Source organism: Nicotiana tabacum, chromosome 10 (genome assembly GCF_000715075.1).
Source record: "Nicotiana tabacum cultivar K326 chromosome 10, ASM71507v2, whole genome shotgun sequence".
Classification (NCBI taxonomy): domain Eukaryota; kingdom Viridiplantae; phylum Streptophyta; class Magnoliopsida; order Solanales; family Solanaceae; genus Nicotiana; species Nicotiana tabacum.
The window spans coordinates 15,578,352-15,650,440 of NC_134089.1; the positions used below are offsets into that span (position 1 = coordinate 15,578,352).

At 35.0% G+C, this 72,089-nt stretch overlaps 2 protein-coding genes and 1 long non-coding RNA gene across 4 annotated transcripts; 1 reads left to right on the forward strand and 2 right to left on the reverse strand.

Annotated features, from left to right (window-relative positions):
* Positions 1 to 1,231: 1,231 nt before the first annotated feature.
* On the reverse strand, positions 1,232 to 3,905 carry LOC107786831 (zinc finger protein JACKDAW). 2 transcript variants are annotated; one of them, XM_016608333.2, is made up of 3 exons: positions 3,247 to 3,905; positions 2,672 to 3,071; positions 1,232 to 2,264 (listed from the first exon to the last, which is right to left on the reverse strand). In XM_016608333.2, the coding sequence occupies exons 1-3, from the start codon at positions 3,392 to 3,394 to the stop codon at positions 1,328 to 1,330; spliced, it is 1,485 nt and encodes a 494-aa protein (XP_016463819.1). In that variant the 5' UTR covers positions 3,395 to 3,905; the 3' UTR covers positions 1,232 to 1,327. The 2 variants fall into 2 exon arrangements, with proteins under 2 accessions (XP_016463819.1, XP_016463820.1); XM_016608334.2 differs by having other exon boundaries at positions 3,256 to 3,875.
* Positions 3,906 to 20,246: 16,341 nt separating this feature from the next.
* Positions 20,247 to 36,546, reverse strand: LOC107786830 (valine--tRNA ligase, mitochondrial 1). The gene is made up of 22 exons (XM_016608332.2): positions 36,341 to 36,546; positions 36,198 to 36,248; positions 36,042 to 36,116; positions 35,416 to 35,475; positions 34,988 to 35,157; positions 34,795 to 34,867; positions 32,779 to 32,844; positions 32,621 to 32,704; positions 32,425 to 32,502; positions 32,059 to 32,142; positions 31,867 to 31,946; positions 31,649 to 31,706; positions 31,259 to 31,561; positions 31,006 to 31,176; positions 26,635 to 26,834; positions 25,838 to 26,243; positions 25,307 to 25,558; positions 24,717 to 25,217; positions 24,138 to 24,244; positions 22,406 to 22,505; positions 21,352 to 21,500; positions 20,247 to 20,710 (listed from the first exon to the last, which is right to left on the reverse strand). Exons 1-22 carry the CDS (start codon positions 36,341 to 36,343, stop codon positions 20,545 to 20,547), a joined length of 3,237 nt encoding a protein of 1,078 aa, XP_016463818.1. The 5' UTR covers positions 36,344 to 36,546; the 3' UTR covers positions 20,247 to 20,544.
* A 30,461-nt stretch (positions 36,547 to 67,007) lies between these two features.
* LOC107760623 (uncharacterized) lies at positions 67,008 to 67,318 on the forward strand. The gene is made up of 3 exons (XR_001642431.2): positions 67,008 to 67,035; positions 67,126 to 67,191; positions 67,299 to 67,318. It is a non-coding gene; the product is annotated as an uncharacterized LOC107760623 (long non-coding RNA).
* The last annotated feature ends 4,771 nt before the right edge of the window (positions 67,319 to 72,089 follow it).

Consider the following 72,089-nt stretch of genomic DNA (forward strand, 5'->3'; position numbering starts at 1 on the left):
ACTAGTAGGTGCCTATGGCAAGTGACGAGCTGCAGCTAAAAGACTAATCAAATCAAATAATCAAAAAGTTTTCTGTAAAACCCACCAACGTTGACTACTTCATTAGTCACTTTGACAACTAGTCAACACTTTAATTCATGGTTTTTTGTGCCCTATTTTTTCTAAATAAAAAGGCTACAATTATGTCCTTTCCTATCTAATAAGAAAGGTCTAAGATCGTAGGAAAAATAAATACATATATAAAATATTTAGGGTCTTTGCATAGACTTGAAAGATAAAATTAGAGTAACCAACACGTAGTAAAATAAAAAATATGCATGGCTACTTTTTTGTCACCAACTCTCGACATAAAGGTCCCACGTTAATTTGCTAGACCCCACAATCTTGAATTTGCCCAAAATTTTAATATTATATTATTTTTATGCAAGGGGAAATTAGGCAGTAGTTAAGATTTATTCTGCTTTTCTCTAATATAATAGAGAACATGAACAATCTTAAGTACTCCAATAATTAAACTAGTTGGTCGCAAAAGGACATAATGCAAGTTTTCAAAGTGAAATATCTTGGTCATTGCCTCATTGGCCTCTCATCAATTGCGTGATGGAGAGCCAGCAAATCATGCACAGAGTATAGTATTTGAACTTTGACCCAAAGCAGAGATATACTAAAATAAACTTTCACGAAATACAAATTCATATTAAGTGTAAATAAAAAATGACGTTATATAGCCGCTCTCAAAATAATAATCGAAAAAATATATATATATTATGTATACTATATATAAAATTATATAAATTTTATACACTTTTTTATATAAATTTTATACACTTTTGCAGCTATAGAATATAAATAGTTTCGATCGCGCGCTAAATATTTTTCATAGTAACTTTTAGAGATATATATGGGAGGTTTAGCATAGACTGCACTATTTCCATCCCGTAAATGGAAATTAAAATCAGTTTAGGTTCCTCCAAAAATAGAGGTTAGATTTAAGTATGCAGTCAACATTTCTACTAACTATTAAAAGTTTAAAAAATAAATATTTATAGTAAATTCATAACAACGGTCACAAGAAACAAAAGACTACTGTACTAAAAGTAAATTTAAATTCTAAATACGTTTGACTGCTAAGTTATACATTTGTTTTCTTTTTTGGAGCGTTTTATCTTCAAGAGGAAACATATCCAAATTAATGCAAAAAAAAAAAAAAAGTAAAAAGTAAAAAGAAATATAACCAATAGGCTGAGCCATCCAGCTCAAGATAAGGTTCAAATTTTACATTATTGTATTTTGTGATACAAAAAAAGATAAGTGAAAAGACATATTGCTAGTGACCACTACTGTAATGGCTTAACCCCATAGCTGAAGTCATCGAAGCAAACTTAGCCAGCTCTTGTGGCAAAAATGGCCGTCCCCCTTCATTTCCCATGCCCAGAAAATCTCTGGTTAGACTATTATCCAAGTTGAACGAAACAGCTTGAGTTTGCATGCCAACTGTTTGCATAAATGCCTGATCCAAATTGATTGCTTTAGTATTAGCTGATGAACTCATATTTGGACACCCATTAATGAGACCATTATCTGTTGGGTTGTAATCCTCTGATTGTTTAGCAAAAACTTGGTGCATTTCACTTGTGGTTTGAGACAAAGTGTTGAATATTTGTGTGTTTGAGGAAGAAGATGAAGAGTTCATTACACCAAAAGTGTTTGTAAAGAAAGTTGGGCTGCTTTTGGTTGAACCTATTTGGGCAGCTTTTTGAAGAAGTGCTGTAGCTGACATTGGTGTTGAAGATTTTGGGTGCTGATTTTGATTATCAGAATACATAGAAGATAAGGTTTCAGTCATTGAAGTTGCAGGGGTAGTGGCTGCAACATTCTTGTCAATTGCCCATTGCATTTGATTACCAAAGATATTATTAGGAGATTGCATTTGCACCATATGATCTGGTAATCCAGTTGAACTAGAGGAAGCAAAAAGATTTGAACTTGGTGTTGACATGTGAAGAGGATTATTGAGCTGAGAATTATTATTGACTTGATTTAACCAAAGTGATAATCTTGGCTTTTGTTGCTGATGATGTAGAGAATTCCCACTTGTCATACCACTAAAATCTTGTACAAAACCTGTCCCAATTTGGGAAATTCCACCAACTAAATTGGGTTGCTGGTTGAAGTTCAAGTTGTTTGTTCCCACTGAAGTGATTCTTGCACTCTCTTCAGCTAAAGCATCACAAAATGCTCTATGTGTAATGAAACTATCTTTCCTGTAAAATGGAAGAAAAAATAGAAAACCCAACATTAAATTTAAGGCATAACAGGCACATGGAATAAACGGCAGCATGGCTCTCGCTGTGTGCGGGTTAGGAGAAGGGCCGGACCACAAGGGTCTATTATAGACATTTCCGCAAGAGATTGTTTCCACGGCTTGAACTCGTGACCTCCTGATCACATAATATACGCATGGAATATCAAACAATTTAATAGCTGATAATTTGTGGTCAGAACTCAGAACTCAGGAGGAGTTGAGGCAATAAATTGAATCAAAACAAAGACATTGAATTAAACTACTTAATTCCTATGAATGAATGAGCTAGCATTTATTTCGGTTTGAAACAAATATTCCTAAACAAGAACCATGTTACATGGTACCAATCTAAGGGAAATTAATTACCTGGAAAAAAGAGTTCCACAGTCACATTTATACTCTCTAGTACCACAAGTTTTAGTATGTGCTTTCCAATCTGACTGAACTGCATATTTCTTTGAACACTTCTCACACTTCCATTTTTTCTCACCATGTTTTCTACTGAAATGTTTCTTTATACCAGTAAGATCTCCAAGTGCACGTGAAGGATCATTGTGTACACAAGTTTTTTCTGGACATATATATACTTTTTTCTTCACTATTTCTTGTTTATTCCTTTGCTTTAATTTCCATGGTAGATTGTGTCCTCTCCTATGAAGTTGCAAGTTTTGGTCCCTTTGAAAACCTTTGTTGCAGATTTCACATAAAAATCTATTTGTAGCCATCAGTGTTTTTGGTGAAAGTGCAATAACTTCAGCATCTGGATCTGTCAACATACAAAGAAAAAAAGCTCTTGGTCAAGTACTATAGCAAGAACATCGGCAGCCCCCGTGCACTAAGCTCCCGCTATGCGCGAGATTCGGAAAAGGGCCCGGTGCACTAAACATATATAGATGTTTTTTCTATATATGATATAAGAAATGAGTAGTTAATTTGTATACCTGGTGTACCTGGAAGATTTCTTCTTTTCTTGGAAGAAGAATTAGCTTTAGGGTTAGGGTTTGGTTCAAGTAATACATCTTGAGGATGATGAGGTAGTACTACTCCTTTGACAGAAGAAGGAATTGAAAAAACATCACCAGACATCATTTGATATAAAGGGTTTTTGTTTTTGACAACTAAAGAAGCAGTGGAGCTAAAAAACAAAGCTAACTCAAAGAGTTTAAGTTTTTTTCCAAATACATACAGATAAAAAAAACTTGGTATTATTCAAATCTCAGAACTTTCAGATTGTTCCAAAAGAACAAAGTAAGAATAAGTGTATAGCCAAACAACAAACAAAAACACAAAACTTTGAATCTTAAAAACACCAAGAAAAAACAAAGAACCTAAGACTTATTTCAAACTTGTGAAGGTTTTCTTGGCTTTGTATCACAGCTAAGATTTCTGAAGAGGAGAGATTAGCAGCTGCTAGCTGGAGAAAAGTTTGTGTGATTTAAAAAGAAAACACCAAAAAAAGACCATGAAAGCAAAAGAGAATATTTCCTTTCTTTTTCTAACCAACACACACATATACACACACAGAAAAAACACACTTCTCTCTCTAATTTCTCTCTCTTGCAAGTTTTCTCGTTCAATGTCCTTTCATTTTTACGTTGTTATATTTCAAGGTCGGTCAGCCATAGATTTAGCTGCTGGGCCACCTTTTTGTTTTGATCTCTCTCTATCTGAAAAAGCAATCTTGTGCATAAAGTATCTCGTATTTAAGCAGGATACAAGGAAAAGCCGCAATAGTCTACTCTAATGCAAGAATTAGTGATTACTTTCACAGTTCAAACCCGTGACCTATAAGTCACACAAAAGTCGCACGAAAATAACTTTACCGGTGTTCCGAGGCTTTGAGGCTCTCTATCATAACATATTTATTTTTTAAAGGAATACTTCCTTTTTAAAATATGTATTTGTATATATGTAGAATTGGCTGTATGCTGCTTGTAACCAGAATGTGTAGAGCTCTGTGTCATTTTGTAGTTTTTCGAGCTAAATTCCAATTATCAAGACAGATGATAATTTAAGAGGATACTAAAAAAATAGTAGAAGCTAATATTGTAACTACGAGATTCAGAATTTACAGCCACCGAAATTGTCTCAATGCCTCCTTGCTTTTTTTTTAAATTCTTTTTCTTTCTTTTTGAGTTTGTTAAATTTGCTTTACTATGTTTTTCCCAAGAGTCTATCGGGAACAATCTTTTTACCATCACAAGGCAGGGAAAATATTCCGTACACACGACCCTTCCCAAAACTCTATTTGTGAGTTCACACTAGATTAGTTATTGTTTGTTAAACTTATGTGCAATGACGTATATAGTACCATAAGTTAAGTTACCTGTAACAACAAAAAATTACAAATATCAAGTCGGATATGAAAAATAAAATAAATAACTTGTTACAACATATTAAAATATACCGATAATTAATGTAAAAATATACCGTTAGCATCAGTATAGGTATTTTGTTTTGTTACTTGGAGAAATGAAAATTTTATGCAGCTTTTCATTTTCTTCCTTTTCTTTTCTGCATTTTCGAAAACAATATTAACGCTTAGCTCGTCCTTAATTTAAATTATATGTGACTCGTTTTCTTCTGATGCAAATCTCTCACACATTAGATCACTCATATATCAATCCATACAGATACTATGTAATTACAACGATCAACTAATACAATAACTTACAGTCAGTGGCGGAGTCAGGATTTTCATCAAGGGATTCAGAAAATAACGAAAAATTTAAACATGTGAAGAAGCCAAGGGAATTCAACTATCTCATATAGATATATACATAATTCTTTTACCTTATTGTAGTTGTGCGCGTCCTATAAAATGGTGTCGCATTTTAAACATTTGACGAGGCCAATGCGTATAAGATTTTGCTACTCGTACTCTGTCAAGTTCTAGTATAGTTTATGATATCGTCCCACAGAGATTGGAGAATCTAGCTACAAACTTATAATATTCTTACTACTATTTGAGAGAATCGGATTGATGAAGTTTTGTTTGTTGAAAATTTAAATTGCTTAAGTTGAGACAAAATAACTTTCGGAAGATTTATATTTAAAAAGAGTTGGGAATCATTGAATTCACTCGATAGCGTGATAATAATAAAATTTTAACTTCTACATGTATTTATCTTAGGAATAACTGTTTAGTCCCACGGGTATCATAGAATTACGTTAGGTACCAGATGAATAGGCCCGAGAAAACCCCTGTATAGCTTCTTCGATTTCTCGATAAAGAGCAATATGACCAACAGTGGTTCGAATGTATATAAAAAGGATTTGTTTTTTTAGACTTCTTACTATTAGATAGTGTCCATAAATCTCATAAAAAGTACCTAAAGATTCATAGTGAACTTCGATGGGAGTTTCTCTTGAAGCAATAACGCGTTGATCTAGTCGCCACCGGAGACACAAAGGACTATCTAAATTGATTCGTAAAGAGAGATTTCAAGAAATGGCAGATCTATTCACTCTATCAATAACCGAGCCGGATCTGGTGTATCATAAGGGATTTGCCTTTTCTATTGATTCCTGCGGATTGGATCAAAAACAATTCTTGAATGAGGCCAGGGATGAATCGAAAAAGAAATCTTTATTGGTTCTACCTCCTATTTTTTATGAAGAGAATGAATCTTTTTCTCGAAGGATCTGATGCACTATCTCCCTTCAACCCTTTGAGCGAAATGCGGCAAAAGAAAAGGAAGGAAAATCCATGGACCGACCCCATCATCTCCACCCCGTAGGAACTACGAGATCACCCCAAGGACGCCTTCGGCATCCAGGGGTCACAGACCGACCATAGAACCCTGTTCAATAAGTGGAACGCATTAGCTGTCCGCTCTCAGGTTGGGCAGTCAGGGTCGGAGAAGGGCAATGACTCATTCTTAGTTAGAATGGGATTTGCTCACTCAGAAATAATCAATTAATAACACTCTGTGAGGTTATGTAAATCAATTGATATATGGCCCGTGACGATTAAACTGAAATAATTTTCTTGCCTGAATTGTGCTAAAAGATAGCAAAAACCTCCTGCGATTACTTTTTACTAAAAAGCAATAATCTTGCCAACTACAACTCCTCCGTGAGAATTAGAATGGAAGTAAGCAAGATTACAGACTTGGAATGATAGCTTAAAAAGAATTACTCTCACTCTATTATTTTACCCAATAGTTATCGTATATTAATTTTGCTTTGTAAGAATTACAAAATTGACATACAAGTAATTTTGGAGAACAAATAGATAGAAGTAATAATAATTAATTAAAACTAATATTCCAGCACAATATCGAAATATAATTAGAACGTTTCAGGTCAAGCATGTAGTAAAATTGAGATTAATATTATAACAATATCGAGTTTTATCAACTATCCCAACAAAAGAAATTACTCCATTATGGAGTCTTTAAATCTCACAAAGAAAGAAATTCTTAAAATACTATCAACACTCTTAGAAAATTCAAAAACTACAAGAGGAAAGTGAAAGAGATAAAGAAAGAAGTAAAGACCAAATCTAGAGAAAAGTTGCTAATTAGGCACATATGATCTTCCCCCTCTTTCAACACAAATATGACATCCTTTTTATAGAAATTAAATCTCATAAGGTGCCACGATGCCTCGTGGTTCTTTTGCCATGATGCGACGTGCTTCTACTGCCATGATGCATCGCGATCTCTTTTTATTCCTTTATTTGCTTTATCATGATTTTGTTGGTTCGATCAAAGTATTTTTTATAGAGCCTTTGACTATATATATATATATATATATTTCTTAACAGTGCCTGGAACTAATTTCACACGATATTTGTAGGATTGTAGAGCATTATAAGGACCACAGACGGGCACAGCATATAGTAGAATATCATTTGGCAATGGATTTCCAGTCAAGTAGTCCACATCATTTAATTTTTCTTTCTCTTCTTCACCAATCTCATGAATATCCTCCTCCTCCATGACTATCCTAGGTATGAGAAGGGCATGAATATTAATGTAAAGATCTTTCAATTAATCTCCAACTAGATAGTACTTATTGAATTTATATGGTCATCCTTTGGTCAAATTAAATTGTAATAATGATGACATTGCCAGAGTACAATGAGAATATTGGAGTAGATAACGCTTTCGCATTAAACTTTGCACATATTACATAAGACAGAAATACACTGTTTTCATCATTGCTTCCATTTTTAGTAAGTATGACGCCAAGTCTCGTGGAGTATATAATTATTCCCTCTACATTTTTTTAGGTGTGAAATGAGCATACTGATCTTATAATTTATTTATTTTTTGGAATTTTTTTTATATATAAGTATATCTGCATAAGTACATGCATTAGATATTTAGATATATTGTTTAACGGCTTACTGTTGAATGATAAAATGAATTTAACTAGGCAGTCTTGGAGAAACGCAATAATTTTGTTTCTTTTTTGCTATAGCTGATAAAAATTGTAGTTTTAAATAATGCATATGTAGAAAGCCTATTTGGTTCTAGTAGTTACTTTACTAAAAAAATCTTTCTATAATGAAAACAGTCGCAACTAATTTGAATTTGCGTTTTGTTAGGCTTATTAAAAAGTAAACACTTCCTACAAATGATTTTCAATTATCAAAAGCTCGTATTCTAGATCTCTGATTAATTAAAAATGAAAGATCATCAATTTAAAATAGATACTATCCATTGTTTTAGATTCAGCTCTACTGAAAGTTCTTGGAGAATTTATTTTGTAATCCTGTAAAATATATACATATAAACGCTTATATAATGGATATCAAATCGTCTTATTGATAATAATGGTTCTTTCCTGTTCAGACATCTATTATTAGTTGGTATAATTTCATTTTCAGCAATGCAAAATAAATAAATAAATAAATAAAAGAAATAACAGGTTTGCCTAAAACGTATAAGTGATATCTGCCTTTTCCACCCTGTGAAGCAAATGAATATTATCCATTTTTAGTGAAGAGCAAAAGTGGTGTTCTCCACTTAATTACTAATCAAATCAAATAAAGACTGTAGGTATAAACTCCAATTATTAGTTAAAGGTCAATAAATTGAATGTGCGTAAGTAGTGGGTGAAGAAATGATCTACAGAAAATTTGAATTCTATTTTTAAAGATTTATTAAAGAATTGGCTATTACTGGTGAGAGTTGAATTTTACAGGTCTTGTTTCAATTTGTTTGTCTTAGTTTGACTTGCACGCACTTTAATAAAGACATGGAGTATTTTAAAATTTAAGGTCTTAAATATACAACCTCCCCGTTAATTTTTAGTTGTCCATTTTTAACTTTGCACTCGTTTTAAAAGAAAAAAAAATAAAGTATGTATTTTACAATTTTACCTATAATAATGATAGCATTTCTAAAAATTATGACAAATGATTTGAAAATGAGTACTTAATGGTAAAGATAAAACATGGAAAAAAAGATTGTCTTTCTCTTGATTAGTATAGTGAACAAGTAAAAGTGAAAATATATATTTTAGTATAGTGAACAAATAAAAATAAATGGAGAGAGTATAAAATTTGTGTGGCAATAAATTTTTTTGAAATATATGGTCATAAACAAGTCATAATATTTATGTGATTATAAAAATCTCTTACTAAGAAATTATACGAATATTTCAATCTTTTTTAAATAGACTAATAAAAAATAGTGCTAAATTTTTTAAACGGATGGAATAGTTTTCAATCACTCCATAATTCTTTGACAAAGTGGACCAAAAGTGAGCAAAAAGGGGTAAATTGATGGATTGTGATTAACTTTGTACAAACGTGTGAAGAAAATTACTTTTAAATGTGTTCTTCTTGAAATTAACAAACTAATAATATTATAAAATAAAAGTTAGAAAGTTCAAACACTAGAAAGGTTTGGGACCTTTTTAACCCTTTTCCTTTCTTCTGATCAACATCAGGAATAAAATGATTACAACATAATTAAAACAATGGGGCCCACACGAGCCTCAGCTACAAAATGGGGGCCCATCTTAAATTAAAAATTAAAATAAAAAGGAAATTTTTGCAATTCCCAATGGTCAGTCCGTGAATCTGTTCTTCGTGTGATGCTGTCCCCGTCTGTATATCACAGTAGACTGAACATGTGGGGTCCCTTCTGTAATTTGGGTTTGTACTTTACACAGAATAATTTTTATAGAATAATCTTGTGATTGCTCAAAATCATAGCAAAATAAAATAATTTCTCTATTATCATTTTTTTAAATGACGGTTGGGATTATGTTTTCTTCGAGTTGAATATTTATCGGAAATTGCCTTTTTATTTTTACAAAGTATGAGTAAAATTTACGTACACATTATTCTCCCTGTAACTCACTTATAGAATTTCATTAGATATATTGCTCTTGTTGTTGTCATCCCGACTAATTTCAATTTGAGATAATTCCTTGGATGATCATCCAAGTTATAAAAATGACTTGGTAAAATATTTTTTTTTTTGTTTATAACCATAAAATCATTCATATATATTTTGCATATTATCCTACAAAATAACTCCTATATGAAAAATACTAAAAAAATAATATAAATAATTCCTTATGTTTGAGAGTAGCAGTTAGGGGTATACAAAAGAAAGCGACAAATCGCACCAACTCGATAATCCGAGTTAAACCGAGAAAAAAACCCGACTATGGGTTGGTTTGATTTGGTTTGGTGTTGGGAAAAAAAACCCAAGCATAATTGGTTTGGTTTGGTTTTAACTAAAGAAAATCAGACCGAAACCAAACCAACCCGACATTACATATATAGAAATTTTAGATATATTTAATATATAAATATACTTATTGTGATGTAATTTATAAATATTTCTTAAAAGATTTCATAATTTTATTTTTTAAGGTATTATTTCAAGGTTAGACTTAGAACTTTTGAATGTTCCAATAAGTTTTATAGACATTAACACTAGTAAATTAAATAGTGCTAACAAAAGCTCAAACCAAAATCAAATCAATACTAATGCTAACAAAAGACATTTAATTCAATACTATAAACGGGAATGTATTGAATATCTATTTTTTGTTTTGCAATAATTTAGATAAAAATGCATAACCTATTTTTCTTTTTCTTTAGTGCTTAGTCATGTATTTAATACTCCCTTATTAGTTTACTTATTTTAGCATGACTTAGTACTCTTAGATTATGTTTATTTTTATTATAGATTCTTAATTAGCAATATTTATATTACATAATTTTATTGTCTTTATTGTTGAATATTTTAGGATAATGCCATGACATATCTCATATTTTGTATTATTTTCTTGAAAAATACTTTATATAGTCATATCTTACTAGGACTAAAGAAATATTTTGAGCATAATTTATATGTTTTGTTCTATGAAGATTTTACCGGAAAACCCCCCGAAAAAACCCGAATAACCCGAAAACCCGAGAAAAATCGAGAGTGAAAAACCCGAGTTTTATTGGTATGGTTTGGTCTTTAGATTTAATAATCCGACACAATTAGTTTGGTTTGGTAATTATAAAATCCGAACCAACCCGACTGATATACACCCCTAGTAGCAGTAAAGTTGTCTTATAAATATACCTTTATGCATATTAAATCATTTAAATTTATCGGAACTAAACATTTTTTGCGCATGTTAACTTGGGGAAACTACGCTGTACATACTCAACTTTCATAGCAGCCAAACTTCAAATTATCAAAAAAAAAAATGAACCAAAAAAGAAATTTAAATTACCTCTATTCAACTTATTTCATAGGAGCCAAAAATGCTTATTTTGATAAATATAAAGGATTTAATATGAACAAAGGTATATTTATAGGACAATTGTAGACCTCCTCTCAAACTTAAGGAACTATTTATGCTAGTCATCTAATGCTTTTCGTGTAAGGAGTTATTCTGCAGAGCAATAGGTAAAATATGAATGATTTTATTGATATATATAAGTATAACAAATAAAATTGACATTACTGAGTTATTTCTGTAATTTGGATGACCATCTAAAGAATTGACTCTTCGAATTAGCATTGCATAAAATTCTTTAAATGAGAAAATATTCTCTATTAGATTTTTTTTGTATTATCAAGATTTGAATTCAGAATCTCTGTTAGGCATGTAGAGATCGTATGCATTCCACCACAAACCTTAATAATTATTAAGTGCATTATATCTAGCCATATTCAACCTTTAACCCAAAATGTGATATATAAGTAAATGTATACTCCTATAGAAAATCAAATGTCCTTAGAACTAGTCATTTTTGACATGTCATATTAATATTAATATTATATGTATCATACAAGAGTTTTTCATCAAAATTAGAAAAAGTATACTAGAATAAAAAGTTTTCAAATAAATAAATTTATAAAATTGTCAATATTTAGGCAAGAGAAAAAAATATGAAAAAATCATACAAAATAGAATAGAGGTAATGTACGTGGTTCTCTTTGTGCGTGCATGTCCACGGCAGTCACAGCTCATATTTAACAGTGAGTAAAAATGCTCAATTAGATAAAAATCACCATACTTGATTATTTTTAAGACTACGTTTGAATTTTCTAACCCAATTTAACCACTTTTCTAATTAATTAGGTCAGCTTCATTAATCTTATTTCCTTAAAAATAATGAATAATACAAAATTAAATATATATGTTTCTCGTATTTTATAGAATGTAAATTAGGTGCTCTTAAATTATACTAACACATAGCATAGAGTGCATGTCCTTGAAGCAGTACACATATTTTCCAGTGAAAAAAAAAGAAAGTAAAATTTACAATTGAAGTAATCATCAATTATATATCTATATTTCCATTTTAATATAAGTAGAAGAGTTTTTATATTTCTTCCTTTTTGGAAAATACAAGTAAACAAAGAAAAATATCCAATCTGTTAGCTATCATTTTCAAAAACCCTTTTGTTTCCATTATTACCCTTATGAAAATAACATATTTATGCTATGAATTTTGTTAGTACATGCTTTCTTTAGGTTTTCTTTTTCTGCTTGAATGATTGAAATTTGATTTAGCAACTACTCTCCTAATCTAGTGTAGATGTCCATATAGCTCTTCATAACAATTTTTATATCACAAATATAGCACATGAACAGCTGTTCTTTTTTCTTGGCGATATAATTTCCATATCACAAGCCTCAGAATATTTTATTTAGACTTTTTTTGAATAATGTGGCAAACCTTTTTCTTTTGTTTAACATTCCGGTATCATGAACCTACTGGCCTTACTAATCCGGATTTGGCTCGTACAAAGTCTATATGGGGGTTTTAACGCTTTCCAACGAAGAAGACTTCATTTTCAGAGTTCAAACTCGAAACTATTAAATGCAGAAAAAATTACAATTACGTAATTGTAGTGGTTGAGCGAATTCCCTTCATGCCACTTGGCTACGAGTTCGAGCCTTGTATCCTAATCCAAAAAAGAAATAATTCGAGATCTCTAATTAAAGATGAAAAAATTATTGCCGGTTCATCAATTACACCCTTTAATTTTATGCTATGTGACAAACCTATTTGTGAGACTTGTGGTTTGTAGATTGTAAAGAGGGGGGAGGGGGATAAAGAAACTATACATTTGGTAGCTAGAAGTATTTGAAAGACAAAACATTTTTCTATTTTGTGCATACATTTTTCACAAATAAAATGTCGATCTATTTTCAGGTAAGATGTCTCGTGTCACAAATCATGCATTGAGTGTAAACGAAAATATCATTAATCACAAATAAAGGTGGTAGTTAATGCTACTTTCACAAAACAACTCCAGTACCTAACAGCTTGTTTGGAGGGTTGTTACCCATTGTATCGTATCGTATTGCTACTTTAAATACAAGTTTGTTTTGATTGTTACTTAAATTTTATTGTATCGTATCGTTAAATCCATCGTTACATAACGACGAAATGTACCACTTTATGTAACGACCGATTTGGTGTGGTCATGCCGTTACCTTGTCTTTTTCTCTCAATCTCACCCTTTATTATTATTAAATTATTTTATTGTATCATTTACCCTACTTTTTAATATAGTAATTTTACCTTGTATCACAATTTTTCTTTATAATATTGCAAGTTTATTTTTCATATTGTTGGTGTGTGATATCATGAAACGACGGCAAACGACACAATCTATCCAAACATTGTATTTATCAAACGATACAGTACAATACAATACAGTACGATAGATACATTATGAAACGATGCGTAAAGCTCATAACGAATTTCTCCCTTTGACATTTTCTTCCTTTTTAAGCTTAGGATGGCCGTCAAAATCCAAATTGCCTATAATAAGTGTAACTAATTATCTAAAAAATTAAAGCAGCCTGCTATTACATTGATACTGCAAAAACTTATATTGTCAGTATTTATAAAATTAAATCCTTAAAATAACATATATACAATACATCCCCGCATACACATGCTTATTAATTATTATAGAGGGAGACCTCCCATTTCTTTTGACATCGTAAAAGGAAAAAGAGTTGAAGCATCGATCAAACTACCCATGCAAAATATAACACTACTACAAAATAGGAAATTGCGACAGATAAATTTTATAGCTAAATAGAAAAATTTGATGTTCTAATCCTATTTAACGATAAATTAGTAACAGATTATCAAAAAATTCTGTTAACTACGAGAAAACGATAAATTAGCAATTAAGCTCTTATCTAATTCCAACTTTTTGTAGTGTTACTCCAAACATTTTACGAGAAAAAGTGTCAAGATTGTTGATTGAGTTGAAGGTGGTCCATACCTTAGCATAATTCACTGATAAAATAAGGGACTATACATGTGACATAATTAAACAATATGGTATTATGAGTCCATAATATATACTTATAATTCAACTGCTTTTGGCTCCATGCACTCGGATCCTACTACAACTGAATTATTCTTTCTTTTTCCCTATATATTATTACCCCACCTCTTTCTACTTACCCCACAAGAAGAAAAAGACCCTATACTTACGTGTGTATCTGACTTCTTGAGCACATTGTACGTTCTTCCTCAATTTATATATACTTCTCATTCACATGCACACGTAGGGACATATAGGAACCAAAGATTCCCCATATTATAACAGGTTAAATATACTGATAGAGGCGAAACTAAGACTTTCTCCAAGGGTGTTCAAATTTAAAAGAAATGGAAAAAAAAAATCCGACAAAGGGTATTCAATATGTGTTATATACCTCTAAAATGTTATACATTTACCTATGTATATAGTGTAATTTTTCGACGAAGGATGGTCAGTTGATCACTCTTATGACCATATGTGACTTCGCCACTGTATACTGATAGAGCAAAAGATCGAAGGGGAACCTTGGAGCAACGATCAAGCTGTCTTGTCTTCGTATAATCTATAGGTCAGGGATTTAGTCGTGGAATCAGCCACTAATGCTTGCACCAGGGTACGCTGCCTACATCACACCCTCTTGGGACGAAACCCTTTCTCGGACCCTATGTGAATGCGGGTACCTGCCTACATTTGAAATGTAACCCTTTACCAAATCCTACGTGAATGCGAGATACTTTATACGTCGAGCCGTTCTTTACACTGATAGTGTAAAAATATTAGTATACTATTAATATATTATCAAGGTGGTGGTGAGGATATGGGATGAGATTTGGTTGTGTCCGACCACATACGACATCACTTGCACCCATCCGTTGCATAGATTCCTTCCTTCACTCCCCAATGGACGTTAACAAATATCAATCATATATAAAATATAATTTCTAAGACTCCTATTATTATACTTTCCCTCTTTTATTTTATGTCCACTAGATATGGTTAAGAATTTAGATTTATTTTCTTATTAGTCATTAATATATTGATCCTAAGAATTATTTGTTGAAAATCGTAGTCCTTAAAACACGTTATAGTGTTACAATTTTCAAGATACCTATGTGGTAGGAGAGTATATAATATATAACTACTTATCTCTATTAGGAGAAAATTATTTGTTCATTAGCAAATGTGCCAATTCCAATTTTAATCTATTTTAAACATCGGAGACCGAAATTTTTGGTCGTTATTTCTACTTTAACCCGTCAAAAATTTACGGAGGAACAAAATACCCCATAAAGTTTGTTTCTGTGTAATTCCTCTGCAACCCCCCTAAAGCACACATGAGTGGAGGCCTAGATACTAGTTCGGTCGAATTTAGTAGTCAGAATTCCAAAAATTTTAGTTCAATTATGTGTTTGTCTTAAGCAACCTATTGAATATATATAAATTATTTATTAATTTTAAAAAAATTATTGAATATATATATATATATATATATATATATATATATATATATATATACACACACACGCACACACCCCACCAAACCCAGTGTAATCCCACAAGTGAGATCTGGGGAGGATAATGTGTACGCAGACTTTACCCCTACCTTATGAAGATAGAGAGGCTATTTCCTGTAACCCTCGACTCTTATTGAACATACATAAATTATTAATTAATAATTTGTTAAACTTTAATTAACAATTTATATATATTTTTGAATATATATAATTATTAATTAAAATTCAATAATATAAAATGATTAGAATTTCGAATCCATAAGCTCACATCGACAATTTATTTTGAATATTCTAGGGTCTTAATCTTTTTCTATGTGCTTCTACTTCTGGTAAGCAAATCTTTTTTTCTTTTTTGCTTAACTATTTTTTTCTGTAATTAAAAATTATTTTAAGAAAAAAGGTGGATAGCTTTTCAATAACTTAGAACAATGGGGAAACACAATACAAGATGCACGTTTTCCCACGGCAAAACATTTCCATTTCTTTGGGACTAAGCACACATGGGACTGTCTATCTACAACCTATAGGATCCAATGTTACTTCTAAAAAAATTAGTAGTATCTAAGTATTATTTAATATCCTTTATTTTCTGTAAAATTTAAAAGAATGTAAGTTTTCTAAAAAAAATTAGAAAGAAGAACTAGTTATTTAATAGGATTTCTGAAGCAGTAGTAGCTCTTATATATAATATGATTTATTTGATGTTATTTTTAACCAACGCAAGAAAATGTTTCCAGAATATATTTATTCATCCATGGTTCAAAAATTATTTTAAACATTTATTGTATTTTTAACAAGCAATTCATAATTTTTCAAGTTAATTACTAACTCGTGAGTAATATAATGTGGATGATCATCTTATTTTTAAAATTATTTGATTGTGTAAATATTTATTATCAGGGAATAGAATTCAAATTAAGCAGGAAATAATACTTTTGAACAGGAAATTATGAACTTTTTCCAGGCACATTTTATTTTATTTCTCAAAAGCTATATATTATGAATTTATTTTTATAACATATTACTTGAACAAGAAAAATGAATTAGCTACCAAAAAAGAATTGGTGATGATAGATGGCTAACTTGGCCCGGAGCTGTCGGCATGTTTATAATACTAAAGTTTGGTCCACTCCTTATGAGATTTTATTATATACGCATATTGGAAAAGAATAATTAGACCTTTGTTCGGAATAATTTAAAGATTAGGTGTTAAGAATTCTTTGGTATAAAACAGTTAAGATATACCATATTGTTTAGGTAAAAAGACTTTTAATATACTTAACTTTCTCATAAGTTTGGAGTAAATATATATGTCATGGATGAGTCTTCTTTCAATGATAAACTCTCTCACAAGCTAGCTTTAGTATCCTTTTAAAAAAAAAATTAAAATTTTCATTGCTATTTAATTTGATTTTGTAATCATATGAAAGTTATAGATTATTAGTTGTCTGATTATATATTTTAAGTTATCCTTCAGCACTATTTAGGTTTTTAAGGACTTGTTCTTGGTGAAACTGAAAAGGAAGCATAATAGCTTGTGAAATTAAAGTTATAATATTATTAAACTGAAATAAATTTTAAGTTGAATTATTGACTTATGATTAAGGATTTTTACGAGACCTTCTTTATTTATTGAGACTAGTTTATTAAAAAGGACAGCCGGGTGCAGAAAGTATTTTGCACTTACGCAGGGTCCGAGGAAGGACTACACTCCTAAGAGTATGATGTAGACAGTCTATGTGAGACGCAAGATTGTTAGTTTACATATTTTAATTTTTAACATGAAAGAATTAAAGTATCAATGTAAATCTAGATTATTTGGATTTAAATGGAAGAAATAGGAACTTTACCCTAGGTAATGGGCCTTTTGCCATCAAGGTGAGAAGGAAGCCCTATACAATCTTTATACGATACTACAATTACGAATTATACCTTACCAAATTGTGTAATAAATATAAAATATCTACATTTTTAACTAACCGTTCAGAGAACAGAATATAATTTTTATTTTCTTTTTATTATTTAGTATAAATGATGTAAATATTATATGTAACAATAGCGACGCGTATATATAATATGTTTTGAAATGAGAACCACCATATAATAAATGAATTATTGATTCTCATCTCATAGATAGAGGGGAACGAGCATTCAGTCCAATTCTACTGTAGGAGTCTTCAATGTAAGAATTATGAGTTCCATCATTCATTCAGTATTTCAGTCCAATAGAAGTATAATATATTATTTTGGTCTATTTTTTGTAGTTATGTGCAAAACATATATAGTTTTAATAGTATAATAAGTTCAATACAAGTTTAACCCATTGAACCTTCAAATCCTGGATCCGCCTCCGATCACAAACAATACATAACACACATTTTATGAATAAAATTCAATTTCACAATAAAACTACTACCAAATTGGATGAAAAGTATACAGTTAGGGGTATTCATAAAAAAACAAATAAAGAAGAACGTTTCGTTCTGTGTTATACGCGGTTATATTTAGTGAAACAAATGCATTTTGTGGTTTACTTAGTCATCGTGTTGATTAAGGTTTAGTGCAAAGCGTTCCAGAAGTGGTTTACTATCTAACAGTGCGAACAAATCCTGTCTCAGAGAGTTCCAATATTTTTGTTTGACGATTTAATTTTGCAGGAAGGGAACAGTATTTATAAGTGAATTGGTTTTGTAGAGCACTCTTTGTGCAAGTGCCTTGACATTTACTATCTGCCTACAGGTACAGGGAGAATCGCCATGTCAGCATGGCATGCAAATACTATCATATCAAGTCATATCCAATATATACTCGAGTTTAAGTTACATACATCTAAGTAATTATTACACAATCAAATTATCTAAAAAAAAAAATAGTTACAGAAAACTTGCTTAAATTTTAATCTTGAAAACAAAACAGTACAAGAAGAGAACGTGTCATCATATGACTAAAGATGTCGAATTCCTCTGGAAGTTCCGCTAAATTCTGAAAGCTTAAGACAGAAAATATGGTTAATTGAATCATTTCCATATTTTCGTTATTTCACATGTTAATATATATAGAGAGAGAACGCCATGTGTTTTCAAATTTCTAACTCGATCAATATTATATTATTACTGAAGTTGAACTTTATAAGTTCAATCCATGGGAACTACCAAGCATTCTTTAATTTTCCCTTTTGTAAATTTCTTTTAAAAAGTTACCTAAAGGTGAAGTTAAGTTATATGCATTGTCAGTGTAAAGATTATTTGGCATGATTATCGCCTTCCTCAAACTATGTGGAATTCCAAGAAGAAAATGCTCTATGAGAGTAATAAGTTCTCTCGTTCCATAACATTAAACTCTTGAAAGAATTTAACTTAGACCACCCAATAATGCAAAGAATATTTACGCTATTATTGTAATTTTACTTGCCATAGTAAGTTGCTTGATTTATTTGCATTAGTTTATAGCATAAAGAAATTTATACTATCATCGCAATTTTACCAATCACAAAAGCGTAAAGAATATTTACACTATTATTAGGGGGGAACTATTACCATATGTTTTTGCTTTATTTCTCAAGTAATAAATTCATTTATTAATATAACTTACATATACCACCACTTCAACAAGGTTTATGCACTGGATGAGCCACATGCAATGAAGGGATTTAATTAAATCTCCTTTGTTGAAAAACTATCATGTGCAAATAAAGCAAAAACTGAATTTTTTGTGTATATATAATACAAAATTTCGAGCCTTTTGACATAAGAAAACCCTTTAATGTGGTGACAAAGAGGGTTGAGAGCAAGAAGTATTTGCTATAGGTGAGGACAACACTAATATTGGCATTTTCTCCGGTAATATTGAGCAGCCCGGTGCACTAAGCTCCCGCTATGCGCGGGGTCTGGGGAAGGGCCGGACCACAAGGGTCTATCGTACGCAGTCTTACCCTGCATTTCTGCAAGAGGCTGTTTTCACGGCTCGAACTCGTGACTTCTTGGTCAATGGCAGCAACTTTACCAGTTACGCCAAGGCTCTCCTTCTACCGAAGGACATTACAATGTGGATAAATAAGAAATGTGTGGTTTATAGGGATTGAAAGTGTGCTGAAGTTTTAGTTAAAATTGAAGAGTGATTAGGAAATTACTTTAGAGTTTCTCCTCAGTTCTAGAGCAGAAGGAATTGGTTGTTAAAGTTTATGTAATCAAATATTGGGTTGTGTATTTAACTACTGTTAAGTTGGTTCTATTGGGAGTTATGAATAGATACACTTGATTCCAAATTACCAAATATCATTTGTATATTGGAAGTGATTAATTTTTAATATATATTCTTTTAAAAAATAATTCAAATCACTCACCAACTACACACTTCCGTCACATCAAACACACTTGAATGAAATATTGTCCAACGATAGGCTTTAACAACCAAATTAAGTTGTAAATAAAATGAAACATATTTAATCTCCTTTACAGTTTAAACTGACATCTTCACAATTTTCAATATCTTTAGAAACTTTTTATTTAAAGGCATAAATACTGATAATGAAATTGATCATACAAGGTAAATGTCGAAAGTAAACAAAGTCAAGAAAATACAATAATAACTCTTCTTTTCATTTATACTTGCAAAGAGATGATAAAAAGCTGATACGTAACTGGCAAAATGTGATTCACATCGAAACTTTAGTAGCATATAATTCATCTGGACCAAATTTAATAATGTTACAGAAAGATTCAAAGTGTTCCAGAAGAAAAGTTTCTGATAATTATAGAGACCCCCTAGCAGTATCACAAATTTCAAAATCGTCGGTATACTAAGACATACTACACAGTAGCACACCTGTAACAACGTAAGTTAACTTCAACAAAAACAAACTTAGCTGTAAAGCTAAAGGGGACCAAATGGGTGAAACAATCGAGAGGTTACAATCACTGGTAATTTTCCGCAGGACCTGAAAATACTGCAACTATAGTGCCTCAATTTGGCGTCTGAGACGCTCAATATTCTCTTCAAATGATTCCAGTTCTTGCTTGAGCACACCAAGTTTCGATGTATTGTCTTCATGGACGTTAGGTGGAACTTTCTCTTTGTAGCCAGAGGCACTCATGACTTTATTTAAGTTCTCATATTGCCTGCAAAAGAAGAAAGGATCGGTACATGGCAAATTGAACAGCTTGTAAACTTCACAATATAAACTGACTCAAATTTCATGATATATACTTGAGTATTTTGAACGAAGACAGCTGAAGAAGAAAAAAATCAAACTGCATTCTGTAGTATTTTTCAAACGAATGCAGTAATAATTGAACCAGACTTGGTTGAATTGCCTCCGGATGAAAGCACTCACTCGTAGATATGAGGGGAGGAACAAGATTTCGGATTATCAAAGGAAATAACATGCCAGATGTATATTAAGAAGATGAATATCTGGAAAAGTGATAGTAATATCAAGTCAAAAGCTAGATTGATCTTTTACCCTATTCTTCATATTCGCCCAACATCTAATGTAATTCAATGACCTCTGCAACTCAACTGATTGAAAATTTCCTCAGGTTTCAGCAGCTCGAATACTAAGACAAACACCAATTTCTTGTTTTTGCAAGCCGAAATGCTTATATAGCGATTCAATTAAATACCAAATGGAAAGCTTCTAGTTCGCTTCTCTTTGATAGAAAAAATAAATAGTATGTCCAAGGAGAGCAATTCAAAGGCACTTATTTTACTAGTCAGAAAATCAAAATTTGCAAACGATAGACTATGAAATTTCACTTACTTCCTCGTCTCTTCTCTCTTCTTTTTGAGCCTTTCAACTTCATCCTTTGGGTTAATAGTAGTCCCTTTTTCCTCGAGAAAAACTGTGACAGACTCATCCACAACTTCTGTCAGCCACTGAGTTGGAGCTGCCTCACTGTCACTTGAGACCTGATGACAATTAATCAAGCAATGTACGTTGAAAGAAAAATAAGAAAATTTAATAAAAAACATGTATATGCCATCCATCCAACATAATAGCCACTGAATAGCCGACTCATGCATACTACATCGGATATTCAAAAGGCACTAGTCTCTGTTGGTTCCCTATTACTGCTATCTATGTTATTCTTGATTTTACACCCAGTTCATCCATCCACATAATTAATAGTCAAACCTCTATTTGCCTCACCAACCACTGCCCCTTCCAATAAAACCTTGCACTAAAATGATAAGCACAAGCAGGACTATGGTATTTGTCAATAAGTATCACTCATCTAGTTCCACTTTTCCCTCAAAAGGACAAAGGTCTCAATCTATTTCGTCCTCGACAGATTGGGGCGGCTGTTGTTGTTGATCATGACTTGGTGAGTGGTCATCACATTTTAAAGGCCAAGTGAAATATTTAGGGCAACATACAGTATGTTTGAAGGATGTTTGAAGATTGACAGCTTCATACCATGTGGGAGAGGAAAGGTACCAACAAAATAAGGAGATAGATTCTCTACTTTTGGTATACTTTTTGTACATGTGAGATTTTCCTATTATTAACAAAATTGTTTACTTTATCAAAAAAAGAATAGGGAAGATAAGAATGAATAACATGTTGTAATGCAATCGCAAAACAACAAAACTAGTTTTTACAGCACAGTCATGCTAACTCACATCAAGACGACATGCATTGGTCGGGTTATTTTCCAGCTAATGCTCAGGAACCATTCCTCTCAAAACGGTCCATAAATAAGCATCATTACCAATATGAATTTCTCTTTTTTCACAAACCGAGAAGATGCCATAAGGAGGAGATTAAGAAGTCAAGAATCAAAATGAACCAAGCCAGACACAGAAAGAGATACCTTCAAAGATGACAATGCGGCTAGAGTGCAAATCTCCAGTTCACGGCTTTTTATCGTCTCCACAATATCGTTTGTCCGGCAAAGCACAAATGCTTCACGCCTAAAGAAAGCAACTTGCCACCATTAGTTTGGAAAGCCAAAAATCCTAATTGTCTTTATGAAAAAGCTTTTTCTTCTCAAACCAAACTATCCTTATCAAGCAATATAAAGAAAGCCTAATGTATCAATCACTCTTGCAATAATTTATATGCATCAAAAGTCTGTATCACTGACTGAATGATCAATTTATTTTCTTCAGAAGTGGTAATTGTATTAAAACTGCAGCACTAAGAAAGTGCTGAAATAATAAGTGACTGAATGATTCACAAACACATAATCATAACACACTAGTATCCTACGTCCCAGTAATATACATTATCTAGTGGAATTTAGCATAGGTCCCTAGAGAAAGTAAAACTCAAAAGATAAATATCAATTACAGCAATGTGAAAGCTGAAGTAGCGAATTTCAATCTCCTAAAGATGGGCAAGAAAGACTGACATTACAAACAACTAAGATGAGATATTGCATTAGGAATGAAGAAATTAACTAATTCCTTGATTGTCAAATATTTAATTGAAAAGGCACTTGAAATTTCTTTATTTTTATTATACTCCCACCCAAATTGTGACTATTTTTAACTCTTTCCACCGTAGAGGACGGATTTGCTTGGCACCACTTCAAAGATAATTTCAACCTTCTACATCTCTAATAATCACAAAGCCGAAATTGACCAACCGCATATTCAATGGACGTTAAACACGAAACATGCTCTTTATCCAGCATATTACTTGTTTTGCATTCAAAAGTGATCTCTATGGTACTTCAACCATTCTCGTGTGGATAAGGTTGCTCATGTTCACAACCTAGTGGTGGCAAAATGGATAAAAAAAAGGCAGTTATCCATTCATATTATCTAATAAAAACGGGTTGGATAATGAACTTTTTAAAAATGGGTCAAATATGGATAAGATTCATAGTATCCATATGGATAACCAATGTGTCTAATGTTTACATTTGCAAAGACTCAAATTGAGGATTTCTTAAGTTTGGGAGACTAGGAATTCTCCCAAAAGTGATTATATTCAAGAAGTCATGGATAATATGAATATCTGTATTATCCGCCGGTTAACCCATTTTTTATTAGTATTATATATAGGTCGGATCGGATAGTTTATCCGTTTTTGCATCATCCATTTTTGACCCATCCATATCCGAGCCTCTACCTTACCAGGTAGGGTAAGGTCTGCGTACACACTACCCTCCCTAGACTCCACTTGTGGGATTAGATTGTTGTTGTTAACCCGCCCATATCCGACCCGACCCGACCGTTTGCCACTCCTATCACAACCCATGACGTGTGTTTCTCTTAATGCCCAACATACAATGAATAGTGAGCATAGGGCATTTATAACATGGACTTCACATGCCATCGACCCGTCCACATCCGACTCGACCGGCCCATTTGTCACCCCTATCACAACCCATGATGGATTTCTCTCTTAATGCCCAAGAGACAATGAATAGTGAGCATAGGGCATTTATAGCATGGACTTCACACACCAATGGACACCATACAGAACTTTTCCGACGAAGAAATACCAAAGATAACCAGAAAATGTCAGTTGAAATGCTCTTTATATGAAAGATAAGTTCACCCAGAAGAAGACACAGGAAACGCCTGAACATTTACCTTGCAAATCTCTCCTTTGGAGGCAACAATGCTCTCTTCGACCTCAATCCTTTAACAATGGATGATACTTTTTCCATCTCAGCTTCCACGCTATCATTATTCCAGCTCTGCAAAAGTGAACAAGCGGAGAGCAACACGGTTAATAGAGAACATAAGAATCATATAGTCAGCTAGCATGGAGCATTACACAAGTCCTGTTTTCTACTACTAGACTAATCTTGATAAGCTGCCTTTTTCAGACCCTCAAGCAAGCAACATATCCAAATACATGTTCTTGCAAAATAAATTGCGTGCATGGTTTTCTTTTCACATGTACTCGGTGAGAAGTTTAACAAGGTACATATGTGATTCCATATATTGATTTTTCAGAGATAGATCCTACACAGCTCAGGGTAATCATTAAGCATCTATACCATCACACCAAAACCAACAGCAAGAAGAAAGAGGAAAAGGAGGAAAAAAACTACACTTTAACCAAAGTCAAATAAAAAGAGGAAGTATACATTTACTTTAACAGACAACCAATAGAGGTAATATGTCTATTTTCTAGTGGACATTAAATTTGTGCTTAAATCATACCTCTATAGTTGAAGGATAATCACTTATCACTATTGATTCTTTCTTTATAGAATTCCCGCTAGCAGGAAGACGCTGCCATAATTCTTCGGTGACAAATGGCATAAATGGATGGAGTAATCGCAATCCGTTATCTAAACAAAGCCACAGGGTGTCTTGAGCAAATCTTCTTGCAGATACAAATTCAGGATTATCACCGGCAAAGTATGGCTTGATTACTTCTATGAACACATCACACAACTGGAACTGCCACCACGAATATACCGCTGTTGCTGCATCAGAGAAATCATAAGATTCCAGGGACAAGACAGTTTTCGCAATGGCCTTGTTAAGTGCTGAGAGTATCCACTGGCAGCTAAAAGGCATTTCATGAGGAACTATCTTTGTTGGAGGGGTGTAATCTTCACCCAGTTTACTCATGGCAAACCTAATGGCATTCCACAATTTGTTACACCATTGACGATACCCAACCACTCTTTGGATATCCAGATTGATCTTATCGGACTGGAAGGATAAATTAAGAAAGTCAATACTATCCAAAGAAAGTCAAAAGAAATGACTTATTAAACTTGTATATTACAAATGTAACAAACCTGGGCAGTGTATGAGACTAGGGCAAATCGAAGAGCATCTGCACCACATTCAGGAATACCACTAGGAAAGTCCTTTGCCTGTCCCTCTTTTGCCCTCTCAAATTCTTTGGCGTCCAGGTTACCCTCCTTTAATCTCTTATGAAGACCAGCAAGTTCAATTCCATTAATAACTTCAAGAGGATCAATAACATTTCCCAATGACTTGGACATCTTACGTCCATGTGCATCACGGATCATTGGATGCAAATAAACCTGCAAAGCATTTAAAAAAAAAGATTTTTTGTGATCTCAACAGAAAGATCAAGTTTCATAACAACATGCAGATAAAATACGGACTACTAAATATAACTTTCAGAAGCACTCCACTTAAAATTCTGTTTTAGCACTGAAAAAACCATGGATCATGGCTATCTTGGGGAAAATGATATCAACTGATCATCAAAAAGATTCAAAGAATCAAACTCCACTAAGAGCATAAAGCTCAATAAGAAAAATTAGTTTTTTCTATGAGGGATGATGAAGTTTGCTAACCTTCGTAAATGGTACATCACCTCCCAGCTTTATTCCCAACATAACCATACGTGCAACCCAGAAGAAGAGAATATCATGTCCAGTTTCAAGAACTGAAGTTGGATAAAATGTTTTGAAATCTGCAGTATCATCTGGCCACCCCAATACAGATAATGGAAAAAGACCAGAAGAAAACCAGGTATCCAGCACATCTGGATCTTGAGTGAGCCCAACAATCTCCTTCCCTGAAAATTTCCTACAAGCCAAATCTCGAGCCTCTTCTTCATTCCTAGCGACAATCCAGTGATCGTCGCATACACCAAACTCCTTCTGCTTGTCATCATGCAGTGTCACATACCAAGATGGAATACGATGACCCCACCAAAGCTGCCTTGAGATGCACCAATCACGGATATTCTCAAGCCATCTGCATGTTCACCACATAAGTCTTCGTGACATGGAACAGAACAGATTTTTAAGCAAGTGATGTATCAAGAAATGAAAAAATGGCACAAAATATCCTGTATAAAATTTATGATTAAAATCCATAACAAAATCACAACCAAGTTTTATGAATGTATGCATCTATATCTGATGAGATACTTGCACAAAAGCAAATGATAAACTATCCATTTCAACATGAATAAAAGATATATTGAATAGAAGAACCTAAAACAGAGTCATTAAACCCATCAAAATGCACTAGTCTGCATATGGTAGAACAGTGGGGGACACAAATTGGCATCTCATTTAAACCCTTGAATTTATTAATAATCAACATAGATCAAAGCATCCTTTTGGGGCGAATCAAAAATTACCTTTTCCATTCAGCAACATATTGCTTTGGGATGATCTCCATTTTCCGGTTATCATCATCAGTAACAGCATCCAGAGCCTCTTTGGCCATACTTTTGCAGTTGACAAACCACTGGGGCTTTATAAGAGGTTCCACCACATCATTACTTCTTGAACAAATCCCAAGGCGCATCTCGTTATTCTTAGCATCCCTGTAGAGACCCTGTAACACGGAAACCAGACAACGCATCTTAGCCTCAGTCGACACAACTCAGTCTCATCCCATTATCCCAGGTTACTATTTTTGACTTATTCCAGTGTCTCATATAAAGTCCTATGCCCAACGTTACATAACACAGTTTCTTCTTGGGGGTTACCTCAAATGTAACCCACTTTTGTAGGTAAAAACTTAAGCACAATTCAAAAGTCTCAAGAACTCATAAAGCTAAAAGTGAGACATGATGTTACATATCAAAAAGAGAAGTTGGAACAAGATGTGCTCTCACCCGATTCCAAATAATCAAATACTCAAAATCCATCACATTTTATGTTATAGAGTTCTACTAGGTCTAAAGTATTAGGTGTTAAATTTTTTTGACAAAAAGTTGGAAAACCATTACCAAGGCTTCTGGATATCTGCTCATATATCCTATGCCTCTGTGACCCTAGGGCATAACTTGTTTCCATTAATAAGTTGCATGCAGATCATGCCATTCAAAGTGGCCCAGCACAACGCCTATTTGTACAACCGAGAGGTAGCAGCAGCACTCTCTTTTTTAATGAATAGAACAGCTCAATGTCGAAACTAATTTGCTTGTAGGTAGCATTATCTATTGTACCGTTGACTCTATCTATTCATTGAATTTGCTTTATTGCAATAATTAGCTTCGCATAACAGCAACAATAACAACAAACCCAGTATAATCCCACAAATGGGTTTTGAGGAAGGTAGTGTGTACGCAGACTTTACCCCTACCTTGTGAAGGTAGAGAGGTGGATAGACCTTTAACCCTACCTTGTGAAGGTAGAGAGATTATTTCCACCTTCAGCTCAAGAAAAGCATAGTCACAATGTTGAAAAAGAAATATGATAGTGGAGAAGCCATAGAAAAAGAAGCACTAACACAGCATGATAATAAAATCACCGAAGCAAAAGAAACAACTGGTAGTAATTGAAATCTAAGAATAAGAAAATACAAAAATAACACTAAAACTACTGGTATGAAAAAGAAATACGCTTGACATAAATACATAATTTCATATGATACATTAATTGTAATCAATACAGAACGTTTTATAAAAAATAATATGAAGTATGTTGCCTTAGGTTGTAGTTTCATATAGCATCCATAAATGTGTGTTTGTCTGTACATACACACGGAAAGAGACACTGAGACACAGATGGGGGATCCACCTTGAAAGGCGGGGGTGACATGGCACCTGCCAGCTTGGCAAAAAATTTATATATTTAATTTTTAAAATATGTTAAATATATTAGCTTGCCACCCACAGTCTCAAACTTAAGATGGGTGCCAATGCAATGGCTGAAAACATGTTCCTTAAAGGTTTTTTCTTAATGTGAGATCCAAAGTGAGTTTGCTTTAAATCGGTAACCTTCCAGCTATCTTTCTTTGTCCTTTCTCTATTTCTTTCCCTTTTCGTTGTCTTTTTTATTTCCTATTTTTTCAATCCTTTTCCCTATTCGTCTATCCCATTCTCTCTTTTTTTCCTACATTATCTTTTTCCTCCTCAATTCAATTTCTTTTTCTGCTACCTCGAAGTGATCGAGAATTCACAACAACAACAACAAACCCGGTGTAATCCCACAAGCGGGAACCTTGAGAAGGTAGTCCGATAGACCCTCAGCTCAAAGAAAAATTTAAAAAAAAAAAGCAATAGCACCATAACACCAGCAAAATAATAAGAAAACCGAATCGAAAGAAACCATAGGCAGTGATAGAAATCTAAAAAAATAAGAAAGTACATGACTAACACTAGTACTACTAATATGGACAAGAAAAGCACACGACTACTAATCCTCCGCCCTAATACTTGACCTCCACACCCTCCTATCAAGTGTCATGTCCTCAGTAAGCTGAAGCAGCGCCATATCCTGCCTAAGCACTTCTTCCCAATACTTATTTGACCTACCTCTGCCTCTCCTCAAATCCACCAAGGCCAACCTTTCACATCTGCTTACTGGGACATCTATGTTTCTCCTCTTCACATGTCTGAACCATCTAAGCCTCGCTTCCCGCATCTTATCCTCCACGAGGGCCACACTCACCTTGTCCCGAGTATCTTCATTTCTAATTTTATCTAACCGAGTACGCCGGCACATCCATCTCAACATACTTATTTCTACTACCTTCATCTCCTGGACACGGGAGTTCTTGACTGGCCAACACTCCCTCCAGTACAAAATAGTCGATCTAACTGCCGCTTTGTAGAACTTACCTTTAAGTTTTGGTGGCACATTCTTATTACATAGAAAACCGAATGTGAACCTTCATTTCATCCACCCCGCTCCAATACGATGTGCTACATCCTCGTCAATCTCTCCATTTCCTTGGATTATTGATCCAAGGTGAGTTGATCCTGGTGCAACCCGATCACCACTAAAAAGTATTCTGAGTCTCCTCTCACTATCCTCACTCGCGTTTCAGCCCCATCATACATGTTTTTAATCACCCTAGTGTAAGCCACAGCAACCCATCTAGCCTCCAAACAACTCCAAAGGACCTCCCTTGGGGCTTTGTTCGTATATTTTTTCAAGATCAATGAACACCATATGCAAATCCCTCTTCCTCTCCCTATGCAACTCCACCAATCTCCTTACATGGTGAATGACTACAACCGATTCTCGAAAATAGATAGACTCCTCCTCACCCTCGCTTCCACCACCCTCTCCCAAAAGTCACGGCTCTTAATCTTAAATCCTACTTTCTTTATCAAGTTTGAAAAGCTTTCATCTTACTGGCAATTTTGGATTAAGATCGAATTAAATGTTCATTTATTGTGTTTATTATATCATGAAATTTTGTGATTTTCTATGACTGTTCAATTCAATTTAGAATTCTTTACTTTTAAGTTATGATGAAAACTTTATACGCATTGGGGTAGAGAAAACATGAATTTTCTAGTATTGTTTTTATATTAATCTATAAAATACTTTGTCTTTAATTTGATCCGGAGAATAATAACATTTGCATAGATCAATATTTTGAAATAAGGACGGAATTGATGTTAATCCATAGCTATCTTTGTGTTGGATTTTAATTAGTTATCCAAAGATGTAGCTTAAATCTAGCACTTACATTAATAAAAAAATTATAATAAGTATTTTCTTCACAATGATTTTTGCTTATATAATAAAATTGAAGACATTATATTTTTTCTTATACTTTCATAAAATTAGTGGGATTGCCCTATTGTGTTCTAATTGTGCAAATTTCTTTTCAACATAAACGGTATGAATCCCTAATTGAAAATGTTGTTATTCTTTACTTATGCAAATTCACTTTAAATTAGACAAAAATAAGAAAAAATGTGATTTGCCTATTGAAAATGATGTTTTTAGGTGTGTTGCGGGTAGTAGAGGCATGATTCCCCTATTGAAAATGTTTGTTTGTTTTGTTGATAGAATAACTTTAATTTCAAACTGATAAGGAACCGAACCGGTCAACTACACTACTCAAACTTTATGGTAAAAAATATGGTATGCGCCACCTTCAAATCCTGGATCTGCCCCCGGTGACACATACACACAGAGACATATATACATTATTTCTATGTACATGTATACATGATTTCTATGTGTGCTTATAGCAAATTTGTAATCGTATTTGAAGTATACTTGTGTATTAGGCTTCCATCACTTTTGGAGCATAGATGCTACATAATGGTCATAAACACAATGCCTAATAGGATGTTTTAGGCACCGGCAACACATGTACAACATACATCTTACATTGTCCAAATATTTTTTTTTCATTTATCTTATCACGTGCCTGAAAAAAAAAAAATTGTTCACCTTTTCCTGGACATGGAATGATGGGTTCAAATGGAACTAGAATGTATAAAGGTGGGTCAAACCTTTATGGCTATTATGTTTCAATATCCTTCATATATCTTGACATACTCATGTTGGACAGATATACATGGATATTTCGGATGCAAGTGGGTGTATCACATGAATGGATCTTTTATTTATTTTTATTTGTATTTTAGAGGTAGGCCTGTTGTATTTTTATGAAGACACATCCATGGATCTTATAAATGCAAGACCTCATAAATGATCATAAATTAGAACAAATTACTACGTATCAATACATGCACGTTGTCCATTAACATTTCATTTACCGCTAATACAGTACAGAGAAATTATGAAGATACCTTTTCCTTCAGAGCTTCAGTCACAGCGACACGAGCTTTGAAACGAGGCATTCCTTCAAAGTCTGGGCCCGCATTACTATTTATATTCCCATCATCAGTAAAAATACTTATGAATTCAAGTTTGTGACGCTGTCCAACCTCGAAATCATTTGGATCATGGGCTGGAGTTATCTACAAGAATATTCAAGGAATTATGAATATCTGGGACTCAGGCAATTATTTCTCAACATTCAAATATAACGATATAAAGTACCTTAACAGCACCAGTCCCAAAGTTCATATCTACAAGTATTTCATCACAAACTATTGGAAGCCTTCGTCCATTGAATGGATGAATAGCAAATTTCCCATGAAGGTGACTATATCTTTTGTCTTCAGGATGTATAGCAATTGCAGTATCACCAAGCATTGTTTCAATTCTGGTAGTCGCCACAACAATTTCACCAAGGCCATCTTCCAAGGGGTAAGCAAATGATGTCAGCACCCCAAACTCCACAGGCTCCTCATATCCAGGAACACTCAGAAGTGTCCTCTCTTTGATGTCTGTATATTCAACCTACAAACAGAAAGCAACTTATACAGTGTATAAAGAAGTATTTTCAACACCAACTAAAACCTGATCCTGCAGGGCTACGTGGCTCACCTCAATATCAGATATTGCAGTACGCAAGACACAATCCCAATGCACCATACGTGGAGCCCTTGATAGATGATAACAAAAGGTTAATATAGAGCAAAAACTAATTCAAGAAACTTACATACTCAAGAAAATGGCTAAATCCTACCCATAGGCAAGAAGACATTCACATGCACATAATGAGGAGAGGAGGCAGACAGAGAGGAAGAAAAAGAGCTATATACCTGTATATAAGACCTTCATTGGACAGCCTGACAAATGCTTCAGTAACAGCTTTAGACCTTTTCTCATCCATGGTAAAGCACTGATTTGGGAGAACATGTGTTACAGCAGTACAGCACAATAAATAAGTATAACTACAACAACTTCAGGATTTCTCCAACCGAGGTAGAAAAGGGTAAAATCTCGATTTATACCTCGCGAGACCAATCAAGTGACGCACCCAAGCGACGTAATTGCTGCAGTATAGTACCTCCATACTCATTCTTCCAGTTCCAGACCTACAAAAACCTTAGCAAGTACAATAAATAAATCTATGGGTGCAAAGAATTGTTAGAAATTAGTACTTGATTTTCTTTATTTAACTCTTCAACAGAGACGCGTTCCAGACTGAGAGAGAGGAAATGCTTGGACGGATATTTTTTTGATTAAGGAAACAATTGGAAAGATATTATAGCCATTGAAGTGGGTTTTTTACGGGAATGAAAAGATAGTAATGAGACTTTAAAATAAGTTTAAGACATTAAATAAGGAATTACTAGCACTTAGCCGTATATACTCACTTCAGATACAAAGTTCTCACGACCAATATCATGTCTAGTCAAATTTCTCTCCCGCATGATCTTCTTCTCCACAACAACCTAGATTCAGCATCCACAATGCACAATTAGAAAATCTCACACGGTTCCATAAACTGTGAAAGTGACAAACAAACAGCAGAAATGTTAAAGTCATGATTTGACATGTTTGACACACAACCTGTGTTGCGATCCCAGCATGATCCATCCCTGGCACCCACAAGGTATTGTATCCGGACATTCTCCGCCAACGAATAATTGTATCCTGGAAACAAAGGTAAAATGTAAAATTCGTATAAACAAATGAACACTCAGAACTAGGCTCGGTGACTCTTATACCTCGATGGCAGCAGTGAGTGCATGTCCAATATGGAGAGCACCAGTCACATTTGGTGGGGGCAAGACCTGCATTTAAACAGAGAGGTAAGCAGCTCAGCTCAGGAGAAAGGAGTCCAAGCTAGACCATGTACACAGTAACAAGCAAGACTTTGGCTACAGCTTATTTACCTTACAAATTATTGAGTAACAGTGTAACACAATTCACCAAGTAATTGTCCAAATGAAAAGATACCAGTTAGGTCTCATTATAAACCTCAGTAGCTTTTTTACTTCTGGGCCCATATGAGCATTAACAGTAAGTAAGTAAGTAAAACAGTGTCTCCGTGATAACTTGGAATCCCATCCAGCAGCAGTTTGGTGGGCATTCTGGGAAAAGAAACAACTCCAATTTCCCAGACAAAAGCTTTGTACTTAGTCTTAAGCTCAACTGTATTCTTTTGCTTTCTTTTTGGGATAAAAATGGATGTTGTAAATGATTTTGAGTTGCCATGTTTGACTTTGTTAGCTCACTGCAGAATCTGTGAACTTTTTTATACTCATGTGAAATTACCAGCGACACTTGTTTCTGGTCTTGCTTAATAAAATTTCACCCTATTCAAAATAAAAGAAGGTAAATAAATTTCCCTCTGATTTGAATAATAACATCCTCCCCTGTGAAATCCTGGGAAAATGAGCAATTGAAATTGACAAAACTATCCTAGCATACTGAAGGAAAATGAGCAACTGAAACGTGCCTTCCTCTATTATAACTACAAAACTGTTTAGGGTACTTTTGCTATCCATTAGAAAGAGGATAGAAAAAAGGTTTCCAAAACCCACATCATGACACAAAGCAAGGTAAGATAACAAATAAAAAGACCTGGATGTACATATATTCAAACTTTAAAATCCCAGTAAGTAAAAATTGCTATGTTGTGAGATACCAACATGTGCTTCTCCTTAAAAAAACTCTCCTACGAATAGGGATGGCAATGGAGCGGCGTGGCTGCGGGCTGAGGGGGTTTAGGTATATGCGGGGCAGGGCGGGTTTAGACATACGCCTCTGCAGGGCAGGTTGAAACAAATCTTTTTTAATTCTGTGCGGGTGGGTGCGGTGCAGGTGCAGGATAAGATTAAAAATTTTACAAAATTACAACTTTCCCCCCAAGGTAACTTTCTTCGGCTTTCACCTTCCTCTCTCGGTTCTCTATCTATGAATACTGAAGCTATCCTTGTAGTTTAATAAAAAGCTTTTGACTAGATTGCACTGGCGAATCTAGCATCTCCTACAAAGCTTGCTATTTGTTATACCTGAATTGACCTATGAAAATCAAAGTGATATATTCTATTATTATTCTGTTTTGACTCCAAGAGATATTACTTTTATGTCCTTAATTCAGATTTATGATTTCTTATCTTAATCAAGGATTTTCCTAGTTTAATTGGAACAACTTGTAGCACTCCAGGTTCCTCTGCAAACGTGACATCTTATAAGTTCAGATTTAACTAGATGGAACCAAAATAGACACAATGTTTCCACTCCGTTGTTTATGGTTATGTTTCCGCTCAGTTGTTTATGGTTTTTGGTTTCCATTACATTAAAAGACTGTGTTAGTTTAAAAGATTTTAGTGTATACCGTTGTGAAATGAGAAAAATCACATCGACAATTCCACAGCAACCTTAAGTCTTTACCAAAATGAAAATTCCAGCCAAAGGATTAAAAAGAAATAAAACTAACAATATAAATAAATAAATAAATAAATGGGCCGGGGCAGGTGGACACAGGTGTGGATTTTGGGTTGGGGGGGGGGACGCAGGTGAAAGTCCTTATGCGGAGCGGAGTGGGGTGAAATTTTGCGAAACAGAACCTGCACCGCACCCGCACCATCCCAATCTATGAAATCAAACTATCAAAGTACACATAGTTGCATTTGTAGGTGAATGCAACTCCTTATTTATCCTATATGTCCTCGATATTTATTCACACCAATATCTTTCTTTAGAACAAAAGCACAAGAAGTCAGAAATAAACTTACAATCACAAAAGGTGGTTTAGAGCTGTTCGGGTCTGCAACGAAGAAATTGGACTTCTCCCACCAAGAATACCACCTATTCAGGTTAGCATAATGAATCATAATTGTGCTCTAACAAAACTTGTACTCTGAATCAGTATTTAGAAAAAACATGGAGTAATTAGAAAGTAAAGGTGAAAAGCAATTCTAAACTCACGATTTCTCTACAGCACTGGGATTAAAAGTCTTTGCCATTTGACGGGAGAGCCTCTTCTTCTCCCCCAGAGGTGTTTCTGGATCAACATAATCTTCAGGGTTCTCCTCTTCACCTTCCCTTTTTGAGATCTTCTTCTTAGCAGTCTTTGACACATTGGAGGCGCCCTGTGCCTTAATGCAGACGAACCGTGTCAGAGAAGCTCAGGAAAACCATAAATTAGATAACACTTATTAAAACTTTGATAATATTATCACTATGTAGGCTTGCTGAAGGTCTTGGTAGTGATACCTAGTGTTTGGTAATTTGTTTTCCTCCTAAACTGATATATAGCAAATGGCATTAATGGCTCAGAAGCCATACCACCAAGACAGACATTTACCAAATAGACAAGAATCAAACATAATTGGATAAATAAAAAATAGTTATACCTTTTTTGCTGCTTCCGCTTTTTGCGCAGCCTTGAGTTTTTTCAACTCTTTCTCTTTAGCCTACCAACCAACCAATAGACAAAAAAGGACCACTTAGTAAGTATAAGCCCAGTAAATTCATTCAGGAACAGGAAATATATAGGAAGTGCAAAAAGATCTATGTTCTATACAACGTCATTGACAAAAAATATTTTATAGGTAACCCTCCATAAAAAGTGGGATTTATAATCCTGAAAACAAGGCAAGTTACCTACTACAGCAACAGCAAGTAAAGGTGACCTGATAGTGTCAAAAAATTTCTACATATATTTCGAATCGATCAATCAACTAAACAATCCTAAGTTAGAATCCATGCGCTTGAATATCACAAAGAATATTGGTCTTTAACAAGGAACGCCAAAAATATTATGGAATCACATTGGTTCATTGTGACAATGCATATATTTCGAATCGATCAATCAACTGTAACAGTCCTAAGTTAGAATCCATACACTTGAATATTTCGAAGAATATTGATCTTTAGCAAGGAATTGATATTTGAACGCCAGAAATATTATGGAATCGCATTGGCTCATTGTGAGAAATCATCCATCACAAGAAAACATAAACGAAAACAGGGTTCAAACCTTTTCTTCCTTTTTCTTTTTCTTTTCGAGCTCTTCTGGGGTTAATTCCTTTCCGTCTGATGCTGCCGCCGCCGCCTATCAGAAACTTAATAATTTAAACCAAACAGATTCTACCACAATGTGCATCACAAGAAAAACTACCCCAAATATTCTTACCTCCGTTTTACAATTTTTTACTGTTTCGTGTGATTTACCCGACGAGTCAGCCTACAATCAGTTCAGTTCACATCAATTAAAAAAAACTAGAGAAAGTTTGAATTTTCAGAAACGATATATATTAGTAAAAGAAAAAACCTCACCATATTATCGGATTTAGAAGAGAAAATACAGCGACGGAGATATGCGTACGAAGAAGAAAACGGCGTCGGAGATGGCCGCCGGCGGCCGATGAAAGTGGACTGAGCAAGTGAACACTGGGAGGCTTTGAGAAGTACCCTAAGGCAAGCCGTTATGGATTGTTAGATGGAATTTCGAATAACTGTTTGCGTGAAAAGACTTGGAGTATATGGATGTTTGAGATTCGGCCCAATTTTATGGGGCTTGACTATGGGCCAAATTTCCTTTCCTGGATCTCAACTGACCCAAATCGTTGATGACGGTGAATTTTAAAAAATGGAACCAAAGGTTAACATCTTATTTATTTTAAATAAATATTATTTAAAAAATTTATATTTTATAAATATTTTTTAAGGTTTCTAGCAAAATATTTAATTTTGGTTACCTCCTAGTCCTAAGCTACTAAATATGCTAATCAGTTACACTATTTTCTTTCTCTCTCTACTTTGATACATCACATTCTCTTTCTCATCCCATTAAAATTTCCGATCTCCTCCTCCTTCCACCGAATTTGTGCAAAGTATGAAGGATTCAAAAGGTAACCAAACACTTTATTGGTGATATTATGTGCAAAGTATGAAAGATTCCAAACAGTTTGGGTCTATGTCTTCTATGAATTTGCTGCCGATAAAGGTTCACGTTAAAGAGAATCAAAAGTGTGGAAATTTTGAGGAGCAATTTTCACAGATGGCTCTTGGGGTAGTGAAGCAGAAGCATGAGGAAGGAGGATTTGTGGATTTATCTTTGCCTCCTGCGATGACTGTTTTAGTACCGGCGACGGCTGTTTCAGGAGTGCAACAGCAACAGCTACAGCCGCCTCCGCAATTGCGACCAAAGCTTGTTATTCCATCTGATTTGCCTTCCCCTGATTCAGTTTCAAATCAACTTCATCAATCCAGAGCAATTTCACGTGACATCCAAGTCTGAATATTATATTAAAACATATTTCAGTGAAGATAACGATTTCTCAATATCATATTTCAAAAAATGCCACAACTTTATCTTTCGCGATGAAGAAGAACATTTCTTTTAATATATTTCAATGTAATTTCAGCGTATTACGCTGTATTTTCATGTATTTCATTGGATTTATTGTCTTTTTTTTTTAATTGTAATTTAATGTATCTCGTTGTATTCCATGTATTTTATTGTATTCTCTGTCTTTTTTTCATCGTATTTCAATGTATTCCGCTGTATTATATATATTTCATCGTATTCACTGTCTCGCTATATGCCATGAATGTATTCATAAGTTTTTTTTAATTAATATAATTTATGTATTCAGATGTATTATATAATTTCTCTGAAGATTGCTATGTTTTTGGGGTATTTTTCGGTTGAGAATCTTTTTTATAACTGAAAATACAAAATTTGTGTATTATAATTGAGTTTGTTGAGTTATATTATTAGGAGTCTATTATGTTAATTGATTCACTTTCCGTTTTAAAAATAATGTAATCCCCTATTTCACGCTTTGAATACAGTCGAATACAATAATCTGTCCAGCTGTAACCCCATGTTTCACTCCATGAATACAGTCGAATACACTCGAATACAACAACTGATTAGCTGGACTTCCCTGATTCAACCTATTTTTACTATTGTATTCATGAATACAATAACTTAAATACATCAAATACAACTTATAACCACATAAAAGGTATCTATAATCCGTAATATAACAAATGATATATATAGATGGCTAATTACTACTAAAAGATAGTGCTTTATAAAAATTATCCTTAAAAATTGACTCATGCTTAACAGATTATTAGGTTTATTTTATAAAATTATATAATTTTATGTAAATTTTTAGATTTTCGTGTAAATCTATATTCGGACAAAATAATTAAGGTATTTATTACATTTTATAAAAAATAACTAAAACAATATCGAATCATACCGAATAAATTTATATATGAAAATATCTATATATATATATATATATATTAAGTTTAAAAATATAAAAGGCATTAAAAAGTTTCTTGCGTTAGGTTATGGAAACAATTACAAGTCAACATGTAATTAACACCCAAAGCTTATTTTGCTGCTCCCGTTGAAACTAAACATCTTGAATATCAAGGCACAAGGTATTTTATCGATTTTAAGTAGCAAGCCATAAGATATTTTATATTTTTTTTCTGTCATATTAGATTTTTCATGTTGGATACTTAATTTTTAATATTCTTTAATTGATTTCCATCTTTATTAATACATTTCTACTCGTATGATTTATATTTCTCTTATCTTTGCTTCATTTGTGTTTATGTTGTTGTTGAACAACGGGATGAAATTCCGATTATCTTTCATGTTCCACTACTTTATCATCTTTTAAACAGTAAAAAGGTCTAGAGAGTTTTGCCAAAACCATATACAAGAACGCATGTTATGGTGTTTTAACTTTTATTTGTGACTCATTTAAAAAAAATAAAAAGATTTACTGGTTGTACCATTACCGAAGAAAAATCGAAATGATTGGGATGCCTTTGAAAAACTTAATTTTGGTAATATAAAATAGAGTAACCGAAAAATTAATATGGTACAAGTTCCATAAAATAATCGGTTGAACCAATCTATTAACACCCCTAACGGAGCGAACCAAACCAAAACCAAATCAAACCGAAAAAACTAACATGTTTTTTGTTTGATTTGATTTTGATTTTTAATTTGAAAAAAAAAATAACAAAAATTAGTCTGCTGTTGATTTTAAGCAAAAATAACTGAAATAAGAGAAAGATGAAGTAGAAAACTATAACTAAATATATATAAATATTATCCTTTGCACCAAAAAAAAAAAAACCTATAACTAAAGTCGATAATATCATTCGGCATTTTTTTTATTTTTCTTATTCTTAATTCAGATTTTAACCGGCCATAGACTTAAAACTCATATATTTTATATAATTTAATCACAGCAAAAATATAAAACAAGACTTTTTATGAAAAAGTTATGCTGATTCTCTAGGTATACAATAGTATGTCCATTACCTTTTAATCAGATACTCCTATTAAATTTATGTACCAAAATATAACATACATTCTAATAAAATATTATTATTGGATATAAATTAATCCAATATTTATAACTATTATATCAGTTAACTCAACATCAAATTCAAAAAATACTTTCGAAATGATACACAACAAGTACATGTCAAATATACATACTTTAATAATATTTATATAAATTTTTAAAATATAATATATTTGCGCGTAAAGCTAGTTCTCTTATCAATTTGGAGTAACTAAACCATTTGCGGATTTTCTTCTTATATAAGTGGAAAATAAATCAATATCCACATTACAGATACTAAACTAATTTTATACGCATAAGTTTGACTTCTGTGCACATAGTGTGTACATAATGTAACGTTTTTCTGGCATAATGTGCACATAATGTTATGTTTTTATGTAATTTTTTTGGCATATGTTTCCTCGTTATATTTGGCTTTGTTATTGCAATCATTTTTTATGCACAAGTTGTTGGTTGACACCATGAGGCACCAATAAGAGTTGTGGTAGAGTGATAAGTACTTCTTTATTCTTAACCAAAAGTTTCGGTTCGATGCCTGAATATAAAATCGCTTTTGTTATAGAGAGCGTTTTACTTCCCGGTACGAATCCGAATTTAATCAAGCCTCAATATGAATATCATACATCGGGTGGGAAACCAAAAAAAAAAAAAAAAAAGAGACTGTGGGTGTGTTTGGTACAAAGGAAACATGAAAAATGAGTGTTTTTATCACGTATTTTCCCTTGTTTTGGTGAGTGAAAAACTTTTTCCGAAAAATATTTTCTACTGTTTGATTAGAGAATATAAAATATTTTTAGAAAAATAATCTTTTATGCTACTCTCCTCAAGTCATCTTCCCTAAAATCATCATGTTTCCAGTACTCCTTCCACCCCCCCCCACCCCTTCCGAGACTCTATTTTCTTCAAGAATTTAATTATTCTTTTCAAAATTCACACAAACTCAAAGGAACTAATGTGCTACTTTACTTTTTCACATAAGAACAACGTTGAAATTTGAGCTTGATTACTAAAAAGTAAATATATTTTTTTGTTGAAAAAAAAGTATCATTTCTACAACATGAAAAGAAATTATGTTGAATAAAAGAAAATGCTTTTGTACATCATGAAAAGAAAATAAGTTTATTGAAATGAAAGAAAATACTTTTTTTTACATCATGAAAAGAAAGTATTCGTTTTGTTGAAATGAAAGAAAATATTTGTTGTACTTGTACATCATTAAAAGAATATACGAGTCTGAAACTTAAATAGTGCCAAAAATGGCACAAAATACGTTTCTACTGTTTAAAAAAAAAGTTACATAAATACACAAAACGCATTATAATACTGCGTTTTATTAAAAAAAAATATAGGAAAACGCAGTATTGTACTGTGTTTCCCTATAATATTTGGGCCCACTTCTGCAGGACTGCAGAGAATTATTTTTTAGTGTAAAACACAGTATTATACTGCATTTTACACTGTAACGTATTATTATACTTCGTTTTACTCTTATTTTTGTGTCCACCAATAAGTGTTCTGCGGATAACTGACATAACAATAATTCAAATACATAAACGTGGAATTGTACTGCATTTTACATATAAAAATTCTGCACCCCAAGCTCGGACTTGCCTTATTTAAAAGCGTTTCAATTTTATGAAAATCCATTCAATACTTTCTTCAAACTTTCGTTCATTCTTCAATCATTTTTTTATAATGTCTGAAGAGCCAAAAATAAGGGTTTCATTATATTGGGGGGGGTGAGGTTGTGCTGGAGAATAACTCTGTGAGGTATAGCTCACATCCACAGTGTCATGTTAAATTGCCGCGTACAATGGAGTACGATAAATTGGTATCGTTGTTACGTAAAAAAATGAGTCTAAGGAAGCGTTTGGTTAACCTTAAAGTAACCGGTAGATTTCCGTATACAGTGACTCCGCAGGGGTTTGCTTATTATTCTGAGTTTAACATCGAAGATGATGAAACTCTTAGAGATTTTTTGCGTATTCCGGATGAATACAGGAAATTTATTGTAATAAAATTGTTGGAAATATACGTCAAGGTTGAAGACGTTCCCAATAATGAGGGCGTGCATAGTAGGGATAACCCCCAGTCATCGGGTGGTTATTCTGGAGCAGTTTTGCCGGACAGATTGCTGATGAAAGAGCTTGCCTTGATTTAAATTTGTCACCACCGGCGAATGAGCAGCCACAAAATAATTTTTCGACTTTATATAATCCACAAGACGACTGGTAAACTTCAATTTTTCTATGCTTTAGCATTGTTTATTTTATGTTTTAATTGGATTTGTATTAACACTCATATTTTTCATACGGGGTACCGTCCGGATATGAATTTTACAAGTTATGACCCCGCCCCTAGTTAGAATATGCGTAGTTCTGGCGTATTGGACCACGGTGGTCCATTTGGGAGTCATCACCAATAAGAAAATATCCATCATAAAACGTCAAGACAGTACGACTTGTAAGTAAAGTGATATAGCTATATGTAAAGTATTTATCTAGTTAGGTAACTTATCATTTTGTTCTTTTTGTGCAGTGAAAACGAGCTTCTTGATGTTCCTGACTTCACACAGTTGCCCATAGACGACGTATTGACTCGTGATTTGGCAGATGCGCAGAGTCAGGAAGATGATAGTGATTTTGACAATAATACGGATGAGTCTGGAGATGACACACCCTTCCCTGATGAGGGTGATGATGAGGAGGAAGTGAATGTTGAATCTAAGATGACGAGGGAGCATGTTCCTCCACCTCCCGCCAGACCAAGAGTGTACGAGTCTCACATGCCATTTTATGAGCGGAATATTCCCTACCTTGATAATTTGCCAAGTATGCCGAACGTGGATGCCCTCACAAGTGATGATGACAAAATTCGGTCAGCGGCGTGGGATGAGTCTAGACCAGCGGTTTTAACAAAGGGCATGTATTTCCCCGATAAAGCTCGCCTAATTAGGGCTGTAAAAATCTACAGTGTAAGAGAGTGTCGTGAGATGACGGTAAGGGAGTCAACTACGGAGGTATACAAGGCTGTATGCCGTAGAGGCTTTATGGGTTGTCACTGAATGTTGCATGCCAACAAGAAGAAATCAGGTTTGTGGAAAGTGGGTAAATGTATTAGCACCCACAGATGTGAAATGGACACATTCAATGAGAATCATTTTAACCTGGATGTAGACTTGATTTCTCTTGTCTTGATTCTATATTTGGAAATGTCCATTAGGTTCAAGATTAAAGAGTGTATTACAGCCGTCCACCAGGACTATGGTTATACTATAACCAAAAGAAAGGCATATCTCGGTCGCAAACGTGCCTTTGAACTTATTTATGGCAACTGGGATAAGTCTTTTTCATCGCTGCCCAGGTACATGGCTGCACTGCAACACTTTAACCCCGGTACTATTGTTGAATGGAGGCTTGAGCGGAGTCCGGACATACTGGAATATATTTTCAACTATATGTTCTGGTCATTTAAACCAGCAATTGATGGTTTTGTGCATTGTCGTCCTGTAATTTCCATAAATGGTACTCATGTCTATGGAAAGTATGATATTAAGCTTTTGATTGCAGTTGCAGTAGATGCCAACGGACAAATATTTCCACTAGCTTTTGCCATTTATGCAAGCGAAGAGACGTGGACGCTTTTCTTGAACCACTTGAAGCAGCACGTTGTCAAACAGCGTTCAGGTATTTGTCTAATATCTGATCGACATGGTAGTATTTTAAGTTCTATACGGCACTTGCCTGAATGGCAGGAACCCTATACATACCACTGTTACTGTATGAGGCACCTGAAGGCCAATTTTCAGAAGAAATATCCTGACAAGGCCTTGCATGACTTAATGTGGATAGTTGCAACTGAGCACCAATAGTGCAAATTCATGAGGTGCATGGAAGCGATCCGGCAGCTAGATCCACGAGCCTATACTTGGTTAATGGGAAATGAGCTTCACATGTTAGTTGAAAGGCATGGAGCTGCATCGGCATTGATGGACAAGGGTGTTCAATTTATGCCAATACCCATGAGAAGATTTGAAGGGTACAAGAGGCGAGCAGATTGGCATTCATTTCTACAGTACGATCATGACCGGGGTGTTTTTGAAGTTAAGACCGCTATCTGCGGACACCGTGGGAATAATCTACAGACAGTGAATGAAGCCATAAGGTTGTGTTCATGTGGGAAATGGACCATCTACCACATGCCGTGCGCACATGCGTTGAAGTATTTTCAACAAGTTGGTTTTGGGGCAACTAACTATATTGATAGGCAATACAGTGTTGCTGCATACGTAGACATGTATAGTGGGCAGTTGCAGCCATTAGGTGCTGAGCATTATTGACCGCAGGAACCTTTTAAGATGGTATGTAACAAGGACTATTTGCGCAAGCTACAAGTGCAAAAGAGAACGCATATACGGAACCAAATGGATGTTGGTGACACCGTTTATGCGCGTAAATGTGGCATGTGCTCGCAAACAGGACACGACCATCGTAAATGTCCTTTAGGTGGTGTGCGTGGCGGTAGTAATCCATCTCCTGATGCAAGTTCGTCGAATGTACCCAACTATCAAGGATACCCCTAGTCTTTTGTTTTTGTATTGTTTTTTGTAATACGTGTCTGTACTTGTGTATGTTGCAATATCTATCAAATAAAATTATGTTCCGTAATTTTGTTACATCTTATTTTTTAACATGACCTTTTGATATAATTGTTCAAATATTAAACTTATTGGTGTTTGTAAAAAATAAAAAAAAATTAATATTAAAAAATAAATTTAATATATAAAGCGCGGTATAATACTACATTTTTTGAGTTGTCTTGTCGTTCTGAAAAAGCTGAAAACCATCTCCAAAAGTTGTTTTGTTGCAGAAAAATTTAGTATGTAAAGCGCAGTATAATACTACGTTTTTTTTTAGTTGTCTTGACATTCTGAAAAAGCTGAAAACCATGTGAAAAAGCTGTTTTCTTGCAGAAAAATTTAATATGTAAAGCGCGGTATAATACTACGTTTTATTGAGTTGTCTTGTCGTTCTGAAAAAGCTGAAAACCATGGGAAAAAGCTGTTTCGTTTCAGAGAAATTTAATATGTAAAGCGTAGTATAATACTACGTTTTATGTGAAATTTTGCCCATAAATAACGGGCACATTCTAGTTATTTTATGTGCTTATCAATAAACAATAGCAAATATTTCCATAAAACCAAAGTTTCTCTTTAAGAAATGTCTCAACAACCCCTTTATGTCCCAATGTGCTATTGTGGAGAAAAATGCAGTTTGTACAATTGGTGGAAAGAAGGTGGACGCTGCTACTTGCTGTGTATGAAAAAGTTTGATAGGCAACCCGATGAACCTACATATGATTTTGAAGTATGGATGAATGAACCATGTGAGCAGAAATACTACAAAGAGGGAATTTATGATTTTCATAATTTATGTACGAGGCAATGGGAAAGAGAGTGCCGAACCAACCAAGAAATTGAGGAGTTGAAGGCGAAACCCAAGGAGGTGGAAGAAGAAAAAAAAAGCTGGAAGACCAACTCAAGTGGTTGGAGCAGAGAATACTAGGCGGTCGTGACTAAACAATGGCATGCACGTGTTGAGCGTAGTAATGTATCTTTATGTTTCCCTTGTCAAGTGTTTTCATTAGTTGTACTGTTTGTTTTTTGTTATGTGTATCTTTAGGTTTGCTATGTTTGTGTTTGTGTTGTCATGTTAAAATAAAATTGTTGTTCAAATTCTGTTACAATAAAAATGTTGTTAAAATAGAATTGTTGCCATTATTTACATAATATAGTATTTTCTTCATAGAATTGTTCAAATATTCAACTTATTGGTGTTACTAAGGAAGACTAATCTAAAAATTAAAAAAAAATATATGTAAAGCACGGTATAATACTACATTTTTTTGAGTTGTCTTGTCGTTCTGAAAAAGCTGAAAACCATGTGAAAAAGCTGTTTTCTTGCAGAAAAATTTAATATGTAAAGCGCGGTATAATACTACGTTTTATTGAGTTGTTTTGTCGTTCTGAAAAAGCTGAAAACTATGTGAAAAACCTGTTTCATTCTAGAGAAATTTAATATGTAAATCGTGGTATTATACTACGTTTTACGTGTATGTAAAGCGTGGTATAATACTACGTTTTATGTGAAATTTTGCCTATAAATAACGAGCGCATTCTAGTTATTTTCTACGCTTAACAACAACCTATAGCAAATATTTCCATAAAACCAAAGTTTCTCTTTAAGAAATGTCTCAACAACCCCTTTATTGCCCAAAGTGCGACTGCGGAATCAAAAGCATGATGTACGATTGTTGGGAAGAAGTTGGACGCCGCTACTGGGCGTGTATGAACAAGTTTTATAGGCAACCCGATGTACCTACATGCAATTTTAAGGTGTGGATTGATGAACCATGTGAGCAGGAATACTACAAAGACAAGTTGTATCATCTTCATAATGTGTGTACGGGGCAGTGGGACAGAGAGCGCCAATCCAAGCAAGAAATTGCGGAGTTGAAGGCGAAACTCAAGGAGGTGGAAGAAGAGAAAAAAAAAACTGGAAGACCAACTCAAGTGGTTGGAGCAGAGAATACTAGGTGGTCGTGACTAAACAATGGCGTGTACGTGTTGAGCGTAGTAGTGTATCTTTATGTTTCCCTTGTCAAGTGTTTTCATTAGTTCTACTATTTGTTCTTGTGTTAGGTTTGATATGTTTGTGTTGTACTGTTAAAATAAAATTGTTGTTTAAATGCAGTTAAAATAAAATTGTTGTTAAAAATGAATTGTTGCCATTATTTACATAATGTAGTATTTACACAAAGTACAAACATAAGTAAATCAATGAGTCCCGCAGCCTGTGTGCTTCAGTGTTGCTGCTGGCCTGAGTCGCATCCTCTGTCGCCCGGGTACACTATCAGGATCATCATCGTCAAGTCGCCTCTTGATGTGAGGATGCGCAGCAGCATCAACAGTACAGCTGGCAGGATCGGTAGAAGAGGCCGTCGGGCCGTCAGCAACCTACAAAACAGGTACTACGCTTAGCATTTGAGAATGTATATTAGTATTGTACGTGTTAAGTCAAAAATATTTTCTCACCGTGCTCTCGTCGGCCTCCTGAGTATATGCATCCGTGGTGTCCTCATCAGCGCATACAACGGCCTCCGTGATGGGCTGGGACGAAGACTTAATAAGAAAATTAAAAATTAATTAATGGCAAATCATTAAGAAAAAAAAAAGAAAACAAATTGAAATTTTACAGTAATAAAAACATACCTGCGCCTATGGTAGATCCGGATCAACCGCCGGAGATGAGGCATAACTCAACCTGCGCCCGCCATCCACATCCCGGGTCGGCCGATCCTTAACTGCGGTAAATGGGCCTGAAAAGAACTGGTCTACATCCCCGTCGAATGTACCCGTGATCAACAATGCATCTGATGGGGTGACCTGTGATGCTGGCAGAGATAGCTAAAGGTTGTACGACGACATGCTGCTAGAAGTTTCATCTACATGAGGGAAATAACCCGGCTGAGCATCTCCAAGATCCTCATCATGTGCCTCAACAGGTGGGTCGACAGGTGCCTCAACGCCCCCTTGTTGGGGACCACCTCCTCGCCGTCCCCCGCGGCCTTGTGGGGCACCCTGCTTTGTGGGACAACCCTGCCTCATGCCCTACCCCTGCCTCGTGGGACAGCCCTACCCAAATGGTACTCCTCTGGCGCCGCATACTCAGCCTCGTGATCCAACCTCGCACCATCTCTCGCTTGAAACAGGGTCCGACGAGCTAGCTCTTCCACCCGCCAGCCATACTCAACGAGTGCAGCACTATCGCCATGCTGCTGCATCTCCTGTCCCAACTGGTAGAACATGTGATGCCCAATAGCTTGTGAAACATTTAAAATATTAATTAAATAACACTATCACAATTATAAGATATTAATAAACCACAAAAACATACCAGTGCCTCGTGCCTCCCAGCGTATGGTCTGTAGCGCTCACCAAGTACATGAATGGGGTTCCCGATCATCAGTCGGGTGTGACGGCGGTACCATGACGTATACATCTCAATAGTGGCCTCCTGGATATGTGAAGGTGGTGGCGGAATACGATACTCTCGCTGGTCCCAAATATGGACTTGCTGCTCTAGCCATCCCATAAATGCATCGTCCACCCTGGTACGGTCATCCTGCTGATAATGTGTAGGCACCCATGCAGGCTCCCCCAGTATAGGCTGGGGACAGTGAAACTGGTGAAGCACACGCTCTGTGGCATGATACTCAACCACATCGAAGAAGATCATCAGGACAAAAATGCTCCAAAGCAGCCGGTCGACTAAGCAATAATCGGGTAGCTGAGCTAGCAACTCGTCGCTGTATGGCATCTAGATGAACTACCAAATAATAACATAAAAGTGAGTATGCGCAACATAACTCAATTTATAACAAGTAAGTGTAGGTACATATTCACCTGTCCGGCCACAAGCATATCTAACACATCCCTGACAAGGGGGAGATTATGATGAGCATCAGTCCCTCGGTAGTTCCCACGCCGGAGAACCCACCTCGTAGCTAGAGGGAGAAACGGAGGTACTTCACCCGGCTCTAGTGTTGGTAGAGGTGGCTGCAACGACATGATCCACTGCCAAGCCCAAACATAAGATAAAAGGTTGACGTAAAATTTAAGAGTCATTGACCATATAGAATTCTGAGTATTGAACAGAGTATTCGAAAATGTTGTCACCTGTAAAAGGGGCAGAAAACCACATATGTCCACCTAGAAAAGCATGCTCGCCCGGCACATACTCATGTACAAATATGCTAGAATAGCAGCACCCCAGTTATACAGGGGTAAATCATCTAGCTGCTGCAGATGATGCAGAAAGCGCATACTCACTAGACTTCCTGAAGTGTTCGGGAACAAGACACCACCAAAAGGCAGGAGCAGCGCCAACCTCGTGTACCGCTCAATATAGATAGCCTCTATCTCGCCGGTAATGTCTGGGTGCAATTCCTTCATATGCTCTCTGATAGCTGACAAAGAAACGCGACTGCCCCCTCTAAGTACAGCCTCACCCTGTGGTCTGTAACCAATATACTGCCCCATCAAATCCAAATACTAGGCACGCGTCATGGATCTCATGTACTGGGGCAGTGCAACTGCCAGTCCATCTACGCGCAGCCCATACAAAACCTGAACATCCTCAAGCGTGATGGTGGCCTCTCTAGTGGGAAAGTGAAAAGTGTGTGTCTCGGGTCGCCACCGCTCTACCAAGGCCGTGATGGGAGACCAATCAAGCTGCATTCGCTCAATCCGAAAAATCATAAAGAAGCCCGTAGCCTGTAGGCGCTCGACTACATGGGAATGGAAATGATGCTCCCTCAAGAAGTCCCACAAATCGTCAGGTCTCCTGGCGCGGAGAGGCTGATCCGATAGATGACCCTCCCATACATAGGAGGACCTATGGTCGTCCTGCAACACTAATAGCTCATCCTCGGCTGTCCAGGATGCACATGCGGCAAGTCCATGTCATCTACTATAATTTAAACAATATTAATTGTGTGTTTGTGTTATAATAAATTAAATAAATAATTATTTAATTGGACTGAGTAATTATCTATGGGTTCCAGGCTCGATATTTGAGGCCCGGTAGCACCAAGTTATCCTTAATTATTATGTGTGTCAATTTCAACATTTTTAGAATTTTGTTAGTTTAATAAATTAAACAATTAATTATTGATTTGGACTGAGTAATTATCCATGGGTTCCAGGCTCGATATTTGAGTTAATTCGACAACATATATTAATGTTAGTTTTGTAAGTTTATTTTTATAAATTAAATAATAAATTTTGTAAAGTGTAATTGGATAGAGTTTGTAGTTAGTACATACTTAAACTACAGAGACTCTACGCTAAAAGGCTCTATATTTTACTACGCTAAAAGACTCAATATTTTTCGTACTCCTTTAGTAATAGACACAACCATTCAAATCTATATTCTTTTTTGAAGTTAAGACTTTTTTCTTCAACATAGTTAGATGAATATTATTTTTAATGCTACTATATCCTTCCATTCACTTTCGAAATTATAACCGGCAATAAAGTTTTCTTACAGTTTTTGATTTCACTGGACAAAGCAAGTGAATCACAATAAGTTGATTGGAAAACACGTGCATTGAATATTTGCCCCAATAAACATACTCTATTTCAACGTTAAAGGATGAAGAAATTCACGTTAATTTTGACTTTTAAGTTGCACTCAGAGGTTAGCGGCATTTCACTTATTTTTAGGCATGGCTCTTGCGATTATGGTTTTGGTTTATACTACGCAGCATCATAAAAACAGTAGCAAATAAGAGACTTTTCAAAAAAAATTAATAATTGATTATCAAGGTATGATCGACCCAAATTCCTTAAGTTCTTCCCTTAATTGTATGTGTACAAGGATGGGACGATTGATGTAAGCACACTCAAAAAGTCAGTGTTTCATCTATATTATTCTTTATGTTAGTCCTATTATATTATTTATATAATAAATAATAAATAACGTAGGATCTGATTAGAGAATATTTTACTTAATTTTGTTAAGAGGATAATTGAAATTGCACCAAGAGTTGCAGGATTCTCCTACATCTTCTATTGCATTAAGTAAAATAATCTTATATAATCATTGTTAATGTCGGCTTTTAAAAAAGTAACTATTTGGGTAAACCGAGTTACATATGGGTTTAAACTAATAGAGTAGTGGCGGGGCCAGAAGTTTCATCAAGGGGTGTCAAAATATAAAAATATAAATACACCGAAAAGTTTAGAGGAGTCAACATATAGTAAATATACATAAAACCAAAAAAGATTATCTAACAATACAACGTAATTTTTTGGTGAAAGGGTGTCAATTGACACTTCCCGGTTGAATGTGGCTCTGCCACTGCGTATAGCTACAGTCACTTGACAATCAAGATTAAGAATATTTAGTTTAATCGTTCTCTTGGTACATGAAGCATTTAATTAAATCATTAAGCTTAAGTTAGACCAACATTGTGGGACAACTATGGAATTGAAAAATAAAAAGTTTACATTTTCACTCAAATTTACCTCGGACTTTGAAGTATTGTTGTACAACAATATCTATACTTTCTTAAATAAATTGAAGCCGGCTACATTAAATATTATAGTAAAGCATTTTTATACAACTAATCTTTGTTTATCACACTCTTATGAGTAAAAACTCACTATGAAATGACAAATTTGATTTTATTATATTTAGATTAGATGTTGGGGCCATTGGTTGAGGACAAATGTTTTATGGTAGTTTAGCAAGTCTCTAAATTCATATATCAGGGGATAAAAGGTTTCTTCATTCTATAATTTTTTCTGTATCTGGTGTCTTTATTCTTTTATTTTGTCAGCACAAATTTTTTGTTTTGCACCAAATTATATTTGTCTGAGTACTATTATTATCTCTCTTATTTTTAATTTTTTTATCACTCAATTTTTTTTGAAAAACTACTCCTAACGGATGGTCTGTTTATTACATGATAACCACATTGAAATAAGAATAGTATTGGCCTCTTTGTTATGAAGGCAGTTTTATATTTTTGCCATAGCTTAAAACGAATAATCTAATTCTTTTACGTACCTTTCAAAAGATGGCCGTGTATCTCTAACATTTTGATAAGTTAAATTATTTTGGTGTGCGATACTGTTTAATATAAGTAATTCATTGGATATTGGTTTTTGACACATTTTATTTATACAAAATTATAACAATTTCAACTTTGAAGTGTCTAATTTTTCTTATTTGAATGAGTTTCGTCTTTCATATGGAGAAAAATATTTTGATGCAGTTTTTTGCGAGAAATATTTTTATTTTCAAAAATCAAGTTAATGTTATAGACACACAGTTCATTATTGGTCGCAAATAAGGTAGTATAATTCAGATACTTACTGATATCAAATTTTTATTTGTTCTCTGACTTCCCAATTTTTATGAAATTTTGTACTTTCATTTGTAGTTCTTGGAAAAGAGATAGTGATCAACATTTGATAAGTTAAATGTTTTGATGGGTAAGACTTAGTATGGTGAGGCCTTTCTATAACAACATTCTTATATAATAATCATTCACTATAAAAGTCATGTTTTTTTTTTGAACCGATTTTTATGTTATGTTATATATTTTCTATAACAGCACTTCACTATAGCAGCTAAAAAATATCGGAGTAAACGAGGTTGTTATAGAGAGGTTTGACTGTATTTTTAATTTATTAAATATTTATTCCTGATTAAATTTTCACAAATTTAAATATTCTCATCTTTCATTGGTAGTTCTTGGAAAGAGATAGTGCTCAACATTTGATAAGTTAAATGTTTTCGATGGGTAAGACTTAGTACTTTTAATTTATTAAATATTTATTCTTGATTAAATTTTCACAAATTTAAATATTCTCATCTTTGACGTGTCCCATCTTGAGTGAGTTTCATATGGAGAAAAATATTTTGAGATTTTTTTTTGTGAAAAATGTTTATCTTATAAAATAAGTTAATGTTATAGTAAATGTGCAAGTCAGAAACACTGTATACTTTTCAATTGCTCTCAATAACATCAAATTTTAATATGTTAAAACAAAGTGCACTTTTTATTAATTGACTTAGATAAGAGAGTAAAATTTCATACAAATTATGATTATCAATAAATTTCTCTTGATTGCTTATGATGCACCGATTTCGAACTTGACCTGAGAAATTCAAGTGTGAAGTTATTTTGTTAATTATCTAGAGAGGATCCAGTTTTTCACTACTACATTATGTTTAGACTTACCGTCATGAGGTAGGAGTAAGGTGTGCGTACACTTTATCCTTCCAAATCCTACTTATAGAATTTTACTGCATTTTTTATTATTGTTATCGTTGTTCTTGTTATACTGTGTTTACACTAAGAAATTACTACATTCAAGTCTTTTTGTTTTAATAATATTAATATTATTTACATCATATTCAACAGGACTTGGCATACACGTGCGACGCACGTGTCGAGAAACTAGTTACATATAAAAATAACAAACATAACATACATATGAACAACAAATTAAATAAATAATTCAAGGCTAATAATTAACTATTTTTTGTCCCAAAGCTAATAATTCAATCCGGATAAAAATAACATACAAATTTAAACACAAACGTAACACAAATCAACGTGAAAACACATTCAATAAAACAAATATGCATATGCTCTACGAGTTTCGACATAAACAAAATCGAAATACCTCGATTTAAGTTTTTTGAAATAGATCCAAATTAAAATTTTCAACCCGAAAGAAGGAATCCAAGGCTTGTGATGTGTGCGGGACCTACACTCTTCGCTTTTTATGTACGGGTAGGGCCCAATTTTTTTTTAAATCGCGGGAGGGGGGGGGGGGAGGGGGGGGGGCAAAATTTTGGTGAAAATGGCTTCTGTCGTGAAGCCAAGGAAGAAGGGTCCCTATAATTTATTATAGGAAAATGCAGTATAATACTGTGTTTTCCTTAAACGCAGTTTTGTAATGCGTTTTCCTATAATAAATTATAGGGATTTGCAGTCTTGCAGAAGTGGGCCCAAATATTATAGGGAAACGCAGTACAATACTGCATTTAAGTTAAACGCAATATTGTACTGTGTTTTCCTAAAAAAAATAATTTTTTAATAAAACGCAGTATAGTACTGCGTTTAACTTTAACGACTAACTTTCTGTTAAAGTAAAATGCAGTATTATACTGCATTTTACGTATTTATGTAACTTTTTTTTAAACAGTAGAAACGTATTTTGTGCCATTTTTGGCACTATTTAAGTTTCGGACTCAAGAATATACTCATTTAAATTAAAAAAATACTCTATTTACAACATGAAAAGAATGTACTCTTATGGGTCGTTTGGTATGAAGTATAAGAAGGTATAAGAGTGGTATAAAAATTTAATACCACTTTAATACTCTGTTTGGTTAGCAAACCAGGTATATGTTATCCCAGTGTTAATTTTAATACCGGAATAACTTATACCTTATAGAAGGTGGGGTAATTAGTATCAGTATACCTTATACCTTCTTCTTAGAAATTATGCAATTGTCATTCTTAATACAACATACCAAACAATGAATAAACAACAATCCCAGTATAATTAATCTCAGCATAACTTGTCACAATATAACTTATACCGATATAAATCGTATTCCAACCAAACGACCCCTTAGGGATCGTTTGGTATGAGGTATAAGAAGGTATATGAGTGGTATAAAAATTTAATACGACCTTAATACTATGTTATCCCAGTGTTAATTTTAATACCGGGATAACTTATACCTTATAGAGGGTGGGGTAATTAGCACCGGTATAACTTATATCTTCTTCTTAGAAATTATGCAGTTGTCATTCTTAATACAACATACTAAACAGTGAATAAACAACAATCCCAGCATAACTTATACCGACATAACTTATGCCGGCATAATCTGTATTCCAACCAAATGACCCCTTAATATTATTTCTATTTATAGTGGGTGATGGACGAGGTTAGGTGTGGTGTGGTGGGAGGGTAGGGGTTGAGGTGGGTGGTTTGGGGGTGGGATGGATGGGTGTGGGTGGGAATTGGTGGGGAGGGAGAATAGGAACGGAGAAGGTTGAAAAACAGTTTTGAAAAATATTTTTCTTTTTTTAATAGGAAAATATTTTTCTTTTTTTAGTAGGAAAATATTTTCCTCCAATTGAAAAAAAATAAGTTCACAAGGAAAAAAAAATTCAAACATTTAAGTTAATCAAATATAAAGAAATTAAAAAATATTTCCCTTCGTACCAAAGACAACTTTTGAAGCCCAACCCCACTCGCCCGCGGACCAAAAAACTGGAAGAAAACTAGTACCTCTAGGTATCAGTTACCGAGGAAGAAATGGAAAAGGGAAATTAGGCCAGACAATGTTTGTATATGGATTTTGTTGTACTTTTTATTAAAAAAAATATAGAAAAATTCTTTTCTAAGGAACATTTATAAAACTTCTTATAAAATACTACTAACAAATAATCGAGTTAGGTTTTGTTTTTCCTTAGAAATTTAAAGAACTTTTCTAAAAGTCGTCAAGTTACTTTCTTAAATTTTTGGCGTTGTTTTAAGGAGATGGAAATTTTTTCCTTTAATCTTGAATTTAATGTGAAAATACAATTATTTCTTTTAGAGAAGTGCCAGAAGAACTACGTATTAGTACTTTTTCCTCAAGTGAAATAATTACTATGAAAAGTACTACTTAGAAGAGAAAAAATGGACAAAATAATACATCCCCCATACTTATTTTTTTAATTTTTTTTTAATGAACGAACAAAGAATGTGTACTTAAATCTTGCTAAACCTACAAAGAGTAGGAGTTCAATAGTATGGAATATATGACAAAGGTGGATCTATTAATCGGTCATGTCATATAGGCCCGAATTGGACATTCAATTGCTTCGATTTGAATTATTTGGAGAATGCAGTGCCTGATATATATCAAAAAGATGGACAATCAAACCTATTTCTAGATTCACTTAAAGAGGTGAATAGGGTCCAAATAAAGATATGTAAAAAGCAGGCCTGATTACGTGTATTTCTAATTTTAAATGGAATGTAATGATGCAGGGATCCATATGTAAATAATATCTATTTAGATAGGCCCGAATGACCCCTTCTCATAATGAGAATGTATATAAGATCCATCCGTTTAGCAGCACCTTAGGATGGCATAGCCTTAAAAGTGAAGGGTGAGGTTCAAACGAGGAAACGCTTACGGTGGATACCTGGAGACGAAGAATGGCGTAGTAATCGACGAAATGCTTCAGAGAGTTGAAAATAAGCATAGATTCGGAGATTCCCGAATAGGGCAACCTTTTCGAACTGCTGCTGAATCCATGGGCAGGCAAGAGACATAGCGAATTGCAATATCTTAGTAACAAAGGAAAAGAAATCAAAAGTGATTCCCGTAGTAGCTGCGAGCGAAATGGGAGCAGCCTAAACCGTGAAAACGGGGTTGTGGGAGAGCAATACAAGTGTCGGCCTGCTAGGATCAAATATGCAGTATTACAGACAAAAGTATTCGGTTATTGGGAAAAATCAATATACTAATAATGTCAAATTAGGATCAACTAGGACAAAAATAAAGCATTGGGCCAAACTCTTATTTGGTGTCAAGGTAATATTCTTGGAATGATTTGAGGAATGTGACGTATGATCATTACGCTTCAACTAGGTTATCCTATTTCACTTCTTAGAAAGAAAATAACTTAAATAAAAATGTCTAGATCCATGACACAGAAAATGTATCAGGGCTTGATGATAGGCTATAATTGCGTATTTTAGTCGTTTATTACAATTTATTTTACTGTACTTTAATTGAGTTTGAACTTTAATCGCTAGTGTTTTTGCACTAATTGTATATTTTATGCCTTGTAGGAGTGATTCCGAGCTATGTAGATATGGAATGAATTTAAGTGATTTGGAGTTTTGAAGTCTGAGTAAAAGCCCAAGGAATCAAGCTGGGATCGTGTTCGAGGATCAATGGATGATAGTTAATAACGAAACAAAGAATCTAGCGGGCATACAGTGCATTGTCTAGTAAAACACGCATAACTTTTCGTTCAGAACTCCGTTTGGGTTCCACAATATATCGTTGGAAAGCTATTCGAAAGGAATACAACTTTCATGCTTTGCATTTTTTGCGAATTTCCACTATCGTGCCGCATATTGCGCTGCATCTATGCAATTTTCCAACAGTCTGTCAGGAAACAGCTCTCTGAACTTCCCCACTGCCGCGCCGCACAGTGCGCCGCAGCCTACGGTGCGCCTGTACAAATTTTATAGAGTGATTGTCCTATTTCGCGTGGGAGAAGGTATTTTCATCTGGGCCCAATCGTACTTGGTATATATACATGGGAAAACATTATTTTGGGGACTCTTGACACACTTTAGACCTAGGAGGAGCATGAAGCCGTCGTGGAGACCGGAGATTCAACCTAAGGAGTCAAGAACACACTAGGAGCAAGACGGAGAATTCTTCTATGAGTTTTTCAATTCCTTCTTCCTATTTTCATTATTGGTTATGAATTCTAGTATTGTATGCATACTATTATGAATAGCTAATTTGTTATCTAGGCTTTTGATGGAACCTATTGGAGGATAATTTTCCTGTTATGTTAATATAGATTAACTATAGTATTTTCTCTATTAGTCCAACTACATTGTTATTGTGGTTGGTTGAAGAACTCTCAATTGACTATGCCTATTTAGTATGTATTACTCGGGAGAGAGTGCATATTTAGGTAGTTGTTGATCAACATCACTCCTAACGTATATAAGGGATCAATACGAAAGGTTTAAAGGTGGGATTAGGGATAACGAAACCTTGGGTGCGATCCGAGTGAGCCGTACTTAATGCCAGCTAGCGTAATTCGGGAGAATATGTCTAGTAAATTGTGGTAATTACTCGGAAGAGAGTTACGACAATCAGAGTGCTCATGATTGATAGAGAATACTTAGGCGAATTTATAGAAAATGTAGCGGGAAGGATTCCGACAATAGGGAAAATAATAACTCTAGACCTCTTTAATCTTGTCTCTAACCCTTAGTATCTTTAGTTGTTAATTTACTATTTTAATTTGTTAGTTAATTAGTTAAACACAAGAATCTTAATATCTATAAGTTAGGAATTATTCAAGTTTGTCTTCTTGGTGATAATGAATAGTTGTAGCTAAACCTTAGTTCTCTGTGGGATTCGACTCCGAACTTGTAAACCAGATTATATTTGCAACAACCGCTTGGTCCTTTTTATAAGGCATAATTGGGCGTGATCAGATTTCGACGTCGTTGCTGGGGAACTAACAGTTTAGTTGTAGGTGTATATATTGGTAGGTTGCAAGTTTGAACTTTTATTTTTGCTTTCTTATATTTGCTTTTTTTTTTTACTTGTTAAAAAAAAAAAAAAACATGACATCTTGGAATGATGAGAGTTTTGATGTTCGTAATTCTACTTTTGATCCTCATGCATATTGTGGAGGAAACCACCCAGGGCAAAATTATCAAAATATTCCCGAGAGTGAGTTATATGCACCAACTCAGTCTTATGTGTGGAATGTGTGTGATGTGTGGTGGTCAAGATAGTCACTTTCATGGTTGGGCTTATATGTATTATCCTCCCCCAACCCCTTACTTTGATGATTCTTCTTTTTCTGGTGAAGTTAATAGGAACAAAGAACCTAAGGAAGCTGACCTAAAGAAAATTGAAAATATGTTAAAGTGCCTTTTGGAACAACATAGTAAAATACAGCTGCAGATAGAACGACAAGAGGAAACTATTCACAACGTGAAAGTTCAAGTGAGTCAACTGGTTGAATATTTTAATGCTCAAAAAGCCAATATTGTGAATAGTATCCAAGAAGAGCGTGAATTAGATACATAAATGGAGGAGCTAGAGGAGAAGGCCAGAGTAAAACACCAACAATCAATCGAACTAGATTTTGAAGATGTCGTTGTCGTAGAAGAGATATTAGATTCAACCAAGGATATTGAAGATACATATTTAGTTGACTCTATTGTCATTAGTGTTAAGGATATTGACAATCACAATGTTTATGTAGTTGAGCCCATTGGTCCACACTCAAAGTATTTTTCTGCATTGTATTTGGATGATGATATGGAAATAGAGTCATCCGAGCCACTTGAGGAGTCAAGGAGTAAGGAACAAGATGCCTACATTCTGGAATTCTTTGTGCCAGAAAGTCGGGAATACACATCTCATCCAAAGGCAAATAAGTGTAGAATACTACATTGTTTTATTGGGCCAGTCAGATTCGTTCTACCACCCCAGGAGCATGATCATAGAGCAGAATCAAAATTTGGGGTCCAATTCACAAGTTCAAAGTGGAGGCAGAAAGTGATTCGCGTCGTACCGCGACGTTAAATCAAGCGCTTGTTGGGAGGCAACCCAGCTTTACTACTTTCTTTTATTTTATTTTTTTAATTTTTTTAATTGTATTATGTTTGTAGTGTCGATTTTTAATTTTCTAGGAGCATGAAAAGCAAAGCTATTGGAAGAATGCAACAACAAACTAGATGGTTGGAACTAAGTGTGAGGTACCCACACGAAGGACCAGACCTGGGAGAAGTTTGAGTACCCCATGAGTTGTTAGCGCTTCGGCCTTTGGCCTACCAGGGAGTTTCTTTTACCCTTTTATTAGTATGGTGTGCATTGGGAATAATGCACAATTTTAAGTGTGGGGTGAGGAGATTGTCTCAGTTACTTTCTATGCTATTTTAGTCGTATTAGTTTGATTGAATAATATATATATATATATATATATATATATATATATATATATATATATATATATATATATATATATATATATTTTAAAAAATAGATTGGACTTTTCCCGGCGATGGATCTATTAGACAATTTTCTTGAGGGATTTAAGTCTAAAGAAAAAAGATAAAAAGATTTTCTTTGTAGGTAGTGTAGTAATTCTCCCTTGATTTTTCTTTGCGCCGCGGTTCTTTTCCAAGGGTTTTGTTTAAACCGAGTGTAGTTAGTATTTATTTTTTTGTAGAAATAGGAAAACTTGTGTTGTGTTTTGAATTGAAGCAATAATCTCTTGACTTTGTTATGCCTTGAGAATAGAGAGTACTTTGGCTGTGACGCTTAGGCTCAGTTTTTGACTCTTGTAGAAGTACCTTAAATTGTATGATCTTAATTTTGCTTAACTGCTTTGGCTAGAGTGTCTTGATGAATCCAATCCCGAGTGAGTTATGTACCATGTGTGTGTAAGGTTTTGTGTTAGTCTATACATTGCATTTGATGTCTAGAACTTGCCCCGCGTGTCTGCAAAGCGAAATAGTAGTTTTTTTCAGTCTTGGAAGTGATATAGGCGTTTCTTTGTTGAGCCATATGTATATTTTACCCGCCTAATTGTTATGTAACGTAGTTAACCCTTTGAGCCTGTAATCATGTTTCTTTGGCAATCACATTACAAGTCTTACCCCTTTGTTTGAATTAACCATCTATTTGAACCTTTTCACCTCTCATGAGCACTTGAATTGTTATGAACTTTGTAAAAGTTAAAGTGTGGGGTGATTGGTTTGGCTTTTGAGTGGAACTAATGAGATAAGACGAAATGTGCACTGTTTTGAAAAAGTAAGAGCCACTTGAATTGGAAAACAAAAAGAAAAGAAAAATAATAGTTGTATTGTGTACATATATTCATTTCCAAGTGGTAACTCTTGATGTAATTGTGCTTAAATAATTTGGGAGTTGATGTATATTGATGTTAAGGTGGAGTCATGGTTTGACATAAGTGTGAGGTTTTAAATGTTAAAGTTTATATATTAAAGTGCTTATCCTACCCAACCTGCAACCTACATTACAACCAATTAAAGTCCTACTTGATCCTAGACTGAATAAGCTCGATTAGTAGAGTAGTACACTACGGGCAAGCCTATGGAGCATCTTTTGTGGCATATGAATGTCATTTCTGAGAGTGAGTTAATTCTTTCTATCTTGAGTTCCTAATCGTTCTTAAATTTTATTGTGTGGAACTACTCTCTTTTGTTGTATGAGGACACTTGATTCATGAAGGAAAGGTAATGTTAGTGACCTCTATATTAGAGTAAGTGGGTGAGTTGTGAATAATGCGTGGTAAGTGGGTGAGTTGTGAATAATGCGTGGTACTTGTGAATCAAATCTTGAGGTGAAGATGTTACGCTTTTGTGATTAGTATATTTTAAATATTCTTGGTGTGATGAGTTCGGAGAATTGATTAAAAAAAGGTCGTGTCTATATAAAGTGTAATTTGATTGCTCGAGGACGAGCAATGGTTTAAGTGTGGGGTGTTGATGATAGGTTGTTATTGATACCCAATTTTTCTCTCTATATTTTTAATACATAAATATACTTTTAAAATAGCATATATGCATATATAAGCATGCATAAGTATTTTTATAATTTTTCTATAATTTTAAAGGCTTCAAATTAATTTATTTCCTCCCTTTTTACTCATAAAACTCCAATAATTATCCTTCAAATTATTTTTGTAGTGATTTAGCCATCTAAATTTTATATTTGTGCCAAAATATTGCTTAAATATTTTAGTATATTTTTATAATTATATTAAATTTTTAGAAACCAATTTGCATATAATTGCAATATTAGCCCTATCAATGTACAATTACGTTATTAATGCATAAAAGGGTTTTTTATATTTTAAAAATATTAAAAAATTATTTTAAATTATTTTAGTACATTAACTTATTTTTTTCGAAATCATTTATTATTTATTATAAATTATATAGAGTTGAATTGGCTATTTAAAATTTAGCCAAATTATATTTCAAGTTCAGCCTCAATTCAACCCAATACCCCAACCCAATTTCTGATCAAATTACCTAACCCAGACCCTAAATACACCTACCCGACCTAAGACCCCATCAGATCATGGTCGTTGATCTTTTAGATCAACGACCCTCGTTAAAACTTACCTTTTTTTAATTCCAAACGACCCCAACCCTAATCATTTCTATGTACACTTGTTAAGAAATAAAATTCTATGTTCTGAGGCATTAAAAACCTCTTTTAGCATCACCTTGTTTTGCGTTCTTAGTCCGGGCGCGTAGCCGGAAAGCTTAAATGTAAAAATCTGTGAAAAAATGATAAATTTTGATTATAAAATGAATCAATTTGACTTCGGTCAACGTTTTGGGTAAATGGACCCGGACCCATAATTTGACGGTCCCGTAGCGTCCGTAGGAAAATATGGGACTTGGACGTATGCCCGGAATCGAATTCCGAGGTCCCAAGCCCGAGAAATGAATTTTTGAAAAAAATTATTTTCTGAAATTGTTTATAAGGGTTGGAAATGAATTTTTGATTAGAACATGCTGGTATCGGGCCCATATTTTGGTTCCGGCGCCTGGTAAAGGTCTTATATATGATTTAAGATAATTCTGTGAAGTTTGGTAAGAAACGGAATCCATTTAACGTGATTCGGACCTTAAATGCAAATTTGATGTTTAAAGGAGTTTCGAGAAATTTCATTGATCTTGAGGTTTAATTCGATGTTCATGATGTTATTTTGGTGATTTGAGTACATGAATAAGTCCGTAGGATGTTTTTGAGGTTGTGTGTATATTTGGTTTGGAGACCCAAGGGCTCGGGTGAGTTTTGCATAGGGCACGGGGTGCATTTTGAACTTAGAAAAATTGCAGGAATTTTGCTGGTATGATCAGGCCTGCAGGCTTCGCATTTGCGAAGCCTGGCTCGCAAATGCGATATCGCAAATGCAAGGGCTTGCTCGCAAATGCGAACCAGCCCAGGCCTGCCTTATCTTGCAAATGCGAGCTATGTTTCACAAATGTGACCTCGCAAATGCGAGGATCCCCTTCGCAAATGCGACGTAAGCTGGGAAGGCTTGAAATCGCAAATGCGACTTATTATTCGCAAATGCGAAAAGCCCAGATTTCCTAAGGGTTCGCGAATCCGAGCTTCCCTTCGCTATTCCTAAGCCAGCAGAGGTTGCGAACCCCTGTTCGCAATTCCCACATCTGAGACCTGCAACTTTTATACTTAGACGATTTTAAACTCATTTTTCGCATCTTTTCAAAACACAAACTCCTTTGGGCGATTTTCCAAGAACAACTCTTCTTCCAAATCGATTGTAAGTTAATTTTTACTCATTTTCCTCAATCATTAACATTTTTAACATAATTTCAACTCAAAATCAATGATTTTCATGGGGGAAATTGGGTGTTTTGGGTAAAACCTAGGTTTTTTAAAAAATTGGGGATTTAGACCTCGATTTGAAGTCCGATTTCAAAACAAATTATATATTTGGATTCATGGGGGAATGGGTATTTGGTTCGAACTTTGGGTTTTGACCATGTGGTCCAGGGGGCAATTTTTGACTTTTTGGGCAAAACTTTGGAAAACTCATTTTTATGCATTCAAATCGATTCATTTGGCGTTTATTGATGTAATTAAGTAACTTGTGACTAGATACGAGCGAATTAGTGGTGGAATCAAGGGGTAAAGCTATAATTGAATCGTGAATTGTGTTCGTGGCGTCGAGGTAAGTGTTTGGTCTAACCTTAGCTTGAGGGATTAGGAGTTGAGTCCTTTTTGCTATGTGGTAATTGTTGAGTACGACGTATAGGCATGGTGACGAGTATCTATACGTTGGTGTCTAGCATGCTCGTGAGTCTTTATATTGTGATTATCATGACTTCGTTGTATCTTTCATGCCTTAGTGGGAGCTTCTATTTGTTGTACAAAGACTGTGGAAGGAAACTGTGACCTATGAACATTGAGGAGCGTTGGCTCAAGTTGCATATCGAATTGTGAAAGTGTAAGAGATAGTTGAAACTCTAGTGCATTGGCTCGAATTGTGAAATGAATTACGAAGTTAAAGTGAGAAAAAGATGGGATTATTATGTTGTCACCCTTGCCGGGCTATTGTTGACTTATTTGTTATCTCCCTTGCCGGGATGTTGATGTTATTGATGTTGTTCCCTTGCCGGGATTTAATTGTTGACTTGTTGCTCCCTTGCCGGGATTCTTATTGCAAATTTCCTTTATTCCCTTGCCATATTGTTTGTGATTGTTGTTTGGGTGAGGAAGAGAGTTAAAGCACGAAGGGTGATGTCGTGCATTGTTTGTTTTTTTGTGAGGAAAGAGTGTAAAACACGAAAGGTGATGCCGTGTATCATTGTGAGGAAAGAGAGTAAAGCACGAAAGGTGATGTCGTGCCGCACGATGTACCATTCCGTGCCGATTATATTGATTATATGGTGAGAAAAGAGAGTAAAAGCACGAAGGGTGATGCCATATACATTTTTATTATATGATTGCTTTTGTGAGGACGAGAGTAAAAGCACGAAGGTTGATGTCATGCATTTATTGATTTCTGATTCTTTGTTAATATCCAAGTTATGTTTTTTTCCTTCGTTTATTTGATGTTCCTTCTATTTGGAATTGTTATCTTCCCCACAGCATGCTCCCCCTCCCATACTTGGCTGGTTAAGTCTGTATTACTTTTTCGCTGTATATATATTGAAACTGTACAAGTTTATTTGGTAGTCTAGTCCTAGCCTCGTCACTACTTCGCCGAGGTTAGGCTGGACACTTACCAGCACATGGGGTCGGTTGTGCTGATACTACACTCTGCACTATGTGCAGATCCCGGAGCAGCTTTTGGACAGTAGCTTGGAGGCTTCCTTCAGTCCATCCGGAGACCCAAGGTAGACCTGCAGGCGTCCGTAGGCCCTGGCGTCTCCCTCTGTCCCTATTTCCTGTTTTATTTTCCTTTTATTCAGAAACTTGGGGTGGTCATAAAATCTGAAAAACCAAATTCCGAACCGGACCGAATTAATTCGGTATTTCGGTTTTAGTTTTTTTTCGGTATTTTGGTCTAATTTGGTATTGCAATTTCGGTATTTCGGTACGGTCCTCAGTATTAAAATTCTGAAATGTCGGTATTTCGGTATACCGAAATACCGATTTTTAAAAGACATTTTCTTAACCCAGCCCATTGCCTTAGCCCCAACGCCCAAGCCCAAACGGCAAACCCTTCTTTATTTAATTCCCATCAGCGCCCCAGCCCATCGCCCCAGCCCAACTGCTCAAGCCCACTCTAAACTCTAAAGGTTAGCTGGTTAGGGCATTAGCATTTAGCAATTTAGAGTGCAGTATAGTTGAGCGGCGATTTGGTGATTTCCGACTTCCTGGCGATTTCTGACTTCCATTTCGAGCTCCGACTCCTCAGTCCTCAGTCCTCACAAATTTCGGGCAAACGAAGACACTGCTGTTGCGACTTGCGAACTTGTGATAGTTTCAATTTTCAAAGGTATGTTTCTACTTTCTAGCGATTTCTACTTTCTAGCGATGGAAATGAATTTGATGAAGATTTCTAGCGATTTTTGTTGTTGAGTACTATTTGTTTCCTTGTGAAGTTGTATAGTTGATTATTCTTTTTTTCCCTGTAATATTCTCTCTGTTCTTTAGCGATGAACATAGTACTCTGATTAATTTTAGATAGATCATATTGTAATTTGTATGTGACAATATAAAGATAAATGAAGATGATTACAAAAGGATTTTGTTTTCTCTTTCTATTTTGTTAAAATCTTCTTTAGACTTGATGGAATCTTCAACTTTATTCAGATTTCAGGCTGATATATGTTAATCGGTGGGCTAATGGACTCAATATTGTGTTACTGTTAGCATCTTTTAAAAGAACTTCTAGTGTTACTGTTAGCATCTTTTCGGTATTTCATATTCTTTCATTCAAATTGGTGAATATGATAAAGAATCTGGATTTCCTAAATAGTATAGTTGAATTCCAGCTAAATAAATAGTATGCTTAAGATTATGATTGAATAAATGTGCAAAACATGAGTCTTTAAGAACAATACATTTATAATCTACACATCTTTGGAAAATAGTGCTCAAATGGTTACACTCTAACTTTGCTTTTAGCTGTTGCAAGACCTAAAGCTTGTTGATTGTTAATTTGTGTTTATATTTGTTTAATTTTGTATAGATAGCAGATACAAGTAGAGTAAGTGATGCTGGTTAAGTGAAAATTTACCTATTACGGTAGATAGTAACACCAACACCATTGATACTTAAGATTCCAAGAAAAGGAAAGCCATGCAACCTAGGTCTGACGTTTGGAACCATTTTGATAAATTTGAGGTTAATGAGGTTGGGATAGCACGGTGTCGATATTGTAAACAAGCTTATGCTGCTAATTCATCTAGGAATAGAACAACATGATTGAAGAATCATTTGCTTAGATGCAAAGAATACCCACTTAACATTGATAAAGATAATAGTCAAACAAAGTTAAATTTTCAATCTTGCCAAAATGATGAAGGATCAATTTGGAAATTTGATCAAGAAGTGGTTAGGAGGGCCTTAATTGAGATGATATTTATTGATGAACTACCATTTAGCTTTGTAGAAAATGAAGGCTTTATGAAGTTTATGAGAAAAACTCAACCACTATTTCGTCTTCCTTCTCGTAGAACAATAACAAGGGATTGTTATGAAGTTTACGGTGAATTGAAGCAAAATCTAAGAAGGTCTTTTAGAGAAGCACAACCAAAAATTTGCCTCACAACAGACACATGGACTTCATTACAAATAATAAATTATATGTGTTTGACAGCCCACTTCATTGATAGGGATTGGAAGTTGCATAAAAGAATACTAAATTTTTGCCCTATCACTAGTCATAAGGGTGAAGAGATTGCTAAAGCTATTAGGGATTGTTTGCTTGAATGGAAATTTGACAAGGTTTTCACTATTACCGTGGACAATACTTCTTCAAATGATGTCACAGTCAAAGAATTGTCTAAATAGTTAGATATGTGAAAAACTAATACTTCATGTGAGATGTATGGCTCATATACTAAATCTAATTGTGCAATATAGTTTGAAAGAACTTAATGCTTATGTGACACGTGTTAGAAATATTGTGAGGTATGTAAGATATTTGCCTGCAAGGACCTTAAAGTTTAAACAGTGTTGTACACATGTAAAGGTAGAATGTACCAAAATATTGTGTTTGGATGTTCCTACTAGGTGGAATTCCACCTATTTGATGTTGGATACGGCACAAAACTTTGAAAAGGCCTTTGACAAGTTTCATCTTTTTGATGATGGATTTTCTGCTTATCAATGTTCTCATCTTTGTGAAGATGGTAGTAGTGCAGGTCCTCTTGAATCTGATGATTGGGTGAATGTGAGGAATGTGATAGAGTTTCTTGCAAGATTTCACGAGCTAACTAAAAAAGTTTCAGGTTCACGTTATGTCACTTGTAATTCTCATTTTGAGGATGTATCTGAATTTTATTGTCATTTGAAAATGTGTTTAGCTAGTGAGGATGAGCATTTGAAAAAAATGGCTGAGCGAATACAAAAAAAGTTCAAGAAGTATTGGGGTGAGCCTGAAAAGATGAATAAAATAATTTTTGTTGCTTCCGTCTTGGATCCACGTAACAAATTTGAATATGTTGAGGGAGCACTTGAAGAACTTTTTGGGGAGGAAAAAGAGAATAAATTAAATGCCGAGGTGTATGCTTATGTGAATTCTTTGTTTGGAGAGTATCTAAAAAAGTATTCAACTGGATCTTGTCCTCAATCTCCATCTAGTTCTACTCCATCTAACAACACATCTAATACATCTAGTGAGAGTGTTATAAGTGCATAAAAATAAGGACTAAGCTTAGCTTGAAGAAACAAAAGGAAGACAATAGAAGTGGCGGTGCTAAATCGGAGTTGGATAAATACATTAGTGAAGAACAAGAGCCTTTTAGTGAAGAATTTGATATCTTGAGTTAGCGGAAAACACATGCTTCTAGATTTCCTATTCTTTCGGAGTTGGCTCGTGATGTGTTGGCCATTCCAATTTCTAGTGTGGCGTCAGAATGCGCATTTAGCACCGGTGGCCATATTCTTGATTCATTTAGGAGTTCATTGACTCCTAAATGTGTGCAAGCTCTTATTAGTGTTCAAGATTGGCTTAGAGAAGAGAAGAACCCTATTAGTGTTGAAGAAGATTTGAAGTATCTTGAGGAACTCGAGCTTGGTAAGCTTTAATATTTTGTGTGTATTTTAGTTCAAAATAATATATCATGCCTTTTCATTTGTATGACATATTTGGTCGAATTATCTTTAGATATGGAAAATAATGGAAGCACTACTAGCATTGTTTGATGTATAGTTGCAACTTGCATCTTGAGTGGTAAGTTTAATACTTTATTTGTTTGGTGATATACTTAATACTTTTGTAGTTTTGTTTTATTATCATCAAAATATAATATTCTAACTTATGATTTATATTTTTTTTAGGTTCAAGTGCAATCATGCCCCGTGCTCCTAAAGTACACTCTGATATTTGGGAACACTTTGAGGTGAAAGAAGATAACGGAGAAGTTCGCAAAGTAGAGTGCAAGCATTATGGTCAAGTCTATAATGTTAATCCAAAGAGGAATGGAACAATTGGTTTAAGGAAGCATCTTAAGCGTTGTCTTGGGCGTCTTCCAGGAATCCGTATTTAAGAATTAAGACTAAGTTGATTCGAGACTATTAGGTGTAAACTTGAATTGAGGTATGCCCTCTCTGTTTTTGTTGCACTGTGTTTGATTCTGTTGCTACTGTCTGTTAGAGTCTGCTACTTTTGTTCACTATTAAGACTTAAGACTAAGTTAATTCTCCTGCAACTGTTGCACTATTCGACTCTATGTTTTTGTTTAATTCTGCTGCACTATGTTAATTGTTAAACTTGAATTGTGGTTATTTGTGAATTGTGAGTTAGGCAGAATTGGTATTTGGTCAATTGGCAGATTTTGAATTGTGGTTATTTGTGACTTATGAGTTAGGAAGAATTGGCAGCTTTGAATTGTGCAATGTGCAGTGCACTTTGAATTTGCAGATATGTTAATATCGTTGTGTAATGTGTAGTTGTGTACAGATTCAATTTGATTCTTTTAGCTTTTGCTTTTCAGTTATTTCTCGTATAATATACTAGCGTGCAGATTGTAAAGAACTTGTTCAGCTTTTGCTTTTCAGTTATTCAATTGTGCATGTGCACTGTTATATATCAGAACAGATTCTTTCACAATGAAAGTTTCACTCGTTAGTCGTGACTAACTTAGTGTTGCCTACAATTGTGGTGCACTGTTGCTTATACCTTACTACTTAGTATTGAATTTAGCATTGCTTATTCAACGATTATTAAATCGAAATCGTACCAAAATCGTACTGAACCAAAATAAGAAATACCAAACCGTACAGAAATATTTTGGTATGGTATTTGGTATACACAATTGATAAACCGAATATCGAAATACCGAACCGAAATTCTTAAATACCAAACCAAAATACCGAATGCCCACCCCTATCAGAAACAGTGTACTGTTATTTCTTCAGACTTTGGATGTAGCAAATCTTAGACAGTCTGTGACACTGTGACACCAGGTTTTGGGTGGTTAAGGCTTAAGTATTTGTAATAGATGCAGTTTTCATATATTTTTATGGTGTTCTTCCGCTTAAATTTGAATTTTCGCTGTCACCACGTTATCATCTTATATTTGTTAAAAAAAAATAATTGGTTAATGAAGTAATTAGATTAAAGGTTTTGCTTGTCTATCTCACATTAGTAGGCGCCATCACGACTACCGAGGGTAGGAAATTCGGGTCGTGACAAATTGGTATCAGAGCTTTAGGTTACATGGGCCTCACAGTTCACAGACAAGCTTAGTAGAGTCTGAGGGATCGGTACAGAGACGTCTGTATTTACCCCCAAAGGCTATAGAGTTAGGAACAACTTCACATTTATAATCTCCTGTCGTGCGGTTTGGTTTCTCAATGCTAATTGAATTTCTACTCTGTTCCTTTTCAGATGGCGAGAACACGCGCTTCCTCATCCACTGACCAACATCCCGAGCCCCCAGCAGCAGCTCCCACGAGAGGTAGAGGGCGAGGTCGAGGTAGGGGCAAAGCTCAGCCGCGAGCAACAGTACCAATGGCGGAGCCTCATGTTGACTTTGATGATGAGGTTCCGGCCCTAGTAGTTCCGGTGGGCCTCATTCAGGTCCTAGAGGGGTTTATTGCTATCCCAATTCTTCAGGATGCTCTGATCCGTCTAGTGGGCCTCATGGAGAGTGTCACCCGAGTAGGCTTGCTTCTTGTAGCACCACCCATCTCTCAGGCTGTAGGAGGAGCCCAGACTCTTGCTACTCTCACTTCGGAGCAGGTAGCTCCCTAGATTCAGACTCTAGCGGTTCATCCAGTTGGAGCAGTTCAACCGGGTGTGGTAGCTCAGACCGGTGATAGAGCGGCTATGTCTACTGATGCTTTATGGAGGTTGGATAGGTTCACCAAGCTCTTCACTACTACTTTCAGTGTTGCATCTACTGAGGATCCCCAGGATTATCTAGACAACTGTCATGAGGTTCTCAGGAATATGGGGATAGTTGAGACCAACGGGGTCAATTTTGCTACTTTTCGCTTGTGTGGATCCGCCAAAACTTGGTGGAGGAATTTTTGTTTAGCTAGATCAACCGGATCGCCAGCTTTGACTTGGGAGCAGTTTATGCAGCTATTTCTGAAGAAGTTTCTCCATATCACTCAGAGAGAGGTCTATCAGAGGCAGTTTGAGCGTCTCCAGAAGGGTTCTATGACTGTTACCCTGTATGAGACCAGATTCATCGACTTGGCTCGTCATGCTCTTATCATACTTCCCACCGAGAGAGAGAGGGTGAAGAGGTTTATTGATGGACTTATTCAACCGATTCGTCTCCAGATGGCTAGGGAAGCTGGGAGTGAGATATCTTTCCAGGAGGCGGCCAATGTAGCCAGGAAAGTGGAGATGGTTCTGTCATAGGGAGGTGGTCATGGGTCAGACAAGAGGCCTCGTCATTCAGGCCGATTCAATGGTACCTCGTTTGGAGGTAGGGATTCATATGGTAGAGGCCATCCTCCTAGGCCTTTTCAATCGGTACTTCAGGTTTTTCATGGTGCTTCAGGTGGCCGTGGTCCTCAGATGCAGTATTCTGATTAGCAGTCCTATAGTGCACCACCTGCTCCTATCAGTGCACCACTGCTTCAGAGTTTCTGGGGTGGTCATTCAGGTCATCAGAGCCAGTAGTCTCAATAGCCGAGGGCTTGTTACACTTGTGGTGATATGGGTCACATTGCTAGGTTTTGCCCTCGAGCACCGAGTAGCTCTCAGCATCAGGGTTCCCATGCCATGGTTCAGGCACCAGGTGTTCCACAGCCCGCCTAGCCAGCTAGAGGTGGGGGTAAAGGTGCTAGAGGTAGAGGTAGAGGTATTAGAGGTGGAGCTCAGGCCGCTAGAGGTAAAGGCCATCCAGCAGCAAGCCATCCCATATATGTAGTTCAGAGTGGTGGGGCCCAATCCCGATGTTATGCTCTTTCAGCCAGGCCCGAGGTTGAGGCTTCAGATGTAGTTATTACAGGTACAATTCTGGTTTATGATAGAGATGCTTCAATATTATTCGATCTAGGGTCTACGTACTCGTATGTGTTATCTTATTTTGCACCATATCTAGTCATTCCTAGTGATTCTTTGAGTGCCCATGTTTATGTGTCTACACCGGTGGGTGATTCTATTGTGGTAGATCGAGTCCATCGTTCATGTATAGTTATGATTGGGGGTCTTGAGACTCGCATAGATTTGTTTCTTCTAGACATGGTTGATTTCGATGTCATATTGGGGATGGACTTGTTATCACCTTACCACGCTATCTTGGACTGTCATGCCAAGACTGTGACCTTAGCTTTGCCGGGTTTGCGTCGTTTAGAGTGGAGAGGGACTCCTAGTCATTCTACTCGTAGTGTTATCTCTTATGTGAAGGCTCGGCGTATGGTCGAGAAGAGGTGTTTGGCCTATTTGGCATATGTTCATGATTCTAGCATTGGGGTTTCTTCTATTGATTCTATGCCCATTGTTCGTGAGTTTCCTGAGGTTTTTCCTTCAGACCTGCCGAGTATGCCACCCGACAAGGATATTGACTTTTGCATTGATTTGGCTCAGGGCACTCAGCCCATTTCTATTCCACCGTATCATATGGCCCCGCCGGATTTGAAAGAGTTGAAGGAGCAATTGCAAGACTTGCTTGAGAATGGTTTCATTAGGCCGAGTGTTTCGCCTTGGGGTGTGCCGTGTTGTTTGTTAAGAAGAAGGACGGATCGATGAGAATGTGTATTGATTACCGGCAGTTGAACAAGGTTACAATCAAGAATAAGTATCCACTGACGATGATTGATGATTTTTTTGATCAGCTTCAGGGTGCCAAGGTATTTTCGAAGATTGACTTGAGATCTAGCTACCATTAGTTGAGGATTAGGGCATCCGATGTCCCTAAGACAACTTTTCGCACTCGGTACGGGCATTATGACTTCTTGGTCATGTCATTTAGGTTGACAAATGCCCCAGCAGCTTTTATGGTTCTAATGAACCGAGTGTTCAGGCCTTACTTGAATTCGTTCGTGATAGTCTTCATTGATGATATTTTGATTTATTCCCGCAGCTGGGAGGAGCACGAGCAACATCTTAGAGTGGTTCTTCAGACCTTGAAGGATAGTCAGTTATATGCTAAGTTCTCGAAGTGTGAGTTCTGGTTGAGTTCAGTTGCATTCCTGGGTCATGTCGTATCAACAAAGGGTATTCAGGTTAATGCGAAGAAGATTGAGGCAGTCAAGAACTAGCCTAGACTAGAATCAGCTACAGAGATTTAGAGTTTCTTGGGATTGGTAGGCTACTATCGTCCGTTCGTAGAGGGGTTTTCATCCATTGCAGCCCCGATGACCAGGTTGACCTAGAAGGGTGCCTAGTTCAGATAGTCAGATGAGTGTGAGGCGAGCTTTCAGAAGCTCAAGACAACCCTAACTACGACACCGGTGTTGATTTTGCCCGCAGGTTCAGGGCCTTACACAGTTTATTATGATACATCTCGTATTGGACTTGATGCAGTGTTGATGCAGGATGTCAAGGTCATTGCCTATGCTTCACGGCAGTCGAAGATTCATGAGAAGAACTATCCGATCTATGATTTGGAGTTAGCAGCCATTGTTCACGCGTTGAAGATTTGGAGGCATTATCTGTATGGCGTGACA

Excerpts from the sequence above, each read along its gene's own strand:
- LOC107786831 (XM_016608333.2), bottom strand. The coding sequence starts at position 3,394 with ATGATGTCTGGTGATGTTTTTTCAATTCCTTCTTCTGTCAAAGGAGTA. Across the intron at positions 3,072-3,246 it reads AAATCTTCCAGGTACACCAG|ATCCAGATGCTGAAGTTATT; the intron begins GTATACAAATTA and ends GTATGTTGACAG. Across the intron at positions 2,265-2,671 it reads TGTGGAACTCTTTTTTCCAG|GAAAGATAGTTTCATTACAC; the intron begins GTAATTAATTTC and ends TCCATTTTACAG.
- LOC107786830 (XM_016608332.2), bottom strand. Across the intron at positions 32,705-32,778 it reads CACTCACTGCTGCCATCGAG|GATACAATTATTCGTTGGCG; the intron begins GTATAAGAGTCA and ends CTTTGTTTCCAG. Across the intron at positions 31,562-31,648 it reads CTGCAATATCTGATATTGAG|GTTGAATATACAGACATCAA; the intron begins GTGAGCCACGTA and ends TTCTGTTTGTAG.